This window comes from Gavia stellata, chromosome 22, assembly GCF_030936135.1.
Source record: "Gavia stellata isolate bGavSte3 chromosome 22, bGavSte3.hap2, whole genome shotgun sequence".
NCBI lineage: Eukaryota > Metazoa > Chordata > Aves > Gaviiformes > Gaviidae > Gavia > Gavia stellata.
Window position 1 is genome coordinate 7,206,227 of NC_082615.1, and position 66,370 is coordinate 7,272,596.

The 66,370-nt window shown below is 55.6% G+C and overlaps 7 protein-coding genes across 7 annotated transcripts in view; 5 read left to right on the forward strand and 2 right to left on the reverse strand.

The window, feature by feature from the left end:
* The first annotated feature begins 841 nt into the window (after nt 1-841).
* Nucleotides 842-2,898, forward strand: LOC104264785 (CMRF35-like molecule 5). Its single transcript, XM_059828387.1, has 5 exons — nt 842-875; nt 1,296-1,661; nt 2,088-2,175; nt 2,400-2,542; nt 2,864-2,898. Exons 1-5 carry the CDS (start codon nt 842-844, stop codon nt 2,896-2,898), a joined length of 666 nt encoding a protein of 221 aa, XP_059684370.1.
* Nucleotides 2,899-3,650: 752 nt separating this feature from the next.
* Nucleotides 3,651-9,345, forward strand: LOC132318974 (CMRF35-like molecule 2). The gene is made up of 7 exons (XM_059828268.1): nt 3,651-3,702; nt 3,823-4,161; nt 6,407-6,563; nt 7,405-7,511; nt 8,072-8,124; nt 8,722-8,859; nt 9,126-9,345. Exons 1-7 carry the CDS (start codon nt 3,663-3,665, stop codon nt 9,258-9,260), a joined length of 969 nt encoding a protein of 322 aa, XP_059684251.1. The 5' UTR covers nt 3,651-3,662; the 3' UTR covers nt 9,261-9,345.
* Nucleotides 9,346-15,414: 6,069 nt separating this feature from the next.
* Nucleotides 15,415-27,338, forward strand: XYLT2 (xylosyltransferase 2). Its single transcript, XM_059828169.1, has 12 exons — nt 15,415-15,549; nt 19,915-19,920; nt 21,255-21,723; nt 22,210-22,385; nt 22,733-22,935; nt 23,342-23,422; nt 23,577-23,793; nt 24,211-24,387; nt 25,286-25,548; nt 25,664-25,859; nt 26,303-26,636; nt 27,002-27,338. The coding sequence occupies exons 1-12, from the start codon at nt 15,415-15,417 to the stop codon at nt 27,322-27,324; spliced, it is 2,580 nt and encodes an 859-aa protein (XP_059684152.1). The 3' UTR covers nt 27,325-27,338.
* A 9,430-nt stretch (nt 27,339-36,768) lies between these two features.
* MRPL27 (mitochondrial ribosomal protein L27) lies at nt 36,769-40,442 on the reverse strand. The gene is made up of 4 exons (XM_059828315.1): nt 40,416-40,442; nt 38,476-38,598; nt 37,663-37,730; nt 36,769-37,194 (listed from the first exon to the last, which is right to left on the reverse strand). Exons 1-4 carry the CDS (start codon nt 40,435-40,437, stop codon nt 36,988-36,990), a joined length of 420 nt encoding a protein of 139 aa, XP_059684298.1. The 5' UTR covers nt 40,438-40,442; the 3' UTR covers nt 36,769-36,987.
* A 207-nt stretch (nt 40,443-40,649) lies between these two features.
* Nucleotides 40,650-45,116, forward strand: EME1 (essential meiotic structure-specific endonuclease 1). The gene is made up of 9 exons (XM_059828389.1): nt 40,650-40,820; nt 40,989-41,424; nt 41,507-41,634; nt 41,831-41,923; nt 42,377-42,498; nt 42,739-42,874; nt 43,415-43,530; nt 44,395-44,584; nt 44,940-45,116. The coding sequence occupies exons 1-9, from the start codon at nt 40,650-40,652 to the stop codon at nt 45,114-45,116; spliced, it is 1,569 nt and encodes a 522-aa protein (XP_059684372.1).
* A 1,949-nt stretch (nt 45,117-47,065) lies between these two features.
* Nucleotides 47,066-51,367, reverse strand: LRRC59 (leucine rich repeat containing 59). Its single transcript, XM_059828235.1, has 7 exons — nt 51,263-51,367; nt 50,814-50,873; nt 50,129-50,287; nt 49,718-49,822; nt 49,060-49,132; nt 48,407-48,580; nt 47,066-47,865 (listed from the first exon to the last, which is right to left on the reverse strand). The coding sequence occupies exons 1-7, from the start codon at nt 51,365-51,367 to the stop codon at nt 47,621-47,623; spliced, it is 921 nt and encodes a 306-aa protein (XP_059684218.1). The 3' UTR covers nt 47,066-47,620.
* Nucleotides 51,368-56,272: 4,905 nt separating this feature from the next.
* Nucleotides 56,273-66,370, forward strand: part of ACSF2 (acyl-CoA synthetase family member 2) — a 37,989-nt gene continuing 27,891 nt past the window's right edge. The window contains exons 1-4 of the mRNA XM_059828081.1: nt 56,273-56,361; nt 62,885-63,080; nt 64,483-64,611; nt 65,652-65,705. Coding sequence (XP_059684064.1) covers nt 56,273-56,361; nt 62,885-63,080; nt 64,483-64,611; nt 65,652-65,705 — 468 coding nt within the window. The remainder of the gene's footprint in view (nt 56,362-62,884; nt 63,081-64,482; nt 64,612-65,651; nt 65,706-66,370) is intronic.

Genomic DNA, 66,370 nt, shown 5'->3' on the forward strand with positions numbered 1-66,370 from the left:
GAAGTGGCTTTGCTTTTTGTGTTTGGATTTCTGAAACTTTCAGCGGAAACATTTAATTTCAGGAGAAAAACAGTGTTGTCACTCAAAACCCACAGCTGTGCCAAAAAAAGCATTTTGGGGGGGGAAATGAGATACTTCTGCTTGAGAAAACAAACAAAAGCAACCCAGCTCACACTGGCAGCCGGCTCGGGAGCTGGGGAGCAGCAGTGCAGCGGAGATGGCTGTCCATCATCCCAGTCCATCATCCCAGTCCATCATTCCAGTCCATCACGACCAGGAGAGCATCCTGGTGGTCCCAACCAGTCCACCCGTAGGGGCTAACCTGCATTCACTCCACCCCAGTCCCCGGACCCCTGCTCTGGCCCAGACTCCCTGCAAAGCCCCCCGAAGCCCTTTGGACTCTGTGCGTGGGGAAGGGGCTGCGTTCTCCACTGGGATGGGTATTGCAGCTTAGGAACCCGCTGCATTTTGGCGTTTTGCTGGGAAACAGCAGCTGTTGCAGAGCAAAAGGGGAGAGTCTTTCTCATGAGACACCCCCAGGGTGATTCATGGTCCCTGGGGGTGTCTCACAAGAGAGACTCTCAACTTTTACTCTGAAACAATCACTGGTTCCCAGGAAAATGCCAAATTGCAGCAGGTTCCTCCCCAAGGAGGAGGAAGCAACCGCCTTTAAAAAAGACATCCAGGGTCTGTGGGTAAACACTGCCCAAAGAAGCGACCAGAGAAAGAGGCTTGGGAAACTCCTGGGATGCCCGGGTGCATGTGAACCTGACTCCATCCCGCAGGGTGCTTCGTGAATAACAACGGGGAAAAATCCGCATTGGGAGTGAGAAGCTGGAAAATGAGGCTTTTCCTGGTTTGGACCCTTTTCCCAGGTGAGACCCAGGAGCACAAATCAGGCCGTTTCCTCCCCACAGGCTCTTGCAGAGCTTCGGAGAGGCTGGGACTGAGCCAGCCCAGGAAGCCCACTGCGGTCACAGCAAGAGTCCAGCTGATACCGTCCTTTCTTTGTGGCCAGCGGACGGCTACAGAGGGTGATCTCTGAGATATGCTTGTATTGCTGTCATATGAACCCTGGTAATAAGGCTTTTTGCTCGTTTAATAACACACACGCTTGATGGGAGCTCTTTTTTTAATGACTGGGGAGGTCACCTCAGTACCCCCCAGCACAGCGGGTGCACGGACACAGCCTCCCTCGGGACAGGGTGCCCCCGAGCACCCCGGGCTCAGATCCCTCCTGGTTCCCCAAGGCGATGCCGGTACATGCTTGCAGCACCTCTCCCTGTCCCCCGCAGGTGTCTGGGCGGTGACAGGCCCTGCGCAGGTGACATGCGAGCAGGGTGGCTCGCTGGCCGTGTCCTGCAGCTACAAGCCAGGCTACGAGGTCTACCCCAAGTACTGGTGCCGCCCGGGCTTCCTCTGGTTTTGCTTCACCTACATCGCCCAAACCAACGGCTCGGAGGTGACGGTGATGCAGGGCAGGGTGTCCATCGGGGACAACCACACAGCACACTCATTCACGGTGATGCTGGGTGGTGTCACGCCGGGGGACACAGGCTGGTACTCCTGCGGGGTGAGGAGGAGCCTGTGGTTCAGCCTGGGGCACAGCATCGAGGTGATGGTCTCCTCAGGTAAAGCCGGGCTGGGAGCAAAGCAGGAGCGTGCGATGGAGCCCATCACTTGGGTCACAGCGCTGGGGACAGAGCCTCTCCAGCCAGGGGGACACAGGGGTTGTCAAAGAAGGAACAAGCTCCTTGCAGGCACCGAGACCCACTGGAGGCTGTCCCAGTGCAAATTTGGATGAGGGATGGAGGAGGCTGTACAGAGCTTCGTGCAGAGCAGAGCTTCTCCCTCATTCCCGTTTAGGGTCTCTGCTTCTGCGAGCCTGTCCTTTGGGGTTCCCAGTCCCTCCCAGTTAAACCCCCCTTTTCCTTCCTCCCCCTCCCCAGTGCATTGCCTGGGGACCCCCATCTCCACCTCCTGCACCTCCACAGCCAAAGTCTTGGGGCAGAGACCCCCCCACGCAGAGGGCAGGACGTGGTGCGGGGGTCTCCACTTTGCTCAGACTCTCTGTGTTTTCTTCGCAGCTGTTTCAACCACAGCCGAGGGCAGCAACGTGAGTCCGTTGGACCCCAAACCCCTGTGCCCCACGGGCTGTGAGGAGCCTCCAGCACTGTGAGTCGGGGCTTGGCGTCTGGGCAAGCCCCCAACAGCATCCCCCAACCTAAGACACCTTTTCCGCTGCATGCATCCCCCAGCCCTGGGTCCCCCCAGTTGCAGCAGCCCCAAGGAGCATCCCGGGTGCAAGTGGGGAGGCTGGCAGATATGCAAGTGCCCCAGCCCCTATCCTCATTGTCCAGACCCTACTCAAGCTCTAGCATCATCTTTCTCCTGCCCAGGTCCCAGCTCAGTGTCACCCACCTGCTGTTCCTCCTCAGCGTGAAGGTGCCCATGGTGCTGGCCCTGGTGTGCAGGGCCGCCTGGGTGAGGAGCCGGCACAGGAGCCATGACCTGGAAAACCTGCAGCCCTTGGAGGTGGCCAGTTGCACCGGGGCACTGGGCTGCCCCCCAGCCCTGGAGCCACAGGGACACCCTCCTGCCCCCTTGTCCCCCACCCTGCCGGAACTGCCCCACCCGCCGTGTCCACCCTGTGCCGGGAGCTGCTCGGCACCGGGTGCTTCTCCCCCTGTGAAGCCTTGGCCCCTCGTGGCTGCCCCTGAGCTGGAGAGGGGAGGGTTTGGGGCACAGAGATCCTGCGTCTGCTGAGCCGGAGCTGCCAACTGAAGACAATTTTGCAATAAAGCCTGGGTATCCTGCAGGTGCCTGTCTGTCTGTCTGTCTGTCCGCCTGCTCCCTCCGTCAGCTGCTGGCACCGCCTGGGGCTCTGGTGGCTGCTGATGCTGATGTGTGGGGCCGTGCGGGGACATGCTGCGGCATGGCTGGGGGGGACATGGGGTCACAGCATGCTACGCGGGCGCCTTCTCCGCCATGGGCTGGCCGAGCCCCAGTGCGGGAAGGGGAGCCCTCAGCCCTGCCAGCCCTGCCCGATGCAGCCAAATGCCCATCTCCAGCCAATATTTCCAAGCTCACCTGCAGCTGAGGGAGAGCCAGGGAACAGTGTCCTCCCACAACAGTCTCCCCCACTAAAGCAACTTTCCACCCTCAGCCTGAGAGCGAAGCTCACATTGCACCCAGCTGCGCCGTGGGCTCCTTTTCTCACTATTCCTATTATTTTCCAGGTTCTGCATCTCCAAAAAGTGGGCATCTGCACACTGCCAAAACCCTGCAGAAACCCTGCTCTTTATGTGTGGCACCAGCAGCCACGTCAGGGAGAGCACCGTGGCCACCTCCATCCCCCCCCAGAGCTACACCACATCCCGCATTTCATGGCACAACCCAGAAAGCTTTGGAGGAGAGTTATTTATCTTCAGCTTTATTTAAGGAACCGAAATGCCCGAGATGCCAGGAGCAGACGCAAACCAGGAACTCGCAGCCCGCTCCAACCCCACGTGGCAAAACTTCTGCTTCAAGACGCAGCGGTTTGGCTGCCCGGCAGGAAGCGGGCTGGGGACCTCGGCCACGGGCCCCGCACCTCCCTCTCCCTGCGCTCCGCTGCCTGCTCCTGCCGGATGGGTGCCGAGTCCCGCCGTCCCGCAGCGGCCATGCAGCTCCTGCCGCTGCTCGCCTGGGCGCTGCTGCCAGGTAAGGCCGGGCCGGAGCCCCGAGCCCCGGAGCGGCTCCGGGGGGCGGCCCCGACGGGGGGGGGCGGGCGCGGCGGCGGCGGCGGCAGCAGCACTCGCGCAGCTCCGTGTGTCTCCGCAGGATGCTGGGCGGTGAGGGGGCCCGGCACCGTGCGGGGATCGGTGGGGGGGTCCCTCTCGGTGAACTGCACGTACCGGGCCGGCCAGGAGATGAAACCAAAATTCTGGTGCAAACCGGGAAGACTTTACACCTGTGCTGATGACATCGTCATCACCTCGGAGGAGCAGCCTGTGGTGCGGCGGGACCGATTCTCCATCCGGGACAATCGCACACGGCGGGTGTTCACGGTGACCATGGAGGGACTGGCCGAGGGGGACTCGGGCACCTACCGCTGCGGGGTGCGAACGGGCGCAATCCGGTTTGATGATAGGTGTGATGTGACGGTGATCGTGTCCCCAGGTCAGTCCCTGCACGTGTCTCCCCCCCCGCACAGCACCAGTGACCACCACGTCGGGGGCCGGGGCCGGGCTGCGACGGTACCCGAGGGCGGGGGGATGGAGAGGGACAAGGGCGGGTCAGTGCCCGGCAGCACCCGCTGCATCCGTCCCCTCTTGGCATTTGCAGCCCCGACGCTGAGCCCGGCCCCCGCCCTCCCTCCGACCGCCCCCCGGCCGCCCGGGGTGCGAACGGCCAAACCCAGGCGTGATGCGAGTGACGAGGTGATGGCCGTGTCCCCAGGTCAGTCCCTGCGCGTCCCCTCCCCGCACAGCACCAGTGCCCGCGCTCCCACACACCGTGGCCACCCCGGGGGGCCGGGGCCGGGCTGCGGGCGGCGATGGTACCCTGGACGCGGGGGGGTGGAGAGGGACAAGGGCGGGTCAGTGCCCGGCAGCACCCGCTGCATCTGTCCCCTCTTGGCATTTGCAGCCCCGACGCTGAGCCCGGCCCCCGCCCTCCCTCCGCCCGCGGCGGGGACGGACTCTCCGCAGTGGAGCCGCGGCCCCTTCCGCTACTTCCCGGTGCTGGCGGGGCTGCAGGTGCTGGCGCTGCTGGCCATGAGCGGAGCCGTGCTCTGGGCCAGCCTGCGAGGCGGCTGAGCCCCCGGCGGGGACCCCCGGGCCGCATCCGGCGCCGCTCCGCCCCGGGACGCCCCGGCCCCGACGGCGTGGGCAGCGGGGGGGAAGCACCGGGTCCCCGCCGGACCCTTCCCGCCGCCGCCGGCGGCTGCAATAAAGCTTCTCCGCCGCAGCTCCGCGCCTCCGTCTCTTCTCTCCGGCGGCCCCCGCGGTCAGGCAGCCCCGGGGTCCCGGCGCTCCGCCCCGACGGGGCGGGCGGTTCTCCGGGGGCGGCCCCGGGGAAGGGCCGGGCTCCGCGGCCCCGCGCAGAGGAACCGGGCGCGGCAGGACGCCGAGTCCCGCCGTCCCGCAGCGGCCATGCAGCTCCTGCCGCTGCTCGCCTGGGCGCTGCTGCCAGGTAAGGCCGGGCCGGAGCCCCGAGCCCCGGAGCGGCTCCGGGGGGCGGCCCCGACGGGGGGGGCGGGCGCGGCGGCGGCGGCGGCAGCAGCACTCGCGCAGCTCCGTGTGTCTCCGCAGGATGCTGGGCGGTGAGGGGGCCCGGCACCGTGCGGGGATCGGTGGGGGGGTCCCTCTCGGTGAACTGCACGTACCGGGCCGGCCAGGAGATGAAGCCAAAATTCTGGTGCAAACCGGGAAGACTTTACACCTGTGCTGATGACATCGTCATCACCTCGGAGGAGCAGCCTGTGGTGCGGCGGGACCGATTCTCCATCCGGGACAATCGCACACGGCGGGTGTTCACGGTGACCATGGAGGGACTGGCCGAGGGGGACTCGGGCACCTACCGCTGCGGGGTGCGAACGGGCGCAATCCGGTTTGATGATAGGTGTGATGTGACGGTGATCGTGTCCCCAGGTCAGTACTTGTGGGTCCCCCATGTGCAGCGTTGATGTGTCCCCCCTCCAAGTGCCAGGAGCGGGGGCTGCAGGGAGTGGCAGCCTGGAGGGGTGCCCAGGCCCCGTGGGGCAGCCCCAGGGTGTGTCACCAGGGCTCGGCAGTCTGCTGCTGTAGCAGGTGCCACCTTCACCCATTCCCCGTGTCTCCCCATGGCCTCTTCTTGGTGCCACAGTGTCAGCCATCCCCGTCGCTGAGCTGCACCACCCTGCTCTCCATGCCCCATTTTCCCCTCTCATCAGATCCTACTGGCCCAGTCTGTGCTCTGCTTCCCTTATTTTGTAACACCAGGGAGTTCCTCACCCCCTTATGCTGCCCCATATCCCGCTGTGGAGCAGCCAGTGCCTGTGGGCATAGGCCCTGGCCTTAGGGAATGTCCCCTCACCAGGGACCAGCCCCTGCAGTGGGACACTTATATGGGGCCGTTGTGTTAGTACTGGGCTGGGCACTGGGTGCCCAGATCCCCTTCCTGCAGGGTGAACTCTGCTGTGTGCGCACGTGCATGTGCGCATTTTGGGGGGGGACTGGGACTGCAAAAAGCCTCCTGGGCAGGGGCAGGGGCAGGGGATTACAACCCTCCCACTTCAAGGAGTGTGCTCTGGATGTGGCAGAGGGGACCCAGCGTCTCTTGGTGCGAGGGTTAAGTGGCTTACTTCTGACTCACTGCAAAACCTGCAGCATTTTCCCCCATGGAGGCAAGGAGACTGACTGAGCCTCTCCCCTTTTTGTTACAGCTCCTTCTTCCTCCTCCCCAGCATCATCCTACCCCATGACCACCGAGCTCCTTGATCTCCGTAGCTCTGTATCAGTCCCCACAGAGACAACTCCCCGGGGGGAAGCTGTACCACGTGGATCAAATCTCTCTCACCACAAAGGCTCCAGCCCTCCACCGTGAGTACCAGCTCCTGCTCGCAGCAGCCGCCTCCCTCCATGAGGTCTCTCTGGTGCAGCTGGAGCCCTGAAGCCTTCCAGGCTTTTCACACCTCCCTTAAGGATTCAGACCTCCTGCTTTTGCCTTTAGAGACCAGCATATCATCCTCTTAGCCAGCCACTCACATGGAAAATAATCCCAGCACCCCTGGTCGCTTGGCCCCGGCATAGCCCTGCTTGTTGCTTGTTCATCTTGCAGCTTAAGCAAGGCATGTTACCACCATGTGAAAAGTGGGTTTTGGTTGCAGCACTGACCCCATTTCCTTCCCCAAAACTCAGAGGTACCATTTGCTTGTGGGAAACCAAGTGCTGAGCTGGGTCCTGTTCTGCTTTGTAGTCACAAGCAGCCTGGCAGAGATAGTTGACAAAGCATGAGACCAGAGCGACAGAGCTTCCTCCCTCCTCTCCCGCCTCTTGGAGGTGATGCAGGAAGCGGGCAAAGCTGAGACTTCCCATCAGCACGCTCAAGGGGTAGCTGGCACATTGACCTTGCCTGGTTGCCTGTTACAACAAGGTCAACAAATAGTGCAGCTAAACCAGAGCAAAATCAGGTGCAGGAACTGATCCTTAAAACAGTGAAGACACAGCAGCTCTCAGACTTGAGTGTCCGTTTGCTTCTGCAATTTTCAGTTTGCTTTGTTCCGTGCCCAGCTTGCAGCCTGCCCACCCCCACGCCTGCTTCCCTGCCTCCCGAGGCAAGCCCCGTCATCCACAGCCGCTCCCTGTGTGCCTGCTCCGTGCTGGTTCCTCCCGAGTCTGCTTCCGAGGAGAAGTGTGAGAACAGAAACTCTTTTTCTTGCAGCTTGGATGTGGTTGAGCACATCCTCACTCCAGGCATCGTAGTGGTTCTTCTTCTGCTTGCAGTTGCTGCTGGCGTTTTGGTAATGCTGTCCAGGAAGAGGAAGAAGGGTAAGCGAAGCTGTCACTGCCGCACACACAGTGTTTCTGCCCCAGAGCCTGTCTTCTGCTACATTTGTTTTTTCCTCTATATTTCTTTTTTCTCTCCCATTCCATCCCTGATCCATCCAATTCCTGGCTCCATCACTGCGACCTCCACCAAGGAGATCTCCTTCCCCTGAAGGAGTGGGGGGACCATCCCACAGGTCCGATCCCCACGGGAGCGGGGAATGGCAGCTCTTGGGATGGGTACTGCCCGGCACGGCACCCGCTTGAGTTTGTCTGGGCACTGTCAGCTTCTCCCGACGCGCTCAGTTGCGTAGGCCAGGCTGGCACAAGGCTGGATGCACAGTTTAAGGCCAGTGTGAAGGACGGGGAGGGACGGGAGGGGACATCACCAGCTGGCAAGTGGGGGCTGGTTTTATTTGAAGAACTGCTCCAGTTTAGATGGTTGATGGGGCCACGGGTTCCTGTCCTGCTTTGCGGCGAGATTCACAGTGGCAAGCAGTTTTTTAATAAATTTCTTTTCCTCTGGTTTCACTCGTGACTAACCACATCTGTGCTTCACCCAGCCCTCTCTGGAGCAGCTGTAGAGATGGACAGGACTCGCAGCACATCACATACAGTAAGGCAGACTGCACCAGGTCTTGGGATGGCGTGCTCCGAGCTTGCCTGGAGCTCGCCTGGAGAGGGGAAATGTTACGCCCTGAGCTGAGCAAACTGTTTGCTTTCAGCCAGGTTCATGGCCCTTTAGGCTGGGAGGGATCCTTCGGGCGCGTTTTGCCAATGAAAGACCTGAGCAGTGATTTTCTGTGACTATCGCAGAGTATTCCTGGGATGGGAGTTTAGGATTGGGCTGAGAGGTTTCTCCGCAAGCCCCTCCAAGTCAGGGAGCTGCTTCTCTGGGTGAAACAGCCTTGGGAACCTGCAGCAAAGCACACCTGAGGAGGCTCTGGGGCAGCTGATCTTCTGTCACTGCTTGGGAAGTATTTTCTAATGTTTTCTGCCAGCTTTCGAAGAGGGGCCGGTGTCACTAACCAGATTTCCCCCGGGAAATGTTGAGTCAGCCCTTGCTGCAGGTTAAATTTTCCCCCAGTGCTCCCGCAGCCATCTCAGCTCTCATCAGGAAAGGCAGTGGGATGGGAGATGTTCCCACCCCTGCGGGCTGCAGGCAGGGGAGCTGCGGTAGGTTAAGAGCTCATCCCTCTCCTTCGTGTGTCAGGGAGCGGATACCTTGAACTACGCGGACATCAACCACCACGCGGGCACAGCCGAGAGCCAGTTGTACAGCAATGCCGAGGCTTTCCGCTGCTTGGCAAACACCGCGACCGATTACATGGAGGTGAAGCAGAGCAACAAGGTAGGAAAATGCAAAGCAGCATTGAGCTCGAGCTGGGGCAGGTGGGCAACGGCGTGGGCAGCGGGGTGGGTTGGGTGGGTAGGGAGGAGGCTGCAAAGGCACATGCCAAGCTGGGGTGCTAATGACCCTGGATAATGTGGGTGCCCTCTCCAGTCCTCATGGCTGCTCCTGGGTGCTTAAAGCAGCCAGGAGACGTTCCAGCAGATGGTGGTGCCCTGGACCAACCCCATGAAGGATGTTTTTTGTTTATCTTCCTCCTTTCCCAGCATTTGGAAGGGGAAAAAGAGGCTATATATGCCAGTGTGCAGAAGTCCCTGCCAGAGAAGCAGGAGATCTATGCCAACGTGCCTTCAGCCCCACAGCCCAGAGGACAGCCCTACGACGCAGCGCAGAGGGTGTGAGCTGGCACCCAGCCCCGCGGGCTGCTCCTGCTGCCAGCAGTGCCAGCGGGACATGGGCTGGCTTTCCACTCAGGCAGGAGCTGGCTTAACACAGAGCTGCTGCTCTCGTAGGCTCGGACATTTCCTTGGAGCAACCTCGAAGAGGATGAGGTCGAGCAGGAGGCGCAGAGTGGGATGTGGATTATATCATTCCTCTGCATTTGGAGACCTCACCCGTACAGCAGTAGTGCTGGGAATAAAAAACTGTGCCTTGCATTGGGGTAGCCCAGGCCAGAGACTGGCCAGGCAGGGTGTGGAAGAGCCCGGCGGCGGGAGGCGAGGGTGGGCTGGGGGTTGTGGGTGGGCTGTCTGGCTCCATGCACCCAGCACCCACCCTGCTTGCCCCTTTAGCTGCGTTATTCATGCAGGCTGAAGCTCCCAAACCTGCTGGTCATCTCAGGCCGACTTTTTCATGCCAATGCCAGGCAGAGCTGGCAGCTCCTGGGAAATGGGACAGCGAGAAATGTTATATCCAAATGCATTTGTTATATCCAAATGCCAGGGGGACCCAGGTGGAGGGTGTGGTGCATTAGGGTCTTGGTGCAAAGGAGATGGCAGAGGTGCTCCCGTCCCTCCTGCGCAGCTGCTGGGAAGAGTGTGCCCCAACCCCGCTGGTCCCACAGCCCCCAGGGAGGTTTGCTCCTGCTCTCTCCCCCCCAGCACCCCCATGGACCCCCCGGCTGGGAGCACACAGACAGGCTGTAACTGTGACCCTGCTCTTCTATGCTTTGCTAATAATTTATTTTCTGGCACCCACTAAATACGTTCTTCTGCATAAAGTATCACTCCTTTATCAGTGACAGCAACTGAGAATCTGATAGGATCTAGCACTGTGTTTGGCTGTATTTGTACAGCAGTTTTCCACCTCATTAAAGGGTTTATTGCAAAGTGTCGCCCCAAAAGCAGGTCCGGCCCCTCGCTGGTGCCCAGGCAGACTTCAGCAGCGTGGGAACCTGGGTCTTTAAGGGCAAGGGCTCTGCTGCTTCAGCATGAACCCATGTATCGGCCTTCCTATTCCCCAGCCCCACCGCTGGCTGCTGTGGCACCGCTCCCCACGGGACGTCCCACGGGGCCGTGCTTTGGGCACGCTCTTGCCCCCTGCGTGCTGGTGCTCTCCTCTGTGCATGTTGGCTCTGCTCCTGCCCAGCGCCGGGCAATTCATCCATCATGACAACCCTCTCCCCCAAAAAACAGGTCAGGGGGTGGGCATCTACTTATGACGCTGGGTCAAGTGTATTTCAGGGGTTCATTTGGAAAGAATTAATTAACTTTGTTCACTGCTGCAAAGCTTTGTTTCAGTATTTTTGTAATTATTTTATTCGAGAAGCCACATAGAACATACCTGCTCTGCCAAAACCAAAAGCGGCTGGAAGTAAATGTCTGTGGTACGACAGTTGTGGTTATTCCTGTAGGTTATTCCTATATAAGCTTATCTTCCTATATAAGCAAAATTCCTCCTACGTTCAGTCAGGAGGTGGGATCCCTCCTTCCCACCCCGGCACGAGGCTAAACTCCAGAGGAGGGAACACGCGGGAACAAAACAGCAATGGCATAGACAAGCATCACTGCAATTTGGAATGAAAACCTGAGTCCAGCCAGATTCCAGCCATTGCTGGGAAAAAGGGAAAACTTCTTCTGCCACAAATTGCATGTGGAACAGGGGAAAAAAAAGAACATTGCATATTGCTCCTCCTGCTCCAACTTTTATTACTGGAGATAATAACACCCCTCTCTGAAGGAGCTGAGAGGAGGAATCAGTTGGATTTTTTTTTAGGTAACTGGGTCCCATTATGCCATATCTGGAGGTAGTTTTCATGCTTTAAAAAAAGAACTAACTGGCTTTCTTAAATTAAAGCCCTTGCCGCAGCACTAAGGCAGAAATAGCCGCCGGCTGCGTGATGGGGGTGCGAGGGGGGGCAGAGGGTGCAGGATCCTCGGGGCGTGCAAAGGTGGGGTGTTCGGTAGTACCTTCTGCAAGAGCCATTTTGAGCACTGAAGTGTTAATATCTGAAAACTTTCAAGCTTTCTTGGGTAATTTTAAGAACGTGAGAAATTTGCCTTTTCTCCAACGTTAGTGGCGTTTCAGGGCAGCTGCCTGGAGGACAGGAATAATGCCTGGCAGGTGAAACCTCCACGCTTTCGGTGTTGGAAGGGCTGACTCCCGATGGAAACAGGGCTGGGAGCAGAAAACCTGAGCTTTTCCACACACATGGTCCCATGCAGGTGGTTTTGCCCAGAGAGATAAGTTCTCCCTTCCCATGGGAGTTTGGGTGCTGTAGCTCCGCGCAGCCGGGCTGGTTTCAGGGGCAGGGATACTGATTTACGTTGTGCAACCAGCTCTGCCCAAAAATCATGATTTCCAAGCTCTGGCTGCGGGAATCAGCTGAAAGTGGAGATGTCCTATGCTGGTGCACAAGCTTTCCTGTAACTCGCCCCTTCCTGAAAGGGAACAGTGATTTTTCTGAAAGCATCAAGAGCTGCTTCTCCACCACCTCCTCCAGGCAGATCCCAGCCCGGGGCTGCTGCTTCTGGGGACCTGCAAGGCAGAGCCCAAGCGAGGAGGGATAGCGGGAGGGGAATGGATGTGGGAAGGTCCCCAGCAGGACAGGGGTATTTTGGAAATTCATTTTCAGAGCCAGGCTCAGTTTCTAGCGCTGTTGTGTGCACCCAGCAGCAAACCTCATGGGTGAGGGAGTCGGGCACAGCCAGGCAGGGATGCTCCCTGACATCCACCCTGTCCCACACAGCCCTGCTCCCTTCTCCGCCTTCCCTCCATCGCACCTACATTTCACATACTGAACCCCTGGTAACTCACTGAGGTGTAAAGGGCATGACTTCTGGAGTACATATATACTCGATAACAAAATTTGCTAATACTCAGGCACGCTCAGCAACAGGGAAAAGTCTTCCCTTGGCCAGGGAGGGAAGGCAGAGAGGCAGAGGCAGCAACTGAGCCTTGCTGGAGAGAAAAGTGGTTCCTGGGCAAATGGGGAGCCCGTGTGAAGCTGGGGCGAGAGACAAACCCCAGCAGGACAGCGCTAGGAGAGCCCCTGCTGCCTGGCTCATTAATGAATTACTGTAGCCTGCAGCCCCCAATTAGCCTGTAAGGAGAGACGAGCAGATAGGATGATCCAAGCAGAGAAGGAGCTTTTCCTCTACTCCTGCCACAGCAAGCTTTTAAGGAAGGGGAGACCATGAAAGCAGCCAAGCACAGGGCCCTCACTAAGGAGATGGGGTGCTGCTGCCAGCCCTGCTTTTATGCCCCCCGGCAGCAGGAGAGCAAATGAGGCAGAGCCAAAGGGCTACAAATCCCCCGGGGCAGTGGGCAGTGGGGAAGCCTTGGCTCCCTGAGCAGGAGGTAGGGGTCTTTCTTCTGCTCCTTGGGCTTTCTTTGGTTCTGGGCTGGTTTAAGCCGCGAGGTTGGACCCAAGGGTGAAAAGAGCAGAGTCCTGTGCAGGTAGAAGAGCCTGGGTTGGGGCTGAGGTGTGTTTGTTGCTCCCTGTTTTTTCTTTTTATGGAAGCTGTGCAATACCTGAGTTTAAATAACTCCTGTAATAAATGGGTTTGGTTATGATCTGGTAGGAACTTCAGTGTTACGTGAGTGGCAGGTCTCATGCAGGGGAGGGGGATTATCTGGGGGCTGCTGAGTGGAGTCACATGCTTTACCCCCCACCATGAACTAGGGGTGCACCCAGCTTTCCGCTCCTGCCTGTCTGGGGAGGAGCGCAGCATTTAGGGAGCACCTCCATCTTTCCTTGCAGCTCTTCCTCCCTCTCCATCAGAAAGCCCATGTGCTTGAGGCTCCCTGCTCCCCCTTCCCCAGGGAGATGTGCTGGGGCAGGTACCCTGGCTAAAAAGCTGCGGAGGGGGGAGCAAAGTGCTTGCACCCCTGGAGTTGTGCAACTGCTTCCCAAACTGCTCTTGCTACCCGGCAAGCTGCAAAGCGACAGGCTGTGGGAGTGACTCTGATTTGTTTTCAATCAACAGCCTCTGAACACTGTTAAACTGTGATTTGTCTCTTGTGCCTTACCAGGCAACAAGCTTGAACAGGGGAATAACACGGGGAGAAACAAACTTCTTCCAGCAGATGAGGGAAAATGAGTTTTTTTGCCCTTTTTATCAACAAGCCATGCGTTTTCCGGCTTAAGCCTCACTTACAGTCAAAGCACCCATGAGCGAGCAGCGCTGGGGCAGAGCCGTGGCCGTGCTCACTCCTGGCCCCGGCACTGCAGCCTGCCCACGGACGGGGCACGCAAGGCTGCCTCCAAAGCAGGCTGACCTTTTCTTATCTGCAGGGAGGTCCCACCCTTGCATGTGGTGAGAATTTTCCTGCCAGCGTGGAGATACTGAGGCAGCCCTGCACCTCTCGGCCTTTACAGGCATGGACCAAATTGCTCCCGCGCAAGGCGATGCCCGCCTGGAGCTCTGCAGGCTGCATGAAGCCCTCCTGCAGCCCGGGGAGCCCCTCTGACCTAAACCTCTTCCCCTTAAAGCCCTCCGGGCAGTTGAGGCTGCAGCGTTCCCTTGGCTGTGCCTGCAGAGCCTGCCCAGGAAGCTCACAGGAGGTCACAGAGCTGCCCGGAGCTGCTATCGCCACCCAGACACTGCTTCCTATTTCCCCCACAGCAGTTTTTAGGGGGGGAAGGCAGGGCTCGGCCGGCGGAGCTGCGGCTCCCATGGCGAGGATCTGCCACCGGTTGGGCTCTGCCCTGGAGCCTGGGTTCCATCCCGGGGCACTTCTGCCTGCAGCCATGCCCGGAGCTCTTCTCGGTGGGTGGGTGTCCTGAAAGAGGTTTTGAACCTTTTCAGGTTTTGTTGCAACAGAAACAGAAACGGGGTGCGTTTTTTTTTTTCCTTAAAGCAAGCTTGGCCGCAGAACGGTTTTGTGCAGAAGCCCCTGCCATGCCCGTGCCCTCGTGCAGGTGTTTCCTGCGTCGGGGCTGCTCTCGCCCTGACAACCCGGTGGCTCTGGGGCCGCAGCAAACGTGGCACTCACCCCTGGGCACCCAGAAAGTCTCCCCTGCCAGCGTGGGGGGCCCTGTGGTACCTCTCACTGCTGAGAGCCCCCTGAGCAGCATCGCAGGGCCGGGGGACTCCCCGCGACTCAGCAAGGCCTTTGCGTGCTGCCTGTGGGGAGGAGCAGAGCCGTGAGCACCCGGTGAGGGCACCGGACCTGCGCCCAGGCCCGTAAGCGGCTGCAAGGGAACCGGGGAACCCGGCAGCCATGGCTGGCACAGAGCAGGCTCCTCCACGGGAGGCACCCAGACGCGTGGTTGCACCTGTACACGTGCCTGCGCGCACGCCCCTACGCTCGCAGGCGTGTGCCCATGCACCAACGTGCACTCACCAGCTCAGGCGCAGCCTTACGCCCCAGTGCGCGCACGTGAACACGCTCATATATACGCACCCTGTGCACACACATGCACGTACGTAAGCGCCCACAATACAGACATGCAGCTGGACGCACACAGCCGGAGGCACACACGCATGCCCCGGTACATGCGAAGGTGTACGTGCGCATCCCAGCGTGCACATGCACCTGTGTGCGCACACAGGTGGACGCCCGGTGACACAGGCACACGCTGCAGCGCACGCATGGCCACCTATACCCCAAGCACACCCGCACCCCCGCGTGCACGCGCAGCCCCCGCGCACCCATGCAGAAGCGCATGCACACGCTGCCGCTCGCAAGCGCGTGGACACCCTAGGGCGGGCATGCACAACGGCGCGCGCACCCTGCCTGCGCACGAGTACACCGACACGGACGCGGCAGTGCGCACGTGCACGTGCGCTTACACGCTCCAGCGCACTCCTGCACACACAACCGCACGCACGCACGCACAGCCCCGGCCGCACGCGCACCCACGCACGCCCCAGCACCCCCATACACACGCATGCACACGTGGCGCACGCACGCACGCACGCACACCCCGTGCACACGCACGCACGCGCACGCACGCGCACCCCGGCGCCCGCCCGCCCCGCAGTCCCCGCAGGGCTGCCCCCCGCCGCCGCGCGCCCCCGGCCCCGCCCCCCCCCAGCCCCGCCGGCGCGTGCGCGCGGGAGGCGCGCGCGCCGGCGCAGCCCGCCCTGCCGCGGCGGAGCGGCCGTGACGATGGTGGCCAGCGGGCGGGCGCGGAAGCTGGCGCGGCGCTACCGGCTGGCGGTAGCCACGGCCCTCGCCATCCTCCTGCTCCAGGGGCTCGTCCTCTGGACCTCCGCCGGCCTCGACGAGGAGGGACCGGCCGAGGTGCGCTGCGGGGAGGCGCGGACCGGCAGCCCGGGGCCTGCCCGAGGGGGCTGAGGGGGCGGTGAGGGGCCGGGGGGAGCTGAGGGAGGTGGGGCGGCCATAAAGGGGCTGGGGGGTAGGGGGGCTATAAAGGGGCTGGAGGGGGGTCGGGGGGGGGATAAGGGGGTGCAGGGGCCGTGGAGGGGCTGAGGGGGTCGGGGGAGGCGGTGAAGGGCTTGAGGTGGGCAGAGGCCTGGGGGGGTGTAGGAGGGCGGTGCGTGCTGGGAGGGGGCCCTTGGGGTGGGGGAGGTCCTGGGGGGGGGCAGTGCCCGGCGGGAATGGCGTGTCCCCTTGCCTGGGAGCTGGGGGGGGACACGAAGGGGGTGCTCCCCTCCGGGGGGTGTCTCTGTGGGGCTGGCGAGGCCCCATCCCAGGACTGGGTGGTGGGGGGTCCCACAGGCCCCAGGCTGCTGGGGGGTGGTGGCTGTGGGGCGGGCAGCAGGCCGGGGCCTGTGAGGGGACTCTTGCTGCAGCGGTGTGGGGTTGCGGCACCTGAGAAGGAGACCTTGTGGCCCAGGGGCTGTCTGGTGGGGTCTGGCGTGGGGTGGGGAGCGTGGGAAGCTTGCTGGAGGTCTTACACTTCTCTGTGGTTTGGGGGACATTGTGGGAAGCTGGGGCTGGTGATGCCTGAGCCAGAGAAACACGAAAACACACGGTAATTCAGAGAGCTGCGGAGAACACGCACAGCAGCTCAGGAAGTTTGTGGCAGCTTCTGTTTGGCTGGTCTGGTCAGGGATATCCCTGTGAAGTGCAAGGGTACAAGGCCCTTTTGTAGTCATCTGCTGTCCTTATACCAGAACACTCTGCTAAGGCAAAAGGCATCACCTGTTTTTTTATGTGTGGGGAAACTGAGGCACGGGCTGGCGAAGGTGTTTGCCCAAGGTCAGACACAGAGCAGATGTTGAGGAGGACCCAGGCCTCTGGAGAATGCTGCTGCCACATTCAACCAAAGCTCTTGACCTCTGGGTTGCTTATTTGAATTTATTTGTTGTGAGCTGCCTGGACCACGTCCAGGCCCGCTGCATCTGGGCGAACCTGTGGCTGAAGCTGGTTTCTCCAAGAGCATTGGGGGAAGGGCTGACAGTCCCCGCATGGGCTCCCTTGTTGAGTATCTGTGTGGCACCGGAGACCCTTATCTTGGGCAGGACCCTCATGCTCCAGGGGCTGTGGAGACCCTCCGCAGGCTGCCAACAAGCCCCAGCGTGATGGTGAAGCCAGGTTTGGCAGGGACAGTGTGCGGCAAGAGCTGGGAGCTGTGCAGGGGCAGGAATGGGGTGTGTGCAGTAGCTGTGGCAGAGCAAAGCCAGTGGCCATGAGGTGAGAGGTGGGGATCTCTGGAGGGGCGAGAGCTTCCCCTCCCCGTTGTGGGATGCCTCCCTGTTGTGGAGGGTGAGCCTGTCGTTGGCAGGTCTTTTCACAAGACTAGAAAGTTTTTCCTGAGAGCAAAGAGGTGAGAAGGGGAACTGGGCAGCCCCTTGGAGGGGGGAAGGTCTCCAAGGCAACCACTCACTCAGCAGATTAATTCTCAGCCCCAGACCTCCTCTTGGGACATTGGGAACGGCAGTGAGCACTTTAATGTGCTGCCGTACGCCCACCACCAAAACAGAGCCAGGGAATAAATGTGTCAAGGAGAGGGCACACGGAGTTACCTGTGATCCGGAGGCACTGGGAGCCTGAGAGCAGACCAGTCTGGCAGCCAGGAGTGCCCAACTGCCCCTTCCCCTTTCCCATGACCTTGATCAAATCACTTCACCTGTCCTGGCTTCTCCTTCCCTCTCTGCACCATCCTGCACTGCTTGTCTGCTTTTCTCTTCTCTTGTCCTGCGCGGCCTTGGTCCTTGCTTGGTTTCCCCAGATCTCTTCCCAAAACTGAGCTGGGCAGCTGACGGGTTTGGCCATGAGTCCCCTTCACCTGGAGAAGGGATCGTTCGCCACCAGCAACCCTGACTCCAGGGCTTGGGAATGGATAAACCTCTTCAGAGAAGGCAAGAACCATCCTGAACTTCACAGACAGACCAAACCCATTAGCAAGCTGGGAAAATCCAATTAACCTTTATTTTTTATAAAATGGCAAAGTTCTTGGTTTCTGTGCCCTCCTGCAGCTTCTGATTTTGGCCAGACCTGGAGGAGCTGCTGTTCCCCAGGGGCATTTCTTGTAAAGCTGGAGGAACACTCCCAGGAGAGCCTGACCTTGCAGGTGTGGAGGGATTTGGGGAACCTTAGGATCTCTTAATTGCCAGAGTAAATGGCTCCTTCCCGCTAATGTACATGGCTCTAAACTGGCTGTGACTTGCTGTAGAGCGAAAGGGAGACTCGAGTCCTGCAAATGCCATGGAGCGTCCAGGATTGGGTGAGCTCGCTGTACTCTCCAGACCAGCGCCTTCAGCTGGGGTACCTGCAGCACTTGGAGGCTGTGCTGCAGCATTGTGCCTCGGTCTGGCAGCTGCCTGCGCTGCCCAGGTGTTCCCAAAAGGGCTGCTCTGATCTCTGCCGGTGGCAGCCGCCTTCTTTGTCCTGCTCAGTTCTTCAAAGCCTGCTGGTTTCCTTTTCTTCCTTTCATAGGGGAGGGAAGAGCTTCCCCTGCTTGGCAGGTTCCCCCGTGGCTCCCCGCTGTGATCTGAGCAGAGGCTGAGGGAGGATCTTTGCCCTTCGCCGGAGCAGGTTGTAAACCTATCTGGCACCAGCAGCACCGACCACTCGCTGCCCTGTAACAGGCTTCAGCCACATCAGAGCCACCGGCCCAACCCTCTTTGAGAAGGCCGTGCTGCGTGGATTGTGTCGCTTCTCTTGTGAGCCTGATGTCAGGGTCCTACAGGCTTCCTTTATTCACGAAGCAGATGCTTTATGGCGTACAGACCAGCAGAGCTTGGATCGGTCTCCATCTACCCGGGTCAACACTGAGTTTCCTACCTCTGGGAAGCCAAGTGATCTTGTTCCACTGGGATCAAACACCACAATTCCTGTCCAGACTGACAGATAGGAGAGGAAGTTCCTGTTGGTACCTAGCCCTTCGCTGACAGCATCCCCACTGCAGACTGCACGAGCCTGTCTGCACACAAAGGTGGGACCTGTGGGTGCTTCAGTCCGAGGGGGCCAGAATGTCCTGCCACTGTCGTGGCGGCACTGACAGCTCCTGAGCAAGCGCAGGAGCTTCCCAGGGCACTTTGTCCGTGGTGGAGCTGGCACCAGGAATGTGCAAACCGCAAAGTGTCCTCGTGGGTGAAGAAGAGGATCCGTCACTTGGGAGAAGTGTTGTAGCCCAGTCACGTCTCTTCTCCCACTTCGTCTCCTATCTTCCTCCTTCCAGATAGGAGGTGGCACCTCTCTGGGGCCTGTGTGTTGGTGTCCTCTGTGTGCTGCGGCCACCAGAGAAGCTTCCAACAAAACGTCTTTTCTTCCAGCTTTGCTGAGATTCGTTGATTTTTTTATTTTTCCCCCCAAAGAGCTTGTTTTTAGGGAGCTGTCTCCAGCCATTTTAATTGTGAGGTTTAAGGGTCTGCTGCTGCAATTGGCAATCAAGCATCCGGATTACTCTGGTAACTTTGGAACATTTGGCACCAGTTTTGCCTGATGAGTGCTTCTATGTGGCAGACAGCAGAGTCAGTCAACCAGAGGGGGAATCCTGCAGGACACCAGATGCTGTTAGCTCTGCCCCTCACAATGACAGGCAGCTTGGAGACATCAGTTCAGCCAGACCTGTGCTGGGGATGGGGTGCCCCACAGCTCTGTGGCACTGTGGGGATGGTGGCATCACATCAGGGGACCCAGGACGGGAGAAGTGACCTCTGGCTGGTGTCTGGAGTCATCTGTGCATGTCGGGAGGAGCGGGATGGGGAGCCTTGCCAAAAGTCCTGCGCACAAGTCTTAAATACAGCAGAACAACGTGGCCGGAGTCGTTCCCTGCCTGGCTGGGGTGGAGGGATCACTCTGCTGTGGTGCAGTAATTAGAAGCCATTGAGTTCGTTAACTGGCAGCTCCGGAAAGGCTGGTGATGCTTCTAAGGACTTCCCTACGGGGGAAGGCAGCCAGGCGTGCTCGCGAGTCAGGAATAGGGCTCCTTGCAGGGGGACAAGCAGGACTGTAACCGAGGGTGGGCATCATGCAGGGGCTGTCCCCAGAGCCAGGTATGTTGGGGAACAGAGGGTGTGAGCGGGACCGGCGGGGCTCTTCTGCGGGCTCAGCCCCATCCCTGCAGGAAGAGACTCGCTTGTCACCTCCCAACTCCTGTGATGCTCGGCGGAGAAAACAGGTTTATAACTCTGGGAACAGATGGTCCTGCGTGGTGACTAATGAACGGCTCGCTGCCTGTGACGCCTGTCTGGGCAGAAGGGGGCTCGGCTGATCCTCGCTGACGCCAGCCCCTCCGAAGTTAAGCGGTGGCTTGGCCCTGTCCTGGGTAGCCATGGTTTGCAGGCTGTGTCACCACAGCATGGATAGTTCAGGGACACTGGAGCGGGCAGGTCTTGCCAGATGCTTTCCAGCCTTTGCATGGTGTGGCTTCTCCTGGCTATGACTTTCCCACAGAGGGCCTTGTGCAGGGGGCTCATTCAGTCCCACTGTCCTTCTGAGGCATCTGCCCATCCTCAGAAGATGCTGCTGCCCAGGAATAGCCCCTGATGTGCCTCGCTGCCTCCCGCAGCACCTGGCACAGAGGCTGGGCCGGCAGAGCTTTGAGGGCATTGTGAGATAGCCCTGGGAGGCCTGGCTGGAGCAGGCAGCTGCTTCGCTGCCTGTCGGCCAGGAGCACCTGCAGTGGGCTGGGGGCATATGGCCCCGACCCCCTGGGCACGACTCGCTGGGAAAAGCGCTTTTCAACGAGCGTGGCTCTCGCAGGCATCCAAACTTCCCAACTCTCTGCTCTCCCCAAGGCTGACTCGTTTCTGCTCATCAGCCAGCCTGGCAGAGGTAACAAAGCGTAATTAACTGCTCCCTTTACACATCCGCTTGGCTCGGCAGGAGGGTTTGTTAATGGGATTTCTAGAGAAGCTGGCGATCGCAGTGACTGCTCTAGCCCAGTGCGGGGAGCCGGGGCCCAGGGAAGGGAGTGCGGGCAGGCTTGTAGCCCCAGAGAGCACAGCTGTGGCCACCTGGGACTCCGACTCCCAGACAGGTGTGCTGCAATTGGGCTCACAGTGTGGTCATGGCAGGGAGGAGCTGGTGCATTTGCCTCCTGGTAAAATAACCACCGCCAGCCAGAGCAGCCCTGTGCTCATCCCCACTGTCCGGGGGTGCCCCGGCCCATGCAGGACCCCGGAGGGTGGCTGGTGCAGACACAACCAACCTTGGCCATTTAGTCTTGCGGCGAGCCCAGTGGCAGAGACCAAGACCCTCTTTGTGCGTCTGGGGTGTTGTGATGATGGGGTCTGCAAATTGGGGTCTCCCTTGCTGGCATATAGGGGGCTATCCCTATGAAGGGGGCATAGGACCATGCAGGGAGGTGCTGTTGTGTCTTAAGTGGCAGAGGGGTGGTGTAATGTCCTTTGATGCGCAGTGGCTGTTCGTGGAGCACCTGCCATTTTGTAGCACTGAGCAACATGGGGACAGGGAGCATCGAGCTCTGGGAACAAGGATGCTCTGGGGAGTGTGTTGGCAGAGCCGGGGGGAAGCAAGCCCAACTTAATGCTGTCTGTCCTCTCTTCTGCATCCACCTGGAACTGGTACAGGAGCGACAGAAAAAAGCCAGGTTGCCTGAGAACAGCGATGGCTCCAAGGACTCGGACAGCTCTGCTGGGCGCCGGGGCAGTGCCAGCCGGAAGCATGGGCGATGGCGGGGACGGCCGGACAGCCCCGGGGCACTGGTGTCCAAGGTGGTGAGAGCCGTCACAGCAAGACACAAACCGGGACGGAGGCTGCCGGCTGCGCCGGACTACTCCAGCCGGAGGAACCTGACGGAGCTGCGTGGGGAGGCCCAGCTGGCCGTATTCCAGCAGGGCGACACGGGCAGTGTGGAGGGGGCTCCCCAGCCCACCGAGAACAACTTCACTCCCAAGTGTGAAATCACGGGCAAAGACGCCCTCTCGGCGCTGGCCCGGGCCAGCAGCAAGCAGTGCCAACAGGAGATCGCCAACGTGGTGTGTCTGCACCGGGCCGGCAGCCTCATGCCCCAGTCTGTGCCTCGCCACTGCCAGCTCTCTGGTAAGTCCTGCTGGGCTGTTCCCGGTTGCCCCTGGGCATTGGGAATATCCCAGCCAGGAGTGTGGGCCACCTTCCTTATGTCACCAAACTGTCCAACCTGGCAAAAAGCAGCCTCAGTCTGTCACTGATTCCCAGATTACTGCTGTCTCTGTAATCCAATCAAAGCTGTGCCAGCCTCCTTAAGCTGGGCTGTTCATCCCAACCTGCAGTGCCTGGTCAGAGCGAGGCCCAGCTGCATCTTCTGTTTTGAGGGGCCGGAGAAGGACACCTTGCCCTTTCCCAACACAGCCCTGTCGATTTAATGCAAGGGGCTGCGTGTGCCACCATGCCCTGGCACTGCAGCGTAATGGGGTTTGCCCGAGGCTGAGCTCTTCCCTGCTGTTCCCTGCTTTGCTTGAGTGTCCCTGGTTTATCAGGAGTTCTGGGTGGTGGGGCGGTGGGTGCCAAGGCCAGGGGTGGCTGACAGCCCTCTCCTTCCCTGCACAGGCAAGGTCAGCCCTGTCATCCAGTGGGATGAGAGCCGGCTGCAGCAGGCACCCCCCAGCAAGCCCGTGCGCATTGCCTACATGCTGGTTGTGCACGGCAGGGCCATTCGCCAGCTGAAGAGGCTCATCAAGGCAGTGTACCACCAGCATCACTTCTTCTACATCCACGTCGACAAGGTATGCAGGAGGGATGAGGGGAAGGGAGATGCTGACAGTGCCCGGATCAGTTACCGGGACAGGATGCAGAGCTGGGGCGCAGGTGGGCGGTGAGTGGAGGCGCAGCATCCACTGTGCCAGAGGAAGTGGCTGGGTAGGGTTTGTCCTTGCTGCTGGTGGAGCTGTGACCCTCCCACCCCTATTTCTGCAACCCCAGGGAAGCAGGATCTATCCCTCCTGTCTAGAGCAGTCTTGTCTTGCTGCTCTCCTCCTTGTGGAGGCTGCCGTAAGGGCTGACCCTGGGCTGGCGGCAAGGAGGCCCCGGGAGGACGAGCTGCCTGCTGACTGTGAGCTGTATTCCCTGGCAGCGTTCCAACTACCTCCATCGCGAGGCAGTAGAGCTGGCCCGGCACTACCCCAACATCCGTGTGACGCCCTGGCGCATGGTGACCATCTGGGGAGGTGCCAGCCTGCTGAAGATGTACCTGCGTAGCATGAAGGACCTGCTGGAACTGGCCGAGTGGCCCTGGGACTTCTTCATCAACCTGAGCGCCACTGACTATCCCACGAGGTGAGGACCTTGCTGTGACAGGGGAAAATGATTAAGGTGTTGGGGCTGCGTGATGCTGCAGCAGCCTTGGGAGGGGCAGGGAGCTGAGGGAAGATGGAGCTGGAGATTGCACCACGTGCTGGTGATGATGCTCCAGGGCCAGGCTGGTCCCATCTCTGCAGAGGAGCCCAGCCAGTACCTTGGAGGCTGTTTTTTCCTGCGGTCTGAGTGATGCAGGAGAATGCACATGTGAGGCGCCAGACAGCAGAGGGGCCATGTCTGTATCTCCCCACTGATAGGACCAGGCTTTGAGTCAGCACCTACCAAGCAGCCTTAGGCTCATTTTGTCTGGTTGCTCTTGCAGAGTGAATGTTTACTGGCCTGCTTTACCCCAGGGGCTGTTAATGCTTTCTAATTTGCGCCTCAGGACCAATGAAGAGCTGGTGATGTTCCTGTCCAAATACCGAGATAAGAACTTCCTGAAGTCTCATGGCCGAGACAACGCCAGGTAATCCCAACTAGGGGCTGAGCTGGAGGAACAGAAAAAGGAGGTATTTCAGAAAAGAACTGGAACAGTTCGGGTAGGGGGGATGTTCTGGATGTAGCTGCACACAGCAAAGTGGGTGACACCCCTAACCCCTCATTCTCGTCCCTGTGCCCAGGTTTATCAAGAAGCAGGGCCTGGACCGCCTGTTCCACGAGTGTGACTCCCACATGTGGCGGCTGGGCGAGCGCCACATCCCTGAGGGCATCGTGGTGGACGGGGGCTCCGACTGGTTCTCGCTGACGCGCAGCTTTGTGGAGTATGTGGTCTATGCTGACGACCAGCTGGTGTCCCAGCTGCGCCAGTTCTACACCTACACGCTCCTGCCAGCTGAGGTGGGTGCTGGCTGCAGGGCGCGGGATGGATTTTCTTCCCATTGTACTTAACATTTCTGTCCTGCTTCATCCCGCCCTGGGTAGCTGCAAAGGGCACTGCTTTGTGCAGGCAGCTTTGTGCCTCCCTTTTGCCCAGACCTGGGTATGAAAGAGGGAAGAGAGGAGCAGACAGGCCAAGGGTCATGTTTATATCCAGCCCTGCTTTAGGTCCAGACGCCCCTTTGGGCCAGATAAGGACTGATGTGGGCACACAGCCTCATCTCTTACGCATTGCCCTGTGCTGGGAACAGGGATGGGTTTCAGTTCAGGAGCTATCGAGGCCTGTCCTGTTCCTCTATGAGTGAGGGGTGGGGGTCTCCTTTAACCCTCCATCCTCCATCCCCACTGGGTCTCCTGTCCCTTCTCTGCTGTGCACAGTCCTTCTTCCACACGGTCCTGGAGAACAGTCATGCCTGCGAGACACTGGTTGATAACAACCTCCGAGTGACCAACTGGAACCGGAAGCTGGGCTGTAAGTGCCAATATAAACACATAGTCGACTGGTGTGGGTGCTCCCCAAATGACTTCAAACCCCAGGACTTCCTCCGGCTACAGGTGAAAAAGATCCTCCTTTCTCCTCCTGCTCTCTCCCCTCCTCCCTGTCTCTCTCCCCTCTGGGCTCCCCTGTGGGCACACCCCTGGGTGCAATGCCAGCTGCTGTGCACGCCCGCATGAGCCTCACCCCAGCCCCGCAAGGGACAGGAGCAGGATTGGCTCCCCAGCCGCTGTGGGGCTTGGCACAGACGTGTCTGTAAATGCTCAGGCAGCAGGATTACGCTGGCTGTTCTGCCCAGCGGCCAGGCTTTTGCTTGCAATGCTTCTCTCCCATTTTCCTGCTCTTTCCCTAAAGACCTCTCACTTGGGGCAAATACTTTTTCAGTAAACCCACTCCAAAGTGCTGTCTTCTCTGGCAGGACAAAACACCTTGTGACGACCTGTCTCCCATGCTCTCAGTGAGTGGGGATGTAGACTGAAAAGGGAGGTTTGGGGGAGATACACCCAGCCCTGAAAAGAGAAGTTAGCAGGATTTTCGAGCAGCCCTGAACTTACGTAGTGCAGGGCCCTGATCCTGCAAGCTGTGCCACATGGCCAGGCCTCGTGCAGGGCTCCGCAGTGGCTCTGCAGGGTGGGGGCCCATCTGAATATAGAGATTGCAGCAAAGGAGCTGGATGACACACGGCTGCTTCTGAGCACAGAAAGGGGGAGGCAGTGGGAGAGATGGGAACCCATCTGCATTACCAGTAAGTGTACGGTATGCTCCCACTGATCCTGTCGTAGAGGATCCCATGTAGAGACTTTGCTGCTTTGCTGCTCCTTAGCCTGTGCCCTCAAAGGGGGCAGGATGGGTCCCAGCATGTTTCTTCCCCGTCTGTCTCCCTCCCCGCTGCCCTGATCAGGTGGGAGGGCAGAGGGGCGGCAGCCAACAGTGTTAGAAATGCCTGTGTTCTTCCAGCAACTCTCCAGACCCACCTTCTTCGCCCGGAAGTTTGAGTCGACAGTGAATCAGGAGGTGCTGGAGATCCTGGACACGCACCTCTACGGCAGCTACCCCCCCAACACGCCAGCCCTGAAAGCGTACTGGGAGAACATCTATGACCGTGTCGACGGGCTCAGCGGCCTCAGCGATGTCACCCTCACCTTCTACACGGCATTCTCCAGGCTGGGGGTCCGCAAAGCCATGGCCGCGCCAGCAGTGAAGGCCGACAAGCTCTGCAGGTGGGATATTTGCCGTGAGCTCGAGCCAGGCTCTGAGTGGTGGCCTGCGTCTCATGCTGGGAGGGTGCTGATGCTCAGATGTGCAACCTCTTCGTCTGTCTCACTCTCTCTCCAGATTTGAGCCCCGGGGCTTCCCATCCAGTGTGCACTTATATTTCTATGACGACCGTTTCCAGGGTTACCTGGTGATGCAGGAAGTGCAGAACTCCGCAACTGGGCAGGCAGAGTCCCTGGAGGTGTGGATGATGCCCCGAGGAGCTCTGAAGCTGGCAGGTCACGGAGGGCAGGCAAACCGCTTACAAAACCTTGAGGTAAATGGGGAAAGTTTCCCTCACAACGCCCACTTTCCTCCCCGGCTTTCCCACACCGCGCTGTCCTTCCTCCTCTCCCCCACCTGTACACTGTGGGGACAGAGGGACACAGTGCTGCTGTTGTGTCTGAGAACAAACCTTTGTCCAGGAGTTTGGCTTCTGTGTGGGGTGTGGAGCTGATCAGTGGATAAAAGGCCTGAAGGGGATCTTGCAGGGGGAGCTGAGGCTGTGGTGCCCAGCGCCTACAGCTGCAGGAGGCATCACGCAGCTGGATTAGTGCTGGCATGGTGCAGGCGGGCAGGAGAGCTGTGGAGGGTGGGGTGTGCATTGCTTTGGGCTCCAGAGTTTATGCGTTCTCAGGTTTGGGGAGGTGAAACACAAAACCTGAGCTGATAGCATCTCCCTGTCCAGCGTCGCACTGCTTGTGCCTCCTGTCCCTCCAGGTGGGCACAGAGTGGGACCCCAAGGAAAGACTCTTCCGCAATTTTGGAGGCTTGATGGGGCCTTTTGATGAGCCAGTGGCCATGCAGAAGTGGTCGCGGGGCCCCAACCTGACGGCCACGGTGGTGTGGATCGACCCCACCTACGTCATTGCTGCCTCCTACGACATCACGGTGGATGCTGAGGCAGAGTTCACCCAGTACAAGCCCCCCCTCAATCGGCCTCTGCGACCCGGTGTCTGGACCATCCGCCTCCTCCAGTTTTGGGAGCCTCTAGGGGAGAGCCAGTTCCTGGTGGTGCCCCAGACCTTCAACCGCAAGCAGCCTCTCAGGAAAGGTGAGGATGCTCTGGAGTTTGGGGCTGGGTGGGGGGTCTCCCTGTGGGCAGTCCAAGGCGCTTCCCCCTGGTGCTGGCCTCTCTGGGCTGCCGCTGATGACAAGGCAGGAGCCATCCTTCCCACTGGGGTCTCCTTCCCCAAATGAGTCCTCCAACCAGGCCCACGGGCAGCTGTGGAGGGCCCGTCGGTAGGTCAGATCCGTCCCTACCTCCTGCAGCAGCACCTCTCTCCTCGGGCTGGAGGAGGGCTGGGGTTGCAAAGGGACGGGGTGCTGAGCCCCGCTGCGAGGGTGGCAGTAGGAAGGGCAGGGTGCCGGAATGTTCCATGCTGCTGATCCTCTCTCTTCTCTCCCTGTCCTGCCCAGATGACAGCAACTGGCTGCATGGAGGGCCACCCCGCAACGAGTACATGGAGCAGAGCTTCCAGGGCCTGGGGGGGATCCTCAACCTGCCGCGCTCCGAGGAGGCGGAGGAAGATGCGGCGCGGAAAGCACAGCTGACGGGCAAGGCACTGGAGGACTGGGCGGATGGTGCCATCAGCACCTTCTGGTCTGTAGCGGACGTCTGCGTCGGCAGCCCCTCCGCCTGCGCCTCCCTGGAGACCTGCAGCAAAACCTCCTGGAGCTCCCTCTCCCCGGACCCCAAATCAGAACTGGGGCCCGTCAAACCTGACGGGCGGCTGAGGTAGCAGGAGCAGCCGGGGGGGCGGCCTTGGGAGCGAGGAGCATCCTCCATCACTGGCGTGGGGAGGGTCTCTGGATTACATCACCCCGTGCAATTTGCACCATAGTCACTCGAGGAAGAGAGAATGGGAGCCTCCGGGCAGGGGAAAGCCTTCTCCTGTGGGGTATTTTGGGCGGAGGGGGAGGCATGAGGTCGGTCTTGCCCACCTCCCCCAGGAGCAGACGCTTGCTGGCCAGGGAGAGTGTGCCGGGGCGCCTGTCACCGTGGGGAGAAGGTGGGGAGAAGGACGGCGCTGGCAGCTGGGAAGAGCTGTGTGTTTGTTACTGCAGGGCTTGGAGCCTCGGGAAGGGGTGATGGGGGAGGGAAGGCTGGTGGATGGGCAGGCTCTGGACCAGCTCAGCACCCTGCCCAGCCCCGGGCTGGATCTCTGCAGGATCAGGCCCTGTGCTGCTGGCTGTCCCCCTGGGAGGGCTGGTGAGGGACTCTAGGGACAGGCAGAAGCAGAATGGGTCAACGGCTGCCGTGTGCACGGAGCTGCTGATGGCCCAGGGTTTGCATCTCATCCCCTCCACCCCAGTCCTTTAGTTTGTATTTTTATAAATATATATATATATAGAAATATATATGATGCAAAGTGCAATAGAGACGAGACCCCGTGTTGGCCGGGAAGTCCTTGTGTCTCCATCTCCCTTCAGACTGAACATACCTTGTTCTCTTGGGTGTCCTGGTGCTACAGGACAGGGTGCTGGGTCGTTTACTTTTTTTTTTTTTTTTTTTTACTATTATTAGTATTGTTGTTGTTATTATTTTGCTGTTTCCCCAGTTCCTGCTGGGGGCTGCTGGGGAACCGCACCCTCCTGCCCTTGGGCAGGGTTGGTTGTGGGGTGCTGCCTGCCCTCCAAGGCAGCTGCCCGACTGTGCCAAATGTTTGGAGCTGCCGGTGTGTGTTGTGCGACAGGGAGCACTCGGTTCATGGTTCAAGTCCAACAAGTCGCTGTAGACCCTGCCGCCTCCATCTCCACTTCAGCAAAGGGACGCCTTAGTCCCCTGCCAAAATGCCATCCACGGGGCTGACGTCCTGCTTCAGATGGGACTTCAGCTTGCTGTGCCCGCAGGGCTGCCCTGCGCCACGGCCACTTGGCCCAGCCTTTTCTTTTCTCCCGGGTCAGCAGAAGCTCTCAGGATTTGCTCTGCTTCCCTGGCCAAAAAGCAAAGAGGCAAGCCGAGGTCCAGCTGGCTCCATCCACTCTTCACTGCTTCTGCTTCCCCCTTCTCTGGAGGGAAGAGACGACGCCTCCTCCAGGGCAGGGTGCAGCGGAGCATCCCCATTCCCTGCCGTCCTCCCAGGCTTGGGGACTGCCTGCGGTGTTCCTTTCTTGAAGACCGATGCTGCGCGGAGAAGCCTGGGTCTGGTTTTCACGCTGGGAAGACGCTTCATGTGTGCCGTGGACTGCAGCGGGAATTCGCCTGCGGCCTAGGAATGGGTACTGCCCCTGCGTAGGGCTGGGGAGCTGCTGGGCATGACCTGGAGCCTGTCTGGCCTAATCCCTCTGCTCAAGGCAGGGTCAGCAGGAGCCGGTGGCTCAGGGCTTGGCCAGTCAGGTTTTGCTATCTCCAAAGATCTGTGCCATCCTTCACCTTCTGCCGAAGCCCAGGGCTTCCCCGCCTGACAGGGCTCACCCTCCCAGTCTCCGTGGTTTAAGGATGCTGGTGCTGCAAGAGGCACGTTGTGACATGGAGGGGACGGAGAGACCTTGGGGCACAAGGGCAGGTACCTGCTGGCACCCCAGCCCAGGCCTCCTGCGCCCGCTCCCTCATGGGGTGCGCCAGGGCTGGGGAGGGATGCCGGGAGAGAGGGGGGGCGTGGGGCCTGGCCCCGCTGCAGGGGCCGATGCCGAAACTCTGTCTTGGAAGCATTATGTAAAGTTGTCTTAAATATGCAACATCACCACAAATATATCTCTTATCTCTACGGTGCCGTGTGTCGGGTTTTTGCAGCACGTGCTGGAAGGGGTGGGGGGGGGGGGAGCTGCTGGGTTTCAAAAAGGCTTTGGGGGGGCTTTGCCTCCACCTGCCACCCTGGTGAGGCTGTAAATCCATCCTGGGCATCAGGGCATGCGGTGCTGGCGCCGGGGTGGGCTTGTTCACTGGGGTGGTGTGCGACGCAAACCCACGCTGTTGTTTTTTCTTAGCCCGTGGCCGGAGCGTGAGGAGCTCGGGAACCTGCCCGCTGCTGGGGGCTGGAGCCCGGTTCCGACCCCCGTTTTCACCCGCGGAGCGGCGGGAGCTGCCTGCAGGTTCTCGGTGCAGCGGCCGGCCCTGGCAGCAGGCGCCCTGCAGGTACTGCCTGCCCCGGTTCCTGAGCCTTTACATCGCGCTTTCGTGGACGTGTTCATCAGCTAACGACGGGGCGCCTCCCGGTGCCCGCAGGGCTGGAGCGGGGGCCGAGGACCGGGAGCCTCCCGCAGCCCCGCTTTCCCTCCCCGGGAGCGGGGCAGTGCCGGCTGTTCCCCGCCCGCTGACCCGAGCCCGGGCAGTGACCTGCGGGGCCAGGGAGCGGCACCCGGCCTGGCCGCGGCTCCCGGCTGCTCTTCGGCCGGAGCCGTGCGGGCAGCGGCGCACCGGTAACCCCGGCACGGGGCCGTGTGGGGCTGGGGCAGCCGCGGACGAGCTGGGCTGGCCCGGGCGTGTCTCCGCCGGAGGCCGCTTGTTTCGGACCGGAGGGGACGGGAGCCCCTCCCTCTGTCCCTCCCGGCCGGCCGGGAGAGCGCTGGCCCGGACCGGGGCCGCTGTTGCAGCGCGGCTGTGCCCGCCCGGGGTCCCGCCGCGCCGCGTCGCCACGGCGACCGCCGGCAACGCGTTCCATGCGGCGAATGTAGCCCGTCCCGCCGGCGGCCAATGGGGACCGGCGGGGGGCGGCGCGGCGGCCAATGGGGGGCCGGCGGGGCGGGGCCGCTCCCGGGGCCGCTGCGGCCGCGCCGTGCGTCCCGCCCCGCCCCTCCCGGCCTGGCCACGCCCCCCGGCCGACGGGGCGCGGGCAGCGGGCGGGGGCTGCCGGTGGCGGCGGCGGGATGGCGCACCCCAGCGAGGCCTCGGCGCACACGGCGGCCACCGGCGCGGCCATGGACAGCAACGTCCTGGCTATCGTCATCGCCGCGAGTGAGTGGCGGGCGCGGCGGCGCGGGGGCGGCCGCCGTGCGGGATCAGCCTCCGCTGTTGCCTCCCGGGGCGGCCTCGGGCTCTGCCGGCGAGACGAGTGCCCCCGCCCCGGGGGCGGCCCGGGCGAGCGGTCGCTGCAGCCCCCCCCGTCCTTCTCCGCGGCTCGGCTGGCTGCCGGGGCTGCGGGCCCGAGCGGGGCGGCGGGAGGGGTTGGCGGTGCCGGGTGGGCTCCGCGGAGCAGAGCGTGGGCTGGGTGGGAGCCCCGGAACGGCGGAGCGCTGGCGAACCGGCACCCTGCCGAGGTGCTGAGTGCGAGCCCGGAGCCCCGGCCGCGGGCGGGAGGGCGGTGGGGTGCCGGGGGCCCGGTCCCCGTGGGGGCGGTCCCTGCTGCGGGGGTCCGGGGGCTGCTTCGGGTCCGGGACGGGGCTGAGCCCCTCTGGCTCTGCGGCTTGGCCCTGGTCGCATAGGGAGAGGGAGATGTTGGGCACCACGGGGCGTCCCCGGGACGGGCAGCGGGCGAACCCGGTTTCTCTGGGGCTTTTCCAAGCTGCTGTTTGCCAAGGCACCCGGAGGGTGAAGGGCGGAGGTGGCGGGGAGGCCCACGGACCCAGCGGGCCACCAGCTCACTTCGCCTCTTCTCCCTTCCCTGGCAGCGGTGTCCACCTCCGTCTTCATCGTGGCGATCCTCATCCTGCTGCTGCTCCTGTACCACCGGGACCCCATGTGCTGCCAGTTCCTCTGCTCCTGCCGCTTATTCCAGACCCCCAACCAGTATGTGAGTGTCCTCCCTCTCCTCCGGCTGCCCCCAGAGCTCTTGTTCCCTTGTGCTGGGGTCTGCGAGGCGGAATCGCCAGGCTCCCCTCCTGCAGCCTGGCCGGGCTTGCTGATGGACATGGGATCCCCGAGCAGAGTCGGGATCTGCCGCCTCCTTGTTCCCGCTCTACCCAAGAGATCCATCCACCCAACCCTGCCTGGCTGTGCTGCTGGGGGTAATAGCCGCAAGGCTCAGCGCTAGCAGGTTCCTCAGCTCCTCACGCAGCTCAGGAGGGGCGTCCTCCTCCCCCGGCACAGTTGCGTGCGGGGCCGGGCTGTGTTTTACAGGGAAGGGGCCCAGCGGGGAAGGGGGCTGGAAGCTCAGGGCAAAGGCAGACAATGCTGCTCGCTAGCGCTCGCATCCCCGGCAACTGGCTCTCTTGTGCACACCTCCCCGGGCGCAGAGCGGCGAGACACAAAGCCCTTTTGCTTGCATCTGTAATTTCCTGGGGCTGGCTTTCAAGTGGGGGAGCCGGTGATGGAAAAAGAGCAGCGTGTTCAGCCAGCGCTGCCTTTGTGGTGGTGGCTGCCTGGGGAAAGCTCGGCTTCCAAAGGCCGCAGGGATGGCTGCTCAGGGGAGGGCTGCGGGTACTGCTGCGGGGTCCCTGGGAGAGGAGGGGACATCCAGCCTCGGCTAGCAGGGGACGGAGAGACTTGTGCTGTGAAAGGCAAATTTAATAGTCCAGCACAGGCTGGGGAGTCCCCAGCAGAAATCACAGTGGGAATGGGCTGCGCTGCTGCTGTCCCCTGTCCGCGTCGCTGCATCTGCTCCTTTCCCCCCTTCCTCCCCGCTGCCTGTCCGCAGCACACGTCGGGGAGAGGGCTCGGACGCTGCGCTCCTCGCCCTGCAGAGCTGCTCCCCGAGGCTGGGCAGGATGCGCCATGAGCTGCAGAGCCTCCGCTGTGCTTGGGCCTGGCTCTTGGGTGGGTGGTTAGAGGAGAAGGCATCGTGCCTTTAGCAAAGGGCTGTGTGGACAGATGGATGTGGATGTGAAGAACTATATATGGAAACGGGACGTATATAGGCTGTATTTCCATCAGAAAAAGGGAAGCGGTTGTAGTGGTGTGAGGCAGCTTTCAAGCAGGTGTAGTTGTGCTGGTTTTGCTAATCAGTTATTAAAACAAATAGTTGCACCCCCAGCCAGCCTAGCTCCCTGCAGCCTCTGTAATTGTGCCGCAGGGCTGAGACAAACGGTTCCTCGGTTGTTAAGAGCAAAAGTAAATCTGTCATTCGCAGTTGCCCCTGCGAATCCCTGGTTGCTCTGGGAGTCTCTGGACTGTTTTCTGCTGGCAGAGATGGGGCTTTTCTGGGAGTGAGGAACGGCCCACAGCCAAGTCCTAGCTCTGGCTGGAGGAGCTTCTCTCTGCGAGAGGGATCTCTGCTGTTGCTCAACACCTTGACAGGGAATTGAGTTTAACTGGAGCAAGACTACTTGGGAACAGAACAGCTATTGCTCTGCAGATTTGCTTGCTAAAATGACTACCTCGGTAGATAAGCGTTTACAAATTCTATAACCCTGACATGTGATGGAGCTCTTATCTACGCTAGCGGAATAGTTGAGTTGGTTTTTTATTGTCCCCTAAACAGAGGTGGTTCTGCTGAGTCTGAATGAAACCCTTCCCCGGGCCCAGGCTGCCGTCCCTCCGGCTGCGCTGCGTAGCCGTGCCAGCTGACTTGGGCCCTTAGAGCGGGCCCAGCACTGCCCGGTGAGGATGTGCCCGAGCTGTCGGCGCTGGTAAACAGCCAGGCAGAGGTTGGCTGCCAGCAGCGAGAGCCGTGTGAGCCAAATGGGCAGAGGTAGCGGCTCTCCCCCCTGGCCGGAGTCCCGCTTCCCAGGCTGTCCCATGTGAGCTGGCTGAGCTCTGCTTGCTGCCGGGCGGGATGCGAGGGATTTCGGCTTTGCTCAGGTCCTCCTCCCGGACCCCTCGTTACAGGACTGCCCCCCGCCCTACTTCAGCAGCAGCCAGCGGCTGGTGGGTCCCCAGTGCGGAGCGTCGCGGCTGGAGAGCGCTGCCGAGAACCCTGGCATGCAGGTGACGGCTGGGTCCCTGACGGGAGCTGGGGGGGAATGGTAGCAAAGATCCTGAGCTGGGGAAGAGACTGTGGTTGTGGGGACCTGGGGAGCTCCTGGGGCCTAGGGAGAGGGTGCTGGACAACAGGAGCGACTTTGGGAAGTGCTGCCTGTGTGTAAAAACCTGCGGAGGGGAGATTTGGGATTTGCAAAGCAGGTCGCAGTGTAATTACCTCCTGGGAAGGAGGATTTCCCCTCTCAGGGATCACAAAGAGCACCCACAACTCTGAACCCTGAAGTAACTGGAGGTGGCACCAGGCCATGAACTTCCAACGAAGAGAGCCACCGCGGTGCTGACCTTTCTCTTCTGGGCTGGGCGTTTCTAGGGAGACGAGCTATTCTGCGTCGGACCCCCCAGCAGCTACCAGCTCCCTTCCTGGGAGCAGCCCCGCTTGCCAAGCTACGAGAGCGTGCGGAAGAAAGATCGCCAGCGGGAAATCCATCAGATGATTGCCGAGAGGTTTGGGCTGTGGGCAGAGCCTTCCCAGGAGGTGAGCTCTCCCTCCCCTGGGTGCTGGTGGAGGCGCAGGGGCAGTCCCCCCTCCGGTCTGTATCTGGGGTTTGCTTTAGCAATTTGCAGTAGTTAAGGACTCTGTTCTCTGCGATTGCCTTTTTCTGATAGCATTTATCTCTGGGAAGGGCACAAAGTGTACCGGGAAGCTCCTTTGGTGTGTATCTGTGCTGGTTAACGATTGATCTCTCCCAGTACGTTTGCAGAAATGCCTGTGCCAGGAGGCAGGGTAGAGCTGCTGCTGAAAGGGCAGGCCCTTCAGATCACCTGCTCGGTACAAGCCCAAGCCGGGCATGTTATTTTTACATCTGTAAGGCTTCCACGGTTTCTTGCTCCCCTCTCCCTGCAGGACACCTCGGGGAGGCTCCTCGCTATTACCTTGAAGTGTTTATGGCTTATTTATGAGCAGGAGGCTTTGCCTGTTACAACACTTAAGATTTGCACTCCCGCAATAGAATAGAGAAACGCGAGTGCATCTGCCAAGTAGGTCCTGCAGCAGCGGCCCGAGAGACTTCTCTTGAACAAAAAGACCTCATTGACTAAAGCAGAACAGAAACATTTGAAACCCTGAGTAGAGCGCTAAAGGTTCACAGATATACTTGAGTTTTGGGCTCTTAAAGCTGCACCATAAAGTTTGCTGTAGTCAGCACTTGCCGCTCGGTGTTTGGAGCTGTAAGTAATGATACCTGCCCTGAAACCAGAGCACCGAGGGCACAGGAGAGTAAAGCCCCCAAGGACGAGTAGAGGAACTGCAATAGGAGCTCTTCCACAACATCCCTGTGCGCTCCTGTCACTCCTTATGGGGCCAAAGCTAGTCCAGCTCTGCCAAAATAAACGTTAACGACAGCCCAGAGGTTCCTCTCTGCTGCTGTGCTTGCTAACAAAAGCTGGGTAGAAAGCCTGGTTTGAAGGTGCTTGTATAAATCCCAGTAATTGATCCTTGGTCAAAGGAAAGCAAACAACAGTCCCATTTTAACACAAGTTAAGTCTTTTCTGGCCTTGCAACGAGTAGTGACAAGTCATTGAAGGGGGACAGGGAAGAGCAGGAACCTGGCACAGAGAGTGTGAGGGGGGAGCGGAGGAGTGTGCCTCTCCAGTGAATTTCTGCCCTGCTGTGATGCAAACCAGTGCTAAGTGCTCATTTTCCAGGTGTTCCTCTCTCCAGCAGCTCGCTGCTCGGAGGACTGCAGGAATTTAATTTCAGGCTGGTGGTGGTTGTGAGCCTTGTCATCCACTCTGTAAGAAGAGGTGGGATAATCTCTTGGTTATTTCTGATCAGCTGTAATGCTCTTCCTCTCTCCTCAATAGATGCCGCCTCCCTACGAGCACGCTCTGAGGCATCCCGCAGCTTTCTCAGGAACAGTAATAAGCTCAGAGACCTTGGGCAGACGTGGCGTGCCAGACCCTTTCCAGGCACCTCTCAGCTACCAAACTCAGCGAAACACAGCCGTGTAAGGCCTCGGCCTCCGCGTACTGCTTCGTCCCATGGTGTCAGCGACAGAAGTGCCTGTGACATCGTTCTCAACCGCAGGGAGCGGCCAAACCTCAGACCTCCACACAGATTTGCAATCAGCCGAGACACAGGCAAGTCAGACCCAGCCAGAGGAGACGTCCCTCCCACAGCACCAGGACAACCACAGAGCCACCACCAGGTATCGCGCTCTGAGCGGAGCAACCAGGGATGTTGCTCGCTCTTCTCTGGCAAATGTACTGTTACCAAAGGCAACGGACCAGCTGCTTGCTTCTACATAGGGGGCAAAGCCAAGGTCAAGGTCTGCTCAGCCAGAGCTCCTCCAGGCAGCTGGTGTTATCATACCTCTGTGAGGCAAGCACTGCCCGGCGTGCCAAGGATCAGACCTCAGACAGTGGTCACGTTGTGCTACTTCGCTTATTTCTTAGGTTGTAAGATGTTTTATTGGTGTATCGGATACCAGGTGGGAATGCTCACCTGTGAGCAGCAGAACGAATCTGCATCAGAGCATCGCTCTGTGCTCTCACAGCAATGGTCCTCCGTAACTGATTTTTGTAGGGACTAGAGATAGATTCGGAGAGGCTCCAGGGGTTGTGTCACCTGCAGTACACAAATACCGACCACCGACATGAACATTGTGACTGGATACACAAGCTGGGAAAGGACAGGAGAAACATGGACACAACAGCTGGTGGTGTCCATAAAGCAAAGGAGGACATGCGTGGCTGACACAGTTTATCTAGTTGTCTTCTGCAGAGCAGACAATCTAATAATGTCAACCCTGGTGTCCTTACACCACCAATTTTGATAACCTGTTTTCTACTGCAGAGCCAATGTTACAAAGTGTTTACAAACCTGTATATAAAATGAAATCAATTTGGCCGCAGGGCATTTGGGCTCCTTTCATTCCAGCAACATAAGCTCAAAAGTGTCATGGAATGACTCAGAGAAGATAAAAGGATAAGGCTTCTGGATTATGGCTTATGATACACCTCCAGCTGCTGAGCCTCAAATACCATCCCAGACTTGCACATCTTACCAGGCACTCTAAAATTAGTCATGAGTTTGCTTTATGAGTGTGAACTTGCCTCATATGGCTAGTAAATGGACACCTTCGGATACTTCAGTTAATCATTGAGGTGAGTTAGATAGAGGGGAAAAATCTAGCTTCCTGGGATGCAGGCTTAGGTGGAAGTAGGAAAAGCATCTCTCCTCTTCTGCAGTATTTTGAATTAAGAGACAAACATAACAGTAATGTCTAAAAATGAGTAAAAATAGATAGAAGGAATTTTTAGTGGAACAAGTACTGCCAGAAGAGTGATCATAGGGAGAACTCATCCAGTGGGACAACGGAACAGGTTCTCCAGAGGAAGGCAGCTCGACACTAAATGAACGTAAGTAACGCATTCTATGAACAGCAGATACCTTCAACAGCCCCACAGCATTTATTAAACACTCTTACAAATGCCAGCAGGTGATCCCAGTGCCTGAACACTGACCACGTGTGCTTCAGGAGCAAGAAAACAAAGTTCTAAACTGGTATCTTCAGAGCTAGAATACTCTTGTCCTCAGATGCCAGTCCAGCTGGAGTGGTCTGTCCCAGCTGGTCCTTCCCATCCATCCCTACGTGACGCAGGAGACTCAGAGCATGGTGACCAGTTTAAAGCTTCCTACTTCTGTGGTAGGGATAACATTGATAAAGGTTTTATAAAGAATTGCTCCTTTGGGTAGACGACAGATCACTTCTCTGCTCTCAGTGCTGCGGGGAGGAGGTACGTAGACCTCTTTGGTGTATCTCACAATCCCATCCTCCAGGGCGTAGAGTGTCTTGTTACGGCCCATCCCCACCTGGAAGAGGATGAGGAGCGTTAGAAAGGAAGGGCTGGAGGTCCACCACTAAAGCAGATCTGGTCATTGGTCTGCCTCGTTTGATATCCTGGCTTCAACAGCATCTGTTGCTTTGTATTTTAAAATAAAACCACAGTGTTTGCTTCCAGCAATCAGTATGCAATGGTGCTCATGACAAGGGAGGAGATACCGATTCCACCCTGAAGCACAAGCACCCAGTTAGGTTACAGAAGTGTTTGGGGATATCCATAACTTTCAGTCCTTTCCTCAGTCACACTGGTACAGGTGTGATTCTGAGCAGGCTCTGTGACTAAGAAATACCAGGTAATGAAACCCAATTTCAGGGTTATATAGAATATAGGGAAGAGCGTTAAAAACTAGCTTGAGGGACAAGAGGCACTCAGTACGGGACTCTGTTGCGGGCTGCTGTTCTCTGAGAAGCAAGGAAGAGATGGAAAAGCAACTTACATGAGCCCCTGGATGCCAGCGTATCAACCGCTGCGTAGCCAAAGTGTTGCCTGCATGCACGAATGCACCTGCAACGGAGTGACAGTCAGACTGCAGAGAAATAGAACTCCTCGAAGCCCTGGCAGAACACAAATGGTTCCAGGACTTACAAAACCCAGCTTTCTGTGGTAATTTTCTAAGGAAAAATTACTTCAAATGCTAAAAGCACCTAAACAAAACTGCTGTTAGCAGGAAATAAATGGCAATTGATATACAATGGCAAAAAGCAATTCTAGTCTTTGAAAGGATTACTTCTAGGGTACAAGGCATTTTCTGGTTGCTGAAGGCATTTGTTTTATTACCTTTCACATCGATATGTTTTCATCAGCAAGCCAATAATTATTAAGCACTCAGCTGCAAGAATCTGTACTTTGGCTTCTGCTAAGCCTCATAATTCTCCCCTTTGTAAACATCAAAAATGCCCAGCTTTTCAACACAGCGTGGGGGGAAAGTGCACTCAAGTTGTTAGGTGTCCCACAGCGTACCCTCCTCCCAGGCGCTCCAGAGAGGCAAAGTTAGAATCAAAGTTCACTTTCTGCAGGCAATTGCGACTGGCCACTCGCAGGCCCATCTGGGAGGGAGGCTGACTCGCCCTGCCCTCCCGCCGGCTACCCTTGATCACAAGGTTTCGCGGAACCTCCCCTTTCCTTTCTCTTGGAAGCGCGCCCTGGCCACCTCCTACTGAAAGGCTCAACACCGGACACCTGTACCAGGGGAGAAGTTGTGAAGAACCCAATGAAACACAAATAAGACTCAGCAAATATTCTGACCTACCTTCTACTTTTTTGAATCCATAGCGCTTCCCAGGGCTGCGGCCACCTAAGTTTTTTGAGCTGCCCCCAGTTTTCTTGGAAGCACATCTGACAGCAACCAGGCTTGTTTGAGGAGTCGTTAGAACTAGGTTCAGAGCAAGAACAACAACATCAGCTGAGAAAAACTATTACACACGCTTTCTTTTTTCAGATTTAAAGGATGTCAAGTTAATACAGGCTTTAAAACTAAAGGCAAAAGAAAGTTCTGGGGGAAAAAAAACACCTTCCAAGATAAACCATAATTAGACCACCATGGCCTAAGTCCCCTGCAAAGAGGCCACATCTCAAATACCGCTGCTGCCCAGCGAGGAATAAAACCCTTGGCAACGATGTTAAAGGAAACGCACAAATTCCTGTTTCAGCAAGGCCTTGTAAAATGAGGTACAGAAGTTACCGGTCGCTGTGGATTGGCTTAATATTGCTTTGAGAAAAGACAAGTTGTGATCTCTGTTGCGGTTTCCCCTTCGATCAAATAGTATTTACTTACACAGTACTATTTTGAAATCTTACAAATGAGAAGACTCCAAATCAGGACAATATATAAGCATATACAAAATGGCTGTCCTGAACACACTAATTGAAGCATTTTGTGCAAATCCTTGAGTTACAATCAGGAGAAGTCAAGGGGAAAAAAAAATATCAGTTGTTACAGACACTGATTGTCTCTGGAACACAAAATATCATTCACACCACAAACATCTTCCTTAAACAAATAAACAAAAGACACTGACAGAAAACACACTGGTTTTATCAAGGAAGCTGACCCTCTCGTGAACTTCTCTGTTAAAAATGTTTGAGATATAATTAGTTCTATTTAAAAATCTCTTCAGTACCTCCCTTCATGCAGTTAGCAGGCAAATCCAATTTTCCTGAATCCCTCTATTCAACCTTTTAAGCAGCAGGTTAGTACGGAAGAGTGGTTATCATAACATTCTTCTTTTCTTATCCTGAGTAAAACCACTGGATTAATTTAATCTTAATTAAATTATCCTAGATGCTCAGTGAGCTAGAAATATTGTTGAGAAAAGGGTAACTGCTCTACAAAGAACTATTAATTTCAGGAGCTTACCCATTAAGTAAAAGAAAGGCTCTGAGAATTGACAAACTACAGGGAAGTAGGGAAAGATGAATGGGGGTTACAGTTTCACATACACAAACTCTACGAAGATATAGTCCAATTAACTTTTATGAAAAAAAACTCCCAACAGGTTTATTCTAGGGTTACAGTTTGTGTTGCACGAAGGAAGCTCGCTAACAAAAAAAAAATGAACCTCAAAGTGTCAGACATGCGGGGAAAAGCAGTTATCTAGAGAAAACTGAGGCAGACAATTTGTAACTTGCTTGAAGTCACATTGGAAATCAGTGGAAAAACATCACAATTTTCATGTCCCACCAAAGAAACCATGAGTATATTTCTGCCTGTAACACTTCCAGATTAAAAAAAAGGGATTTTTAAAGCCTCCTGACTATTGCACTGCACAAGGAGAGAGCAGCATCTCTCACTGTTTGGTCTATCTAGCGCACATGAACACTGTTTCTCCAAAGACGATGTTTTGCCCCCTGAGGGCTGTCAAACAGCAGCACAGAGAGGTTGTGCAGTCCCCATCCTCGGAGATTTTCGAGGCCAGCGGGTGTAAAGCCCTCAGCACCTCGGCCCCACCTCAGAGCCGACCCTGCTTTCAGCAGGTTACACTATAAACCGCCTGAGGCCCCTTCACGCTCGAATGACCCCACGATGGGGTAGCGCTAGGGCCTGAAACCCTCCAATTTCACCACAGCACCGCCTCAGCCGAGTCGTGGACTGAAGTGAAGGCAAAGGCCTCCCCTAGGGCACCCCCCTCCCCAGCTCAGCCTCACCCCGCGGAGGGGTGAAGCTGGAGGCAGAGGTAACCCCTCACTCACACAGCCGCCGCAGCGCCGCCATTTTCCCTCGCGCCACCTCCTTTTCCTCTTCCGGTGGGCGGGCGGGGCGCGCGCGGCTGGCGGCGGTTGGTCCGAACGCGCGCGCATGCGCGCGTTCGGACCAACCGCCGCCAACCGCGCGCGCGTTCGGACCAACCGCCACTCGCCTGAGCGTCCCCTCAGCGGCCGCCGGTCGCGCCCCTTCCCTCAGGTTTTACCTCAGGGAAAAGTGGGATGGCGGAGAGGGAGCCGTGGTCTGAGGAGAGCGATGAGGAGGAGCTGCCTACCTTAGCCTCCCTACTGCAGCACTCGCCATCGCCGTCGTCACCGCCCGGCGGGTTAGGCCAGCTGCCGTCCTTGTCCCCCTCTCCCAAGCTGGGGAGTGCGGCGGGGCTGTTTGTGGTGGTGAGCAGTGGGAGCGAAGAGGAGGAGGAGGAGGAGGAGGATACTGATGAGGAGGAGGTGGAGGAGGATGATACTGAGGAGGAGGAGATAGTGGAGGTCGACCCTCTGCCTGAGAGGATCAAGAGGAAGGTGGAAGCAAAGAGTGAGGCAGCTTTTGAGCCCCCCCAGCCGAGCAGTGGGGATGCAGCAGGGCGAGCTGACCTTTGGGCTAGCGGTGACCTGTTGGCTCCTGAAAGCGGAGGGCCGCAGGAAGCCCTGGCGTTGTCTAGAGAAGTGTCTTGTGGAAGTCCAAAGGGCACGTGTGGTCCTGAGAGGCCCTCTTCGTGCCCGCTGCCGGCCTCTCAGTCTGAGTTCACAGACCAGCCTAATAGGCCCCTGTTAAGCAGATCAAGCCCAGAAACATCCCCCCCTCCCAAGAAGCCAAAATACAGTCAGAAGGAAAGGGAGGCAATCTGCCAGGCTGCGTGGCAGAGAAGGAAGGAGCGAGAAGCACGGAGGAGGCAGCAGGAGCAGGAAAAACAGAGGAAGAGGTTCCTTGCCAAGCTACTGAAAGCTCAGCGACCAGGGGAGTGCCAGAAATACATAACAGTGGTGCTAGATCCAGGTACTTGTCCCCACAGCCTGCATCTGCCTTATATTGACTGTCAGTTTTTGCTGTGGAGGCCTGACCCATGCTCCCATTTCAGTTCTCTTACAGGTAAAAGGTGGTGGACAGATCCTTAGTGCTCTGCAGGCTGCGAATTATTCCTGTGTCATTGAGAGTCAGGCCGTTCCCTGTAGCATCACCTGGAGGAGAAAGACTGTGTCATCTCAGGTGTGGGAACAAAATCTTGATGTTCTTGCCCTTTTCTTCCTCTGCTATTTGCACTCATTAGTAATTGTATTTAGCAACCCAAGTAAATGCCCTCTAATCTTCTCCCTGCCTCAGAGGTCTGAGTGGGAGCACCAGCTTGAGTGAGTGAATTATAAACAGACTGTTGGTCTGGTTGTTTGTTTTCGTATCTGGACAGATGGAAGAAGAAGATGAATGGACAGAAGAACCAAATGTCCTGGTTCTGCTTTGCTTGGAGGAGTTTTTATCCATGGTTCACAACTACAAACAAGTGAGAGTCCTCATGACTTTTGTGCTCTTGAACATGCCTTGCTGTAAGGGTGGTGTCCTGCCATGTCATCCCTCTTCATGGCAGGAAGGTTTTGATGGGGGATGGAGTCATGGTTCCAGTAAACCAGAAATCTGGTTTTAGAAGCCATTAATGGATCAAAAACACTAGGGTTGCATAATGCAAAGTTCTGACAAGCTTTCTTTCCTACTTACAATTTTTCACAGATTTTTGAAGATTGTCAGATCAAGTGGGATTTTTTTTTTTTACATGTTTATTTTGTATTTCTTTCTGCCACAACTTTATATGGGATGAACTATTGCCTGCTTGCCCCTGAAGAGCTGTGTGAACAGACCTTTTCATCTGCAGACCCAGCTGCAGAATCAAGCCTTAGGTTGCTGGGCTTGCATGTGTAACTGAGTATGGTTTAACTCTTTTTTCCGTTGATCTTTTCAGGAGGTCGAGGGCTGTACAGAAGGACAGAAGGAGACCCTACAGAGCTATGTAGCTCATGTGATGGAGAAAATGCCTGGGAAAACTCTGGCACTGGCAGTAGCTGAAGTAGAAAATTATTTCAGGTAAAACTTTTTTACCTTCAAACTTTTCTATGTTGTCTCTGGCCTTGAAAGATGCCATAGGTGTTTACATTAAGTCCTTCTAGCAAAGACTGGAGTGTAAGAGGTATTCCCACCCAGAGCTGCTTTGCTATTTGTCATATGGAAACAGAAGCAAAGGTCCATCCAGCCTGTCACTACAGTGACCAATGGGAAATACTTGGGGAAGAGCGTGAACTCCCAGTCTTACTTTATTTTTCTTAGGTCTCTCAGGGTTCAGCCAAAAAAGAGACTGCAACAGGCATCAGCGATGGGAAACCAAGAAGGGGTACAGGGAAAATGGAGAAAAAAGAAAGTTAAGGATACTGGCCTGGAGGTAACCAGACTGGACGTGGAAGAAGTGAGTACCTTTAAAACAGGCACGCAGTCATCATCTCTTTTTGTCTGCCATTGTTTGAACATTTGACCCAATCACACACTTTTCTGGATGGGGGGATTCAGCCTTCGTTAGTCCGTGTGTCTGTGGACACAGCTCTTTGGGTTCAGTTCCCCACTGCTCAGGAACGTACCTGCTCTCCCACGGACTGACGTGTCTTGTTTATCTTGATCCTGATGTCAGTCTCAGTCAGCATCTCTCGCCCTTCATGGCCTGCTGGCAAAGCACATCTGTGCTGCCCTGGGCTGGGTGGCCTGCATGTAAAGAGAGCCTGCCAGTGAGGGGCTGCGGCAGCTGAAATGGTGCTAAACTGATATTAATCGGCAGGAGACAGGCTGCCCCTAAATACTTCAGTGCCTTAAATGAACCGTTCCCACAATGGGGAGAGAGTGGATGTTCTTGTCCTATAGCAAGATGTTGTGACCCTTTTTTGTTTCAGACAAGACTGGGGTTTGATGTGAGAAGAATAATTGTTCTATTTGTTGTTTCCAATGATGTTTACAGGCCTTGGTGGATCTGCAGCTGAGCAAACAAGTCCAAGTCACCTTTTTTGAGAGCTGGGAAGAGCTCGGAGAATTTGCCACTATGTTCACAAAAGCTGTAGCAGAAGCACCGTTCAAGTGAGTAACCAGATGAGGTTTGGTCGTATCTTGTTTGGAGAGGCTGCACTTTCACAGTTACCGGGAGGGAATAGCAGGTACGCGGCTGCATTTCAGTACAACACAGTATAATGATTTTTAAAGGAGCAGGCGACACAGAGCACCTGCTAATGCAGCTCTTCCAACACAGGGTTAGTTCTTGGAAACTGATGTTCTGCCTGGGGAGGGGTGAGCACAGAGCCTGGTTTCACATTGGAGTCTTGACATTGAGTAAAGCTCTTGTTCTCAGTCTGATTTTAGGAGTGGGAAGGGAATGCGAATAGGGTTGGGCTCTTACAGCACCAGCTTTTCTTCTTCAGTATGTAACCGAGAGAGATGTTACTGAGAATGAACCATTTAGCTGCTTCCATTGATAAGGAAGGACAGCAGCATGTTGCACAGCGATAGCTAAGAAAGCCATCTTGTGCAGTCTCACACAATCCGAGCATTCCTGTCACAGCAGCTGCTGTATTTTACATCTCAGCCATGAGAAGAGATGAGATGCTCTTAAAAATGACATGTAAAAGTGTTTTATTATTGTTGACAGTCAGAAAGGAATTCTTGTTTACCACTTTGTATGCGTGTTGGCTTGTGTCAGGATTGCTCCGAAGTACAGGATTGTTTCTTTTTCAGTAGGAAATCTGGGTCTCAGACAAGGAAATCGGTAATGCATGTAAAGAAAATAGGGTCAAATTTTTAGCATTTACCTTGATGCCAATGGTGTCTATAACAGCACAGAGTGAGAAATGGCCCTCTGTCTCTGGCTATGTAACAACAGAGGCAGGGATAGGGTTTTCTTCATAGCCTCATTGCCTCATTTGCTTTCCCATTCTTTGTTCTCCCTAGGCGAGAGCGAGAGAATACGGGGTTCTCTTTCTACTTAGAGAAGGCATGGTGCGGAGGGGTGAAGGTGGATCGTTCCGGAAAGGGTCTCTTGGAAGTTTGGAAGAGGCAGATACAACAATTTAACCGGGTCAGCCTCGAGATGGCTGAGGCTATTGTGTCTGCCTACCCTTCTCCTCAGCTTCTGAACCAGGTGAGGATGCCTCAGGAATACCGTGTGCAGACAGCCAGCTAATGTAAGGAGTGGAGGAAATAATTTAATTGTATTAAATTTGACACAACGATTCTGTATGAGCTGCTTAGTAAGGCAGTGAAGGAACCGATTCCTTGGCACCCATTGCGTCGGCTTTACAGAGCAGACTGCTGAGGGAGCAGTATTGGTTCTGCATCAGCCTCTGAGCTCACAAATGAGATCTGGGGAGAGACCAGGTGAAAAATGAGCGTACATTGTGAAAGGGTAGAGCAGTCACAGGTGCATAGCTTTGATTATTTTTTTTGAGCAATGGATGCAAATGGGTGATACTATTGTTCCTTTGTGTTGCTTTTAGGCCTATAGCAGATGCTCCTCGGAGCAGGAGCGGGAAAACATGCTGGCTAATATCCCTGTGCGCCGCGGTGAGGGTGTGACAGCCACCTCCCGGCGGATCGGACCAGAGCTCTCCCGACGAATCTATCTGCATATGACTTCCAATGATCCTGACCTCTATTTGGATTTCACTGGATAGTCCCAGGGAATGAGGATTTTACTGTTTGCCTGATTTAAGTATTTGGCTTTCTTCTGGGAATAAGTGCTTAGATAAGAAATAGAGTAATTGATCCTAATTTAAAGACTTAAAACACATTTAGACTTTATTGTAGCAGAAGGTGGATGGATAAAATTGCTGAATGGCTGGAGTTTAGACAAGAAAGATGGTGAACATCTTGCATAAGAGCATGAGTTGGGCATGGCCTATAGTACTGATAGTTCCTTTTATTTGTCTTCCTAGAAAATAAATTATTTTGAATAATAATAATGACCTTTGCTTCTTAAGATGTCATCTTGAATACAGACAGGTGTGTCACCTGTTGAATACTTTCTACTGCTATCCTCAACTGCAAGTAGTTATCTTCTCTTTCCAGCGTGAAGAACCCTAATGCTAAGAGCAACGTGGTGCCTGCCCGCCAGCAGCACCTGCTCTAGTGAGGTGGAAGAACTTTACCTCACAAAATAGACTCTCAGTTTTCCGCTGTGGCAGATGGGAATGAGTAAGACTAATTTTCAGACATAAATTTAGTCTGCCCTGATTCAGTCTCCAGATGGCTTAATCTATAGAGGGTCTTGAAATCTGATTATCTGTGCTGGAATTATGAGGTCTAACCAGTTGGCAGAAAAAGCTTTCTTTTAATTAGATTGGGGAACATGCTCGCCTGTCCATGAAGCCATTAGCACTTACGTGCACGCAAGGACAGTTGAGGTCTTTCGTGACAGCAGCGCTTACCGAGATGAGTGCTGAGGGTGAACTAAACTGCATCCAGCCTGTGGAAGTTACCCTTCGGAACCGTGCTGCCTTGAGTGGAAAAATGCCCACCTGCTATGCTAGCTTCAGGTATTCAGCAGCAGCCCTTCCCCTGCCAGCAGCATGCTTCTGGCCTGAACCGATAAATCTTATTAGCCTGGCGTTTGCAAACTTAAGCAGCACTCTCCTAGATGGCAAAGCAGCAGAATCCTGCCAGACAGATGCTGGCAGGAACGTCTGCGGAGAGGAAATGTCACTTTGAATGTTTGCCGTGTTTCCGAACGTTTCTGGATAGTAAGCGAGGACCTTTTAAAGGATGCGATGAGTTAGATACCAAAAGCAAAGCCTAAAGCTGTTTCAAGGAAGCTTAGAAAACGTATATACTGCTAAGCCAGAGACAGGCAGCCTTTCCTTCCTTTCATCTGATGTTCATGCTGTTGCTTTTTTCTGTGTGATACTCGGGGAACCACATTCTTATTAGGTTACAAAAAGGTGAAGGGCTTACTGCTTCGATGATGACCTTGGTATGAAGCGCTATAGATTATTTCCTCATGGCACTGCTTTTATCAGCAATAATCCCAGGTATTGGAAGAGAGGGTGAGGTTCTGGTGACTAATGTAGGCATGTCTCAGGGCAGTCTGGAGCATGGCTATTCTCCAATACCTGCACTTACAACATTACGCGTACGCTTCGCTTTAGTACTACAAAGCCCTTAAGGATATGACAAACTTCTGTTTGGTTTTCTCTTTACGGAGATTATAAATAATTCACAGGCCTTTGCACAGGCGAGTTTTCTCCTCTAGGTGCAAACCGCCGACCCGCCCAGCCTTCCCACCAGCCCGGAGGCCAAGCCCTTCCCTGCCCGCCTGCCTCCGCGTCCCACGCTGCCACAGTGCCACCCAGCGCTGCCGGCCACCGCTGCAACCGGCACCAGGCGCTCTGCTCGCCCACCGTCGCTCTCAGCTCGCCCGCCGATCGTCCGCGGCTCCCAGGCACCCCCCTCGTGTGGCAGACCGGCCAGAAGCTCTGCCTAAGCTGTAGCCGCTTTGTTGGCTCTAGCTGGTTAACATCAACGTAGATACAAATCATTACTCCATACACTCAGAAATAATTTTTGGCTGTTTCTAAAAGACCTAATTAAAACTACATTAGCAACATAAACATCCGGTTCAGACAAATTGCTGCGAAAACTGTTGTATTGAAAATTTTCAGCTCCTTTCAATAGTACATCAGCTTCTTCGCTCCAGCATACGGACGCACAGCCGTCCTACACACTTGTAATTGGTCCTGGAGTAGGCCTTTAGTATATTATTCCCATACAGCCATATCACCAATCTTAGCACAAATAGAAATGAGAGCAAGGAATGGATATGTAGCAAAAGCCTTCCACCTCCAGGACAGAGCTATAGCTACCTAGATAACGCAAGGGCTGGTTTTTTCCACTCCTATAGATCGGCAGCTTTCTGTATCTCAAGATCTACGTAAACACCCCTTGGAGGTAAGAAGCGTTAACAAGTTTAGGTTTACGTGGGCAAATAATGGGAGTTACAAGCCAACTGCGAAACATGCACAGCAAAGATGATCTGAACAATAACTCTGCTTTGTGTGGAGTGGACCAGCAAACCAATGCTGACTGATTAAAAGCAGTTTCGTCAGAACACAATTCCATAGGAATTCTGGCTGCGTAGATGGTGGAGGGAGATGCTGACGAAGCAGGTGCCCGCCCAGGACAATCACTGCTGCGAGTTCTGTTGTAGCATATTTTGCAGGGTTTTGTGGTTTTGCAGAGCGGCTAACACGTCCTCGTAGAGCGTGTTCACGCTGACGCACAGAGGTTGACGTTGCAGCTCTGTCAGCTTGCAGGCGGCCAAAGTACAGAGGACGCAGAGCAGCACGAAGAGCAGGACCCTCAGCACCGACCGCGACCAGGAGTGCTTGTGCCGGGGTGGCTGAGGGGGGCGGGAACTGGAGGCGGGCTCTGCAATGAGAACATTTACAAGAGAGAACGTGAGGAATTAACCAAATATCTTTTAACAGTCTACATTCAGAAACGAGCCGTTCAGGTAAGATACTTTAGCCTGTGCTGCAGGTGTCTTTTGTCATGAATTTTCGTCACTTAACTCTGGTTAGTAAAGAGATGTGCAGGATCTACCCGTTTAGGGTAAAAAGTTTCAGATTTAGTTTCATGGGCAGCAGTGAACGGGGTGTAAAGCACCTCTGTGTTGCACAAGATCTGTTTTTGCACATATAGTTCAAGACATTTAAAAAGAAATGAGTGGAGGGAAGTTCTCCATAGGAGCAGCTGAAGAACTTTCCGAATCTTGAGCTCGGCAGTTCATCAGGAACACAGATGAAGGGGAAAAGGGCACAGCGGTAGAGCTTATAAGAAGTCCTACAGGTTTCCCCCCCCACTCCCACCATCTCCCCATACCTGGGCTGCATAAAAGCAAATCTGGCAGCATCAAAATGAGATGAAGATGAAATCTCATGCAATCCCACCCACAGTGGATACTACTTACTTCGGGTTTGCACGTTTTCTTTTTTAGTTTTCTTTTCCATCTCCTGTTTTGCAGCTTTCTGAGCATCATACTCCCGTCTTCTGCGTTCCTTTTCTTCTGCCTTCTCTCGCTTCCTCAGTTCCCTCTCTTGAGCCTCCTTTGCTCGCTGTTCTGCTTCACGCTTCTTCTCCATTTCTGGGGATTAATAGGAAGTTTTTTTCCTTTTATGTAAAGGGTTGTTATTGCCTTCTTCCTTATTACCCACTTATCTCTTCCCAATTGGAATGAGGAAACAAATCAAATAACTACCCTCTTTTTTTATCTTTGGTTTTGGTTTTTTTTTTAATATTACGTAACTTACATTTTGCTCCCTCAGAATTAGGCTTCCCTTAAAATAAATCCTGTGCTGCTCTTTCATATCTTTTATAGGTAACCTATAGCACATTCCATCTAGAGATCTAACTATAATTCAGGAAAGAAATAGCATAGTTATCCTCGGCTATCTTTCTCCCTCCAGCCCTTCTACCCTGCTACTCCCAGAGTCCTCAGGATTTTGACAGTTATAAGTATTTGCTAGATGGCAACTTGTTAGATGGCAATCAGTATGTTTGGGGGTGTAAGAGAGATCAAGAACAGTCCTCAGCAGACAGCACGTGAGGGCTTTTTGTGCTTACCTCGCTCCGCTTGGAGCTTCCGCTGCCGTTGTCGATCCTGCTCAGACTGGATGGCTTTCATGTGCTGCAGTACCTTCAAGGTCCAAGAAAACAAGCTGAGGTCTCTGCAGGAGGCTCATTGCACGGTCAGTTCAAAAGAGAAGAGCTGGAGCGTAGCTGAGGACCGTCAGCGAGGGCTGACCACCAACCCTGACCTACCCCTACAGGTATGGCTCTGGAGAGTTCACACCTTCCCACATGAATCTTCGCAGTTAAGAAACAGATCTTTCAGTTAAAAAACAAACGTAGCAAACTGGCACTGGCCAATACAGAGGATCACAGACCACTCTCTTTATGTGAGCCTATACTTTGCCAGAACTTCTCCAGAGATTTTTGTGTTCTGGACTATAAGCCTAGACATGGATTATCTTGTCTGATTATGCCTCCACTTTCTTGGCAACCAGCACTTAGTTCTCTCTTAACTCCAGTAATGGAACCAGCCCAGTGTTTGCTCTCTACAGGCACAGAAGCGGTGAAGTCAGTGCAATGAACCGACACCTCACTGGCTGAAGAAACTTCAAACTGCTGCAGCAGCCACCCAGCTTGCTAAGCAAAAAGAGGAAGAACCACCACCGATATAGCAAAGTAAGGAAAAAAAGAACAAAAGCAGATTCCTTACCTTGACAGCAGCCTGTTTACACTGCTTCTCATCCAGACAGTCTCCTGCTACTTTAGCCAGGACAGGATCCAGGGGATTGTCCTTCAGATCCAGCCACTTCAGGTTCTGCAGAAAGGAACGATAAAGAGGAGGCTGTAAGAGCACAGTAGTCTTGCGATTATTTTAGAGATCCAAAGCAGAAGCAAAGAACTACTTAGTTTTCACATGAATGAAACAGGTACGGAAGACAAGCAGAGACGTTTTCAATAGATGCGAGTTAATTTCCACTGAGCTGCGGTGCAGAGCCAGCTGAATTTTGGAACGGGTAGTGAGCAGGACGGATGCTTTACCAGAGAAATCAACCTGAGAACGATCACAAGACCCTGGGCTGCATCCCAAAGCTTTACGTAACTGCCCAGCAAACAGTTTTACCTTGAGCTGTGCAAAGCTGACTGGCAGGGTGACTAAACGGTTGTTCAGAAGGTCCAGGTGCTGCAGATTGACCAAGCGGCCAAAGTCCAAGGGCAGCTGTTGAAGCCGATTTTTACTCAAATCCAGTTTCACCAGATGCATCAAACTGCAGAAGTCTGACTAAAACCCAAACACAAACAAAACCCAGAAAAAGCTTGTCAGCACCTTTACGGAGGAACCTCAGCGGGGAGGATGTGGAGATAGCCTGCACCTTACATAAGCCACAAATCCTTAACTTACTACAGAACTGCAACGGAGGAAAATCACTCCCCTGCTTTGTCTCGGAAGATGGAGGTGGAAAACAGTGGGAGAGATAAGACAGACAGACTGACAAGGCGATGTATGGCAGTACAACGGAAACAAACCCGAGTCTCCACTGCTGATGAAAGTGGTCTGTACTCCCGTGGGGATCCTCTGGCAGGCAGATACTGCAATCTTCACGCAGTGCAAACCTTTTCTCTCTCCTGCCTCAGCCAAAACCACCCACCAGCGCTGACCCGTCACTGACAGCAGAGTCGTTCGGCCACCCCGGGATGAGGGAGGTGCCAGTTCCAAACCTCCCGGCGAACCTTCACTGAAGCACTACTTATCTTTCCTAAACACTTCCCAGCAGACTCATCCCCAGAACGGCTCTCTAGCACCTTACCGGCAAGGAAATGAGGTTGTTACAGGACAAATCCAACACAGTAGCTTTTGGAAGAGCGGCCTGCAAGAGAAACAAAGCACTGAATCACCACCGAGGTACACCCGTACCCTCTGACACCCGCCAGTTCTGCTCCAGCCGCTGCGGTTTCTCCCGCGTCAGTCTGTCCATCCCCCCCGCAGCTGCCTCCGGGGTCACGTCATATCTTGACTGATTTCTGCCTCTAAAGGCAGCACTTTGTCCAGAAATAGATGTGAGCAGCGGCAGCTGCTCGGCCAACAGGACCCGAAACCCTCCTCTCTGCCGCGTCCAACACCTGCGGGCCAGGCCACAAACACCTCCAGCACATCTGGCTGCCCTGCCCACAGCTGGCTCCCCCGCGCAGCCTCTCCCCCGGGCCCGAGCTGCCGGAGCCGCTCCCCGGGGCCGCGGCCCGCGGGCCGGACGCTCACCAGCTCCCGGACCGGCACCTCGTTCAGGTCGCAGAGGCTCAGGTCCAGCTCGTTGCCGTCCAGCTTGTCCCTCAGGCTCGGCCCCTTCCCGCCGCCCCGCGACATGGCCGCCGGGGTCCGCCGAGAGCCGAGGGCGAGGGGTGCGGGCCGGGGCGGCGCGGAGCGGGCGGGGGAGGCTCGGGGCCGCCCCGCCACCCACTTCCGCGTCCACGTCCGCGTCCACGTCCGCGCGGGGCCCGGCAGCCGCCCGCCGCGGCGCCGAGCGCGCCCCCTGCCGGCCCGGCGCGCCCCGCCGGCCGGGAGCGGAGCACCGCACAGCCCGCCGCGCCCGGGGCACCCGCACCGGCACCGCTTCGGGGCACCCCCGCGGGCCGCAGCCAGCCGTTCCACCGCCCCCGGCCCCGCGGCGGGCTGTCAGATGTTCAGCACCTGGTCTCGGCCCCCCGCGTGAAACCGTCCCGCGCCGGGAAGGAGACCCCTCGGCCCGGCCCCACGGGCGCGCCAGGGTCACGCCCAGTCCTTCCACCGGTCGCGCACCGCCCCGCGAAAACCCAACCGGTTAACGGCCAATGACCCCAGTCTGAACGCAGAAACCGAGTGATCTATACCTCGTTCTACTGCGGCTTCAATCTCTTCCCGGGCTCCGTGCGGGAGCGGCGAATTCCCGTTCTGCCGGGCCGTTACACCGAGCTCTCTTCGCGGGGAGGAAAGTGCAATTCCCGTTCCCGCTTTGACCCAAAGGCTCCGGCGCTGCACGAGCGGAGCGCTCTCCTGTCTCGACTGACCCAGCCAAATTAGCGTTACCCGCTAACGGGGTTACGGTGAGGACTAACCTTGAATTTCCTGACCCCGGTGCAAATCGTGACGTACGGGACCTTGCAAAGCTGTTTTAAGTACTCCAGCACATCTACCCCGTGGGTGCTTTGGTTAGTTTTGAAGCTGCCAGTAAGTCTCTTCCAACACCCGGAGATCTGCGTTAGCTCAGCACAGAGGTAATCGCGACCACGGGAGTCTGAGGAAAGGCACCCCAAAAACCAGACAAGGATTTGCCTCATAGAAAGTAGAACAAAATCTGCCCGAGGTTAACACGCTCTCATCCAGGAGATTACAGAAGTTTCTCGGAGCAGGTTATTGTTCCTCCAAAGGAGAGCGGCAGTTGCAGAGCCCTCATTTGGGAAAGACGAGGTCTAGTTGTGCAAGACCCTCTCCCATCCCGCCAACAAGGTTTGGCGGGGCGAGGAGGGGCCAGAGGACGACCTGCTCCCGGCACGGGTGGGGAAACCTCACGTTGCCACATCTCCTGGCACGGACACCAAGGGAGGCAACCGATTGCCCGAGCCCCACGTCACCCCGAGGCAGCGAGGGGCTCATGTGAGGTTTCGTGCAGCTGCACAGCCCCCTGCTCCCTTCCGCGGCTGGGAGCCACCACGTACAGTTCTGCTCCCGAGGGAGAAACACGGAGGGGCTTGGGGGGACCCGAGCAAGACCCTCTGCGTGGCTGGAAAAGGCCTTTGTCCGTGCAGCGCCGCAGAGACTGAAATCTGTGCTTTTGGGCTCGGGGCTTACACAAGCCCAAGAGCCTTTGGCTCTTAGTGGAAAGAAACAAGGGTGTAAAGCAGTTACAAAACCTCCCTGCTTATTTGTGATTAACTTGAAAGCAGATTTTTAAATCTTCGTTAGAAAGAAATGATACCTTACTCAGTGGTGTATGAACTGTTACCAGTTCAGCCTGCCTTTGCTTTGACAATCTCGACCAAATGTACCCAAATGTCAAGGTCACGTTAACTTCTGCATAATTCTCGGTTTAATACCTAACAGGGATTCACCCTGTAGGCTACTGGTTGGAATTGGGAAGATCGAACTGAAAGTCACCTTTATTTTTATTTATTAAAGGTGAGGGGTTTTTGGATCCCAGATATTGGGGTTTTTTTTCTCTGTGGTTATACAACACTGAGCACACTTCGATGGTCCTGCAGTACGGACAAAGATAATTGCTCTGTGCTGAAACAGTGAAAGGATAACTTCTGGCCATGAATGTCATACTGCCTTACATCGTCTGCGGAAACGAATCGACTCACCCAGCTACTGATTTTAGTGGGACTGACATGTAAATAGAGCTCCTGTGCATATCTAAAAAGACTTCAAACCTACCTGAGACGGACAGAGCGTAACACGGCGCACATCTGCACACTCTGCTAGAGGAAGGCTGCAAGAACATTAGCAAGGAGAAGGGGGCAGGAACTGCTGAGGGAAGCGGGATGAACACTGTCCATCTAATCGTGATCTAAGGATCCTTACTGCAGCGCTGGGGGCATGAGCTGGCCACCCCAGCCAGGGGCTGGAGACATTCCAAACCCTCCGCAGATCTCTGCCCTGCTTCACCCAGCTGCCCCTCTGCAGCCACGGCCAATTTTTCACATTTCAAAGCCAAAAATCTCCCTTCCCTGTGGAATTATTGCTGGAGGTGACTTAGAAATTATATTTGCATTTTAAGGAAAGGTACAGCATTGAAGAAACTTTCAGGGTGGAGTATGGTGGTTATGCAAGGGTTCCATCCCACCAAAGTTCCCCAGCCAGCCTTAGGTGTTGGCAACACCCGGGGAACTTGGTGTGCTGACTCTAAGAGAAACTGCACGGAGGGTGGAGCGGAGCGGAGGCACCGCAGCCAGGCTCTGCGATAAGACAGAAACTGGCAGGTACTATGGAACAATGAGGTGGAGATTCACCCTGATGATTAGGATATGTGCCTGGCCAAAGGCAGTGCTACTGTACAAAATAACCTATTTAGTGTGTATAATGGTGTGTAGTGAAGTGCCTGGGAAAGGGCCCACAGTCTGTCACTTTTTTGGCAAAATACTATCTTTGGGTGAACTTTGCTCATTATAATCTCATTATAATACCAAAACACACCTCCATCCCAAAACCTACCTGCCTCCAAGGTGTGACCACCCCTCACTGAGCTTGCGCTCTGAATTTTTCTTGGTCTATACTTTTAAAAGCGAAGCGAGAAACTTTAACACCAATTACAACAAAGATATGTATGACTAGAGCTTCACCTGTAAAGTAAAAAAATAGTATAAAATGGGTTAAGAGAGGAGGGATGTGAGGGAAGATACCATCACAGATCACCTCTGACATCTGGAATCAGTCGACGGGCTGAGCATCTCTTCCCCCCCATAGGGATGCCTTTGGGTAAGATTCGAACACTCGAGTGCTTCCCCGGGAAACTTAGAAATCTCTATAGAGTTGTTTTATAACCTAATGCGCTTGTAGCCAGGCTATATTACTCATATTCTTGGTATTTGCACATGCTTTGTAGGCAGTAGTTCTACCACCAGCCATCCAAAAGAACTTGTGTATCTGTTGCTTCGATAAACTGCACTATTCACTAATCTAGTCGTGAGAGTTCTCACTGAACGCAGCCAAATTTCTTAAGCGTGGCCGTGCTAGTTCATGCAACACGACTAGACTGAAAGCGTATGGTGTTACGAGTGCATCCGTAACCCTGAGAGTTCAATATATCTATTGAACGCGACCGGACTTGTAACACAGAGAATTGGGCATCGCTCAGAATCTAAGCCCAGCCCCTCCGATCTCTGAGGACAGGCTGGAACGCAAGGGGGTTTATTTTCTGCCAAATTGCTTTAACGCGACATTCCCCTACCAAAGAAAACACCGTCACCTCTGCCACCAAACACACTCCTTGTCAACAAGATGCATATTGGGGAAAATGCTTCCTGCTTTTAAACCCACGTATCTGACACCGGAGGTCTGGTTGCAGTCAGTATTTCATTATGTGGCTGTGTTACGAGGACATTTATGGCTTTGGTGTCTGAGATTCACCATTCTAAGGCCAATATCGATGCCCTCATTCGTCAGTGCCATTGTGCTCGACGTGGTACAGACACACTGTGTCCAGACACACTGAACTCCAGCTTCCACCCGGGCAGAGCTGCAAAACGCCCGCCAGCAATCACCCATCAGGTCGGCGACTGAGCCAGAAACAGCCCCGGTCTCAGGCCGCCACTGATAGCACTGTTTGGTTAATGCCCGTACGGCGTTTAAAAGACACAGACTGTTTTCTGGGATCAACTTTATACTCCAGCCCTTTCACGAGGATTAATTAGCTTTTGGCCATTGCTGCAGGCAATGCCCAGAAAGGCTGTCAGTCTTTCTACATGGGGAACGATGCGTGTGTCACATCTTCTCCTTCAGCATCAGTGCTGCTGCCGCAGAGCTCAGCACCGCAGCGCTCCTCGCCCGGGTACCTGCCCGTGCCTCTGCCCTTAGCTGAGGGCATCTCAGCCTGCCCGGCTCCGGAGTAACTCCGCAGTTCTTAGCTGGTCTTTCCCCCTGCCTTAGCAGGGTGCAGGCAGGCCGGGGGTACCTAAAGCTGTCAGTGAGAGGGTATCTGTGATAACTCATTAAGTGGATAGGGCTGGAAATCAATTAGTGACTCGCAGGGCTCAGGCACCAAGCAATGCAGCTGAAGGAAAGTGGAGACAAGTGGCGTTGCCTTGCACCAAAGTCCATCTCAGCCGCAGTGTGGGGCTTATTTGGGGCGCACGGAAAGGCCAGGCTTGGGGTGGGGCAGGAGAAGGCTGATGGGGCAATCTGGAGAAAGAGGTAAGGGAGGGGGGAGATGCGGGGACGGAGGCGCAGTGCGGGGACTCGGAAGCTGGCAGAGGATGGGGCGGGTGTTCGGGGGGGCTCTGTGCTGCCACCCGTGTGCCCGGGGGGGGGTCCCCCGCTCTGAGCCCCCATCCCCGCGCCCCCCCACCAGCACGCGGGGCTGCTGCTCGCCCCGCGGCCCGGGCAGCGCGGACGCGTTCCCTGCGCCCCGGCCCGGCGGGCGCTCCCTCCCGGCAGCGCCCCGGGGCCGAGGGGAGCCGCAGCCCCCCGAGGCGGGCCGGGAGCGGGGCCGGGCCGGGGCCGAGGCGGGCCGCGGGGCGCACCGCCCCTGCGTACGAAGCGGCGGGCCGGGCCGGGCTCCCGGCAGCTGCCGCAGCCATGGCCGTGGCGCGGTTGGCAGCGCTGCCCCGCCGCGGGCTGTGGGTCCTGCGCTGGGCAGGCGGGCGGCGGGGACCCCCCCCGGGCAGGTAGGGCGGGGGAGAGGGGGGTCCGAGGAGAGGGGGTGCGGCAACAGAGGGAGGGGGAGTGTGGGGACAGGGGGCGTGGGCTACGGGGGAGAGGGGGCTACGGGGGAGAGGGGGCCGTGGGTGAGAGGGGATGGGGGGCTACGGGGGATGGGGGGCCATGGGGACAGGAGGCTGTAGAGAGGGAGGATGGGGGGCTGTAGGGGATGGGGGGCTGTAGGGGATGGGGGGCTGTAGGGGATGGGGGGCCATGGGGACAGGAGGCTGTAGAGAGAGAGGATGGGGGGCTATAGGGGATGGGGGGCCATGGGGACAGGAGGCTGTAGAGAGAGAGGATGGGGGGCTATAGGGGATGGGGGCTACAGGGGATGGAGGGCCATGGGGACAGGAGGCTGTAGAGAGAGAGGATGGGGGGCTATAGGGGATGGGGGGCCATGGGGACAGGAGGCTGTAGAGAGAGAGGATGGGGGGCTATAGGGGATGGAGGGCCATGGGGACAGGAGGCTGTAGAGAGAGGGGATGGGGGGCTACAGGGGATGGAGGGCCATGGGGACAGGAGGCTGTAGAGAGAGAGGATGGGGGGCTATAGGGGATGGAGGGCCATGGGGACAGGAGGCTGTAGAGAGAGGGGATGGAGGTCTGGAGAGGGGATGGGGGTCTACAGGGAATGGAGGGCCATGGGGATGGGGGGCTACAGGGGAGAGGGGGCCATGGGTGAGAGGGGATGGGGGGCTAGAGGGGATGGAGGGCTATGGGGACAGGGGATGTGGGGCTGTAGGGGATGGGGGGCTGTGGGTGAGAGGGGATGGGGGGGGCTATAGGGGTCAAGGGGCCGTGGGTGAGCAGGGATGGAGGGCTGTGAGGGTAGAGGATGAGGGGACTATAGGGCACAGAAGCTGTAGGGACGGGGATGGAGGCTTTAGGGGACAGAGGCCATGTGTGACAGATGACGGGGGCTATAGGGCAGCTGCTGTGTTTGTCCAGCCAAGTGGGTGGCCACTTGTAGGGAGGGCAGGTTCAGCTGGAGGTTTTGCTCTCAGTGTGTGTCGCTGTCCCTTGGCTCCCCTAAACCCCATCCAAAGTGGCAGAAGACAGGCTGCATCCCCTGGGTCTGCCCTCCCGCCAGCCTGGGAGGGGACCAGGGGCAGGGATGAGCCCCGCGCAGTGTGTGGCGGGATGTGAACGTGTGCCCAGGGCTGAACTATCTTTGTGCAGCAGCTCTGTCCTGATGGCAGTACTGCGAAATGTATCAAACAGCTTCTCTGTTCTCCTTCAGCGCTCTGACCTGGGGGCTTCGTCAGGCAGTGCCCCCGTGCTCCTGCGGCTGTGCAGACCCCTGGGTGGGCAGGGTGCTGGGGGGCACTGGGGTGCCAGTGGGTCCAGGGCACCGAGGAGCTCTGGGGTTCAGGGGGGGTCAGGCTGGTTCTTTGCCTTGCTTTTGTTTAACACTGCCTCTTGGAGCAAGTTTGGGGGAAAGAACTGGTTTTGGGAAAGGCTTTGAAGGGTTAGCTGATATTCAGAGCCTAATACTCACTGGGAGGTGTGACCTCCAGGGAGCAATCCCCCCAAGAACCGTGGGGAACAGCCCTTGGTTTTCCACGCATGGGGTCTGGGTGTTTCTTTCCAGCTGGGCTGGGATCAGGAGTGAGGTGGCTGAAGCCCATGTGTGCGGTGGGAGCCAAGATTGCTGTCTCGGAGTCTGTTCTTAGGAAATGGAATCAGAAGGGAAGCACAACAGAGAGTTGACTGCTATTTGGACTCCAGCCCAGAAGTGAAAATGAGGGGCAGGAACACAAAGCGCTTGGATAAAAAGGCAGCGTATTTAGAAGAGTAAACTCTTTCTAGTAACATTATAAAAAAAGTTTATTAAGTTCTGCTCCTAGCGTTAAGCAGTATTTATCCTTTTGGCAGGAAGAGTGCAGGGGGGAGAGAGGTGCAGTGCAAAACGTAACCACGGAGTCTGCTGCAGTAGGAGTCTGAAAGCTCTGGGGACTTGAGCCTTCCTCCAACCAAAAGTAGTCAGAACCGGGTTAACTCTTTAGCCAACAGGGTTGTTTTAAAGAGTGAAGAAGAGGTAAGAACAGAGCAGGGTTAACTTTCACCACCCTTTTATTGCAGTTGTTGTACATAAAAGACCTGGAAGCTCTTGCTTTGGGGGGAGAAGCTCGTGGTAGACGTGCATGAGAGAGGAACTGGCTGGGGAGTCTGAACCTCTCCGAGTATGAACTCTGCGGTCAGGACAGTTCCCAAGCCCTGGGAGGGCAGGGCCTTTCATCCGGGTGCAGAGGGGATGGCACCGCAGGTCGGGTCGATGTCCTTCACGGCTGCAAAGCAGGAGCTTGCTTGTGTGCTCGTCGTAGGGGACAGGAGGTTACGCTGATGCCTCTCCCTCGTGTTTGTCTCTCCTCCCTTCTGATACTTTCTACAGAGACCGGTGAAGAGTTAAAGGTGAAAAATGAAGCTGGTTATCTTATATCAACAACTATAAAATGTTAGTTGGGGCTATTCCGAGATAAATACACAGAGCTCCTAGGATTAGTGGAGAGAGCTTGCTTCAGTCTGATCGTTTCTGCTCACTGCCATCAGGTAGGAGGGCGTTCTGGGTCCGCCAGCATTCGGCTGCTTGCCCGGCTTTCGCACGAGGCGGGAGGGGGGATGCGTTTTCCCCGGGTCTCTGACGTTTCTCCGTTCAGTTGCTCTGCCCCACTCCAGGGTTACAGAGTTTTGCAGGAGCAGCCGGGCGCTGAGGCTGGTTTGCAGGCACCGCAGGCTGTCTCACTGCTGGAATGTGTTGCCAACAGAAGGCATGTGCTCTCCAACAGCAGTGTTTGACAGTCTACGCTGAGACCCAAGAGCAAATGGAGTTTTATTTGCTCTCCTCTGGCTGAGGCGGGGAAATGAGAGCGGCTGTAATATCAGACCATCAGTCTTGTTTTATCTCCAGCAGTACCAGATACTTCATAGGAAGAGGTGGAGGGTGAATTACTTGTTTTCTGTAACAAAGATGAACAAAAACATTATTTCTAAATCCTTTGCACCTTTTCTTTGTAGAGGTCTCTTGATATGTTCTTCCAGATCAGATATATACACTTGCTGTTGGCTATAGGCAGGAGAGAGACCGACCCTACATTATTTCCAGCATGATGTTACGTGATACATTCATTATCAGTATCTGCCTCGTTCCTTCCGTTCTCAACCCCCAGCGCTTCTAACAGCCTGCTGTGTTTTATCCCACACCTTTCACTCTTGCCATGGCCTGGACATAAGTGATACAGAAATGCTGAAGCACATGAGAGCATCAGACCAGAATTCAAGGAGCTCAAACTAGATGACAGCTGTGAATTTTGCTTTTCTTAATGTATTGGAAGAAACCATGTGAGCAAGCGCTTTGAGAGGAGTTTAGTGACTCTGGGTTATGAGCATGAGATATCTCAGGCCCTAATTTCAAAGCTGCTGATGCTTTCATTTGAAGGTGTGAATGCTTGGGACCTCTGAGAGCAAGCTGTGCGTGTTTTCCCATCGTGAGGGGAACCAGCAGTATTTTCACAGTCTTTGGGAGTGCAGGGCTTTATAAAAACATCTTTTACTGCTCTTTGATGCTCTTTCATCCCCATGTTTGGGGGTAGGGAGGAAGTGGTAGCTGTGAAGACTGGAGATGGACCTGTCATTTGGCTCTGACTTTGCACCCTCTTGCATTTAGTGTGAAAGTCTGGTTCCTGCAAAGTCAGTGAAACCCTTTGGCTCTTCAGGCCTGGAAAAAATTTGAAAGAATAAGACCAGAAAGACTGGTCTGCCTAGAGCTCTTCCCAGACATGACAATGTAAAATATCAGCCTTTTCATTAGCAATGTAGGGTTGTGCAAGTACCTCTTGAAGGTTGACTGCAGAGAACAGGAGACTGTTTCAGCTGGACATTTTGGATTTTGATTGAATTTTCTCACAATCTGAATTTTATAATGCTTCTTCCTCCCCTCTCCAGTCTCTTTTTGTGGTGGGGTTTTGGTTTTTGTTTTTCAATCACACGGTAGAACAATGTGTTGGACCAAATTTTTTACCAATTATTTCCTTGGGTGGTATCCCCAGAGGCACTGTGCAGTCCATGAAATGCTTGTGTTTACTTGCTCCCACTCCAGCCCAGCGCGGAGCCTGCTCGGCTCCCAGTGACCCCTGAGATGGTGCTCAGGGAATGTGCTCTTGCACAACCAGGTCAGCAGCCGCTCTCTAACCGCTCCAGCCCCTCTCCGGCTGCGGGAGCGAGCAGGGACCTCTCTGTGCCTCAGCTGGCAGAGGAACATGGAGCATTTGGGGACAGGCTCCGCTGAAGCTGGAGGTGACTTGGCTCCAGAGAGATGTGAGTGTGGTTGTCTCCGTTAAACATTTCTGCAAACAGCCTGTGGTTTCTGCGTCTGCCCACGTGAGTGGCTGGAGCTGCTCGTTTGAGACCACCCTACGGCGATGGGACAGTGGCTTCTCTGGTCACCATTTCAAACAGCGAGCGGCTGTGGCAGTGGCTGCACTGGATTTTACTGCTTTCCCAGGAGTGTTCGTCCTTCCCTTGGGTTAGGGAGAGCTTTTTCAACCTTTATTTTATATAGCCTATATTTATAAAGGCTTTTCTTCTGCAGAGCTTGCTTTCATCTCCTAGTTTATCTATGTGCCTTGCCCAGGAGCTTTCAAACAATAAAAGAGAGTTGAGTTTAGTGATTGTCCTTCCTCCTCCTCCTCAGGCAGCCCTTACAGCCTTGGTGTGAGTTGCCCAAGAGCAGAGCTAGGAGAGCCATCAGGAACAGAGTCAGTGGGAGTTGCACAACCCTCCAGCTGTCGAAAAGCAGTGGGGAAGGAGTGTCAGGCCATTTGCTCAGCTCTCGGAGCAAAGCTCCCCCTGGAAGATAAAATCTTGGTTTGTGTTTATCTCGAGGTTGAGCTCCACCCCATAGAGGAAGTAACTTCGTGCTAGGTTTTCTTTCTTGTGGACAGGAGAATGAATCTTTTACGGTAAATGGCATCGAGTCTTTGCAGAATACTGATCCTGTAACGAATGGGGAAAATCTGAGTTCAGGCTGATCTGGCTTTCCTCTCCAGGGCAGGGTTCCCCCCCATTATACAGTGAATCTGCAAGCACAGGGCATCGCCTCTGAGCTATGCACCCCACGAGCGTTGCTTCACCCTGTCCTTCCTGGTCATCTCCTAAGGTGGGGATGGCGGAGCTGGGAAGAGCCCAGAGGGAGGCAGGGAAGAAGTGAGGAGGGACAGAGAAAGCGGGGGGCTGCCCGGGGAGGAGGGCAGCGTGGCGGGGGGTGGCTGCTGGGGCAGAGAAGGGCTCAGTGCAGGAGGAGGTGGAGAGAGAAACCATGGCAAGAACTGCAGTGTTCGGGTGGTTAGGAGCTGTGGTTTGAGAGGAGGTCGCTGCTCTTCCACTGATGATCAGACTTCAGTGAATGCCTTAATGATTTTAAATTATTTTCCCTACATCTTCTCACTGCTGCCTCTTCTAACTACCTTCCCTCTCCAGCTTGGCCTCCAGCACCATGTCTTTGTGTTCCTCCCAAGGACCCTGTCATGCCATTCCTGCCCAGGTGCTGCTCTGCTGAAATATCTCCTTGCTCTCCTCCTTCCTTCCTGTCCTGTGTTTGCAGTGGGTGTACTCTCTTCCACCCGGTCAGCCTGCTGTATTATTGCCTCTGCACTGCTCCCACCTCATCCCGCTGGCAGCTCCTCGTCTTACTGATGCTGTCTTCAGTACCATAAACTCTTTGTGGTCTAGCCGGCAGAGATAGTAAAGCAGGTACAGTGCACTTGCTGTTGTATACACAGGCCGTTACTTTGCGAATGCCTCTCAGTTACAGCTCAACTTCTTTGGACACTTCTAAATAGTTTTCATTCTGCAGGATTAGATTATTCTCTGCAGACTGTTTTGGAGACTGATAAAATGACAGATCTCTGACTTTAACTTTCTCTTTCTCAGTCATCTGCTCTTTCCAGGAGAGAGAAGCCAGTTGGGGGAATTTCCCTGCAAACTGTTTTGACCGTGTTCCTTCCAAGTTATTTGCGCTATTTAAACTTGCAGAAAGACCAAACCCAGTTGCCATCCATCAGCAAAGTCCATCATCTCTCCAGATAGCCCGAAATGTCCAAGGTAGCTTTCACCGCGGGTGAATGACTGTAGGACCAGGCTGTGCCCGGTCTGCAGGGCTGGTGCGGGCTCTTCCCCGTCAGTGAGCAGGGTCCAGGTTTCCCGTGGAGGCTCTGCCTGTGCTGTCTGCTGGGGTGGCCAGGTCCAGGTGGGTGCACAGGGGTTACCGAGGCTGTCCACCTGCCCAGGGCCCCCCTGGCTGCGGCACGTGCTTTCCAAGTGCTTTCAGAGGTCTTCTTGACCTTGACCCGCTGAAGTGGCTGCCTGTGGTTCCCACTGGTGTGAGGATGTGCATCGAGTACTCCTTGTGCTGTTGGCAGGTTGATAATCCTTCCAGGCTGGGAGAATTGATGGGTTATACTAACGAATATACTCTTCTCCTTTTCTTTCACAGTGCCCTGCACACAGGGATGCCCTCTGCCTCCCACAGGGTGACCAAGAGTTATGTCCAGGGGACCTTAGACATTCCCCTTCTCACCAAAACCGTGGGCCAGTGTCTGGATGAGACCACCGAGCAGTTTCCTGACCGCGACGCCTTGGTCTTCTGCCGAGATGGGGTTCGGAAGACCTTTGCTCAGTTCAAAGAGGAGGTGAGTGCCTGGCTCACCCCTCGGAGAGCCCAGGAGGGTGGATAACCACAGCAGCAGGCGTGATGGAGAGTGGAAAACGGTTCCATCGCTCAGCTCAGGAGTGCGGTGTGTCGTATGAGGATCTTCATCCTGGCCCTGAGCAGAGGGTGATGGCACCTTCCCAGCACACACCGATGGATGTGTGCTGTCTTTGTCCTCCTTAGAGTCTCGAGATCAAAGGGAGAAGGCAGCATATGTAAAATGCTTGCTGAATATCCCAGAATGAACTTTCATACTTAAAAATTATCAGCCCTATCTGATGTGTTACGGGCTGAGTCATGGTATCTTTCTCCACTGGAGTAGGCTCCAGCTCTTGATTAGTCACTCTGCCCTGACTGTCAGAGGTCTGGAGGGTGTAGAGGTTTCTAGTCCAAGCACAAAGGCAACTGAGCAAAGTCAAGGACTTGGTCTCAATATCATATGCAAAAACATGTGTGGGTGTATCTATGTGTGTGTATGTATGTGTGCATGTTACATACAAATATATGTTTATATGTATGCTGAGTGGAGGGGCAATATTTCAAGGCTAACTACCTGGAAAGTTTCTATTAAATGTATGATATGATCTTGGAGAGGAAGAATTGTTTGTTGCGGTTTTTTTATTTACTAGTGTTTCGGTTACATCCATTCAGATAAACAAGATGAGCTGCGTTCACCCTAATTTTAAAAAGTAGGCTGTAATTCAGAACTAAATCGGAGAATACCTATTCCTCAAATTCATATCTCCTATGAGGTAGAGTTCATCAATTCATTTGAGAACATAACAATGCTCTACAAACTTTCCCGAACACCTCAGAATATTTATACGTACGTCTGCACACCTGAAACACACTTACCATCTTGCAAAACAAAGTGGTCATATTAATATAGTGGCTGAATGCAAGTTAATGAGGATAGGAACCCCAGCCTGGTCAAAAATCACTTGATACAGTTCTCCTCACCTGAGTCCTTTTAGAAGTAAGCGATGTGCCAGAACGGAGGCAGATCCAACGGTGTAGTTGGGCTCAGCATGTGGGTAAGGTTTAGTCCTAAGTTGAGTTAATGAGGAGGTAGACACTAAACAGTCTTTGGGCAAGAATTAATTTGCGACTATTTGTACATAATTGCCTATTTTGGTTTCCTTCCTGCTTTGTTGTGTTGTTCCACGCTTGCTATTTTTCTGCTAAGCAGGGGCTGGTCTGTGCTCTGTGACTCAGAAGATGCTGCTCCTGCAGCAGTAGGCTGACAGACTGCAGCAGAGGTACATTCTGTCCGATTTCAGTTGTGAAGATGATGCTTTTTCCCCAGAAAGCAGTGCCTGGAGACAGGTTTTCCCCACTGCATCCTGTGTGTGATCCTCAGGCTCTTGTCTTGTATTTTACAGGTGGACCAGGCAGCAGCTGGGCTTCTGGCTCTTGGCCTGAAGAAGGGAGACCGGCTGGGAATGTGGGGTCCCAATAAATACGAGTGGGTTCTCATGCAGTTTGCAACTGCCCAGGCAGGAATCATCCTGGTAAGGAGTTTGCTGTGTCTGGGTTTTCAGCAGTCTGTTGGGAAAGGAAATGGAGACAAAGAAGCGATAGGAGATATTGGAGAGTAAAGTTTGTTGTCCCTTTTTCCCATGCTCTTACCCAGCACGTTGGCTATAACAGAATCCAGTATTTAAACAAGATCTGTGCAATCTCTGCGTCTTTGTCCTCCACCATGTAGGAAAGCAGATTGCAGAGGAAGGAGCAGCAAGAAATGGACTGCTGTGAACGAGATTGCGGCAGCCGATGATAGAGACATGCTTTTGCCTATGGGTCCATTTGTGTGTAACATGCTGCTGTCCTAGAGTTATCAGTTATTTAGATCCCTCCTAAATAGGACCTGTATTGCTTCATGGTGCAGATGCTCACTTAAAAATGTAGTCCAAGTTGCATATCCCCCAAGGCCAATTTTCATTTGAGAGTATGACCTGTCACATTCACCAAAATGCATCTTATTTAGACAGTACTCCATAGTAAGGACTGCACTGTACCTCCTGGTCCGTTTTCTTCATCATGGGTCATCCCGGTGCCTGCTAAGGCACAGTAACAGGGTGGATGAGCATGGTTCAGGATGAACCTGATGTGAACTCAACTCCGGGGGCCAATACTGCTTCTGTGGAGAGCTGGGCAGGAGAAAGCTGGTATTTTCATGGTTGTCTGTTAAGAAACCTGGCTTGCTCCTGAGTTCTGAGCCTTCAGTTCAGTGGACTGAATGTCTGCCTGGGAGACAGGAGGTCTGGTTTCTATTCCTGAAACTCTGTTGTGACTATCTGACCTCACAGAAATGTCTTCTTCTCTTTTTTGATTTTTTTTTTAATGCAAACACAGGATTCAGCTGTGTGATTTTTCTGGTGAATGTGAAACCCCTGTGGTGGGGAGCTCTTAGTTCTGCAGGTTGGAGAGGAGGAGAGGCTTTGAGTGCAACTTGTCCCGGGGAGAGCTTGTCTGTTGGAATATGTGTTAGGGGAGAGGGTTTTCAAGGCAAGGGTAACTCTGATCACCCTTCTTGTTTCTCCCTCTTAAGGTGTCTGTGAATCCAGCCTACCAGGCTCTTGAGCTGGAGTTTGTCATCAGGAAGGTTTGTACGGCACTTGCTGGTAATGCCAATCGATTCGTTACAAAAACGCATACAAATAACCATCTGTTAAAGGGGATAGTGGGGACACAGTACAGATGAGCTTCTGGTTAAGCGCTTGGGCATATCAGGGAGAGCTGGCTGGAGAGCAGGGCTGGGGGGGCCGTGTAGAGGGAGCACCACCACGCAGTGACCAAGGGGATGAAGCTGCGATTAAGTGGTCGCGTTTGTTGCTGTTCCCCTTGGCTGCCACCCTGTCCGTTTGATGGAGACTTCTGCATCCTTCTCATCCCTCTTTCTCTGCTGAAAACCGTGGACTGCCAATATTAGACCAATACTAACCATACCTGCCAGCAGTGGTTTACTAGGGAGTGAGGAAGACAAGGCAAGACTAAATATCTGACCCAGAGACTGTTCCGCCCAAGAAGCTGGCAGCCAGGACAGCAGAAACTATGTAGTAACAGAGTGTGGCTGCAATCTCTAGAGGCAACATCAGTCTTAAATCACTTCTAACTTTCCCACACTCATGCTCCAGCCTGCCCGGGAGCCGTCCTGCCTGGCTTGGTGCCGTCCTGCCTGCCTCCCACTCGGCGCAAAAATCACCGTCCGGGATTTTAACCTTGAAAGTAGAAAGGAGGAGGGCTCAGAAAGGACCAGCCTACTTCGTA

Bases quoted from the DNA above. Each gene is read 5' to 3' on its own strand.
- LRRC59 (XM_059828235.1), bottom strand. From the start codon at position 51,367: ATGTCGCGGGGCGGCGGGAAGGGGCCGAGCCTGAGGGACAAGCTGGAC. The intron at 49,823-50,128 runs GTAAAACTGTTT...TCCTTTCTGCAG, and splicing joins TCAGCTTTGCACAGCTCAAG to AACCTGAAGTGGCTGGATCT. The intron at 49,133-49,717 runs GTAAGGAATCTG...TGGACCTTGAAG, and splicing joins GTAAACAGGCTGCTGTCAAG to GTACTGCAGCACATGAAAGC.
- EME1 (XM_059828389.1), top strand. From the start codon at position 40,650: ATGGCGGAGAGGGAGCCGTGGTCTGAGGAGAGCGATGAGGAGGAGCTG. The intron at 41,425-41,506 runs GTACTTGTCCCC...CTCCCATTTCAG, and splicing joins AACAGTGGTGCTAGATCCAG to TTCTCTTACAGGTAAAAGGT. The intron at 41,924-42,376 runs GTGAGAGTCCTC...TGATCTTTTCAG, and splicing joins TGGTTCACAACTACAAACAA to GAGGTCGAGGGCTGTACAGA.
- LOC104264785 (XM_059828387.1), top strand. From the start codon at position 842: ATGAGGCTTTTCCTGGTTTGGACCCTTTTCCCAG. The intron at 876-1,295 runs GTGAGACCCAGG...TGTCCCCCGCAG, and splicing joins GGTTTGGACCCTTTTCCCAG to GTGTCTGGGCGGTGACAGGC. The intron at 1,662-2,087 runs GTGCGATGGAGC...TTTTCTTCGCAG, and splicing joins GCTGGGAGCAAAGCAGGAGC to CTGTTTCAACCACAGCCGAG.
- MRPL27 (XM_059828315.1), bottom strand. From the start codon at position 40,437: ATGGCGGCGCTGCGGCGGCTGT. The intron at 38,599-40,415 runs GTGAGTGAGGGG...CTCTGAACCTAG, and splicing joins GGCGGCGCTGCGGCGGCTGT to TTCTAACGACTCCTCAAACA. The intron at 37,731-38,475 runs GTAGGTCAGAAT...ACTCCGTTGCAG, and splicing joins TGGATTCAAAAAAGTAGAAG to GTGCATTCGTGCATGCAGGC.
- XYLT2 (XM_059828169.1), top strand. From the start codon at position 15,415: ATGGTGGCCAGCGGGCGGGCGCGGAAGCTGGCGCGGCGCTACCGGCTG. The intron at 24,388-25,285 runs GTGAAAAAGATC...GTGTTCTTCCAG, and splicing joins AGGACTTCCTCCGGCTACAG to CAACTCTCCAGACCCACCTT. The intron at 26,637-27,001 runs GTGAGGATGCTC...TGTCCTGCCCAG, and splicing joins CAAGCAGCCTCTCAGGAAAG to ATGACAGCAACTGGCTGCAT.
- LOC132318974 (XM_059828268.1), top strand. From the start codon at position 3,663: ATGCAGCTCCTGCCGCTGCTCGCCTGGGCGCTGCTGCCAG. The intron at 6,564-7,404 runs GTGAGTACCAGC...TTTTTCTTGCAG, and splicing joins AAAGGCTCCAGCCCTCCACC to CTTGGATGTGGTTGAGCACA. The intron at 8,860-9,125 runs GTAGGAAAATGC...CTCCTTTCCCAG, and splicing joins AGGTGAAGCAGAGCAACAAG to CATTTGGAAGGGGAAAAAGA.